Source organism: Henckelia pumila, chromosome 4 (genome assembly GCF_033568475.1).
Source record: "Henckelia pumila isolate YLH828 chromosome 4, ASM3356847v2, whole genome shotgun sequence".
Taxonomy (NCBI): Eukaryota; Viridiplantae; Streptophyta; class Magnoliopsida; order Lamiales; family Gesneriaceae; genus Henckelia; species Henckelia pumila.
This window is the reverse complement of record NC_133123.1, coordinates 105,749,533-105,821,621: the sequence shown is the minus strand read 5'-3', so window position 1 is coordinate 105,821,621 and position 72,089 is coordinate 105,749,533. Positions and strand designations below refer to the sequence as shown.

At 40.3% G+C, this 72,089-nt stretch overlaps 4 protein-coding genes and 1 long non-coding RNA gene across 6 annotated transcripts; 2 read left to right on the top strand and 3 right to left on the bottom strand.

The window, feature by feature from the left end:
* The first annotated feature begins 35,049 nt into the window (after window positions 1-35,049).
* LOC140867273 (uncharacterized) lies at window positions 35,050-36,092 on the top strand. The gene is made up of 3 exons (XM_073272349.1): window positions 35,050-35,397; window positions 35,483-35,527; window positions 35,617-36,092. The coding sequence occupies exons 1-3, from the start codon at window positions 35,130-35,132 to the stop codon at window positions 35,736-35,738; spliced, it is 435 nt and encodes a 144-aa protein (XP_073128450.1). The 5' UTR covers window positions 35,050-35,129; the 3' UTR covers window positions 35,739-36,092.
* A 1,880-nt stretch (window positions 36,093-37,972) lies between these two features.
* LOC140866043 (uncharacterized) lies at window positions 37,973-42,054 on the top strand. 2 transcript variants are annotated; one of them, XR_012144793.1, is made up of 3 exons: window positions 37,973-40,799; window positions 40,894-41,390; window positions 41,486-42,054. It is a non-coding gene; the product is annotated as an uncharacterized lncRNA (long non-coding RNA). The 2 variants fall into 2 exon arrangements; XR_012144792.1 differs by having other exon boundaries at window positions 37,973-40,808.
* An 18,908-nt stretch (window positions 42,055-60,962) lies between these two features.
* LOC140861495 (uncharacterized) lies at window positions 60,963-61,484 on the bottom strand. Its single transcript, XM_073264516.1, has one exon. The coding sequence runs from the start codon at window positions 61,482-61,484 to the stop codon at window positions 60,963-60,965; it is 522 nt and encodes a 173-aa protein (XP_073120617.1).
* A 9-nt stretch (window positions 61,485-61,493) lies between these two features.
* On the bottom strand, window positions 61,494-62,811 carry LOC140861494 (uncharacterized). The gene is made up of 2 exons (XM_073264515.1): window positions 62,404-62,811; window positions 61,494-62,168 (listed from the first exon to the last, which is right to left on the bottom strand). The coding sequence occupies exons 1-2, from the start codon at window positions 62,809-62,811 to the stop codon at window positions 61,494-61,496; spliced, it is 1,083 nt and encodes a 360-aa protein (XP_073120616.1).
* A 1,301-nt stretch (window positions 62,812-64,112) lies between these two features.
* Window positions 64,113-64,823, bottom strand: LOC140861493 (uncharacterized). Its single transcript, XM_073264514.1, has one exon. The coding sequence runs from the start codon at window positions 64,821-64,823 to the stop codon at window positions 64,113-64,115; it is 711 nt and encodes a 236-aa protein (XP_073120615.1).
* Between the last annotated feature and the right edge of the window lie 7,266 nt (window positions 64,824-72,089).

The window sequence follows — 72,089 nt, the reverse complement described above, 5'->3', positions numbered from 1 at the left end:
CTGCCTACTAGTGACTTGGGTCCCATCTGAAGGTTCATATGCATATCAAAGAGATGACGCCCTTCATGGTGATGGTGTCGATGTTCCAGATGGCGATCACGACCCTCATCATCACCCCATCAGTCCATACTGGCGTGAATTCTCTCGTCATCTTGTCTTTCCATCTACAAGACACAAAGAAAATCAACCCAAATCAAGGTTCAATATCCCAAAAAATCTAATGCATTCTCTGATGCCATAAATGAGGTGACCTGCTCCGGAATAACATACTAATAATACTTAAGCATGAAATTCAATCCTAAATGACATTAATAAGAAATCAAAATCATCAATTTGAAATACTGGTTAAGGTAAAACCATATCAAAATCAATGTATCATAATACAACCTAGGTTAAACAACTAAACTAAATAACAGAAATCTCAATGGCGCTGCTTTTTGCCTCGAGGCTCACTCCTGCCTGTGTCATCCAACCTGAGGTCTGCCCCATGGAATGGGGTGTCTAATATGAAAACAAGAACGTAAGTGCTAATGTTCAGTAAAATAAATATGAGTACACCAAACCTATTTGTGCATGCATATGACAATGACTAGGTAACTAGATCAACAAGAAAAACTCATGCTCAGATTGAAGGCACCAGAATGCATAGTATCGACTTCGAAGTACCCCTCTGAATAACAAGCACAATCATCTGGACATGGATCTGGAATGTCCTGGAAACATCATAGATCTCCCGATCCGTCGACCATTGTGACTCATGATATCTAATCGTCCACAAACTGGGGCTGAACAACCAAACTAAACATGGCTATCTCAAAGGAGATTCGGCTCAACGTGATACACGGACATGCAAAATATGAACAGTAATACATGAATATCATGGCAAATAAAATGCAACACATAAGAATGCATACTCAGCTGCATATCTCAATCAGTATTTACGTACTTCTATAGGTCATGTCTAGGTGAATTGTAGTGACCCGTATCCGTGATTAACGATTTGTAAAGCCCCGTTTTTATCTTAATTGAGCTTATTTGAGATAATCAGAGTTTCCAGAGTTCACGAGCCGACTCGATTTTGATTAGGGTCTATTTTGCAAAAATTGGATTTTTCAGGGACTAAAACGCAAATATTGAAATTGTTATAATATCTAGCAAGGGTTTGTTGGAGAACTCGGCGATTAGATCAATCAGAATTGATACCCGGTGCAGCGGAAGTTTAAAAATTTTATATGGAACGATTCCATAATGGGTATCAAAACTTTTACGATTAAATTGTGTGTGTAAAAATTAAATAACAATTATAAATTTTTACCTCCAATCTCGAATCGAGATTATGGACACCAACAGATTTCTCTGCTCTTGTTGTATATCCCTGGAACTGATGGACGAACTGTTCTTCAATCAGGTCCACAAACGGATAATTAATCCCGCTGATAGATTGCACTAGAAAATCTATCAGAAGTTTCTACGAAGAGAATTAACGAATTTGATCCGTTAAACCAGACTGTAATTCAAAATTCACATACTGGATTTTACCGAGCAGAGGGGAGGGGGGCGGCCACTGTTAGAGAAAAATACAAGGGTTTTCAAAAATTTGTGACCTATTGTGTGTAATTTCTGTACTGCAATAACTTATTTATAATGTAGGCCGCTAACAGCTTAGGGCCCATTAGTCATAAGTTCAAGCCCGACAAGCAAAGCCCGCATGTTCAGAAATTAATATAAAATTCATCATGACTCCGATTGATAAACCGATTTCACCAATGTGCACAGAAACCATTTCTGCACCTTTTAAAGTCAAGATAAATTTTTCTGAATCCGAATTCAGTGATTTCCAAAAATGCCCATCCCTATGTCATTTTAGGAAATCTTACTCCTCTACTCTTAAATAAGAAGTCCAACTTCTTTGTTCATTAAATTTAACTCTTTAAATTTAACTATCTCAACGGGGATTAAAAATCCATTACTCTGTGTGACCCTCAATGGTTCAGGGATACAGTTATCCGTGGGCTCACAACTCCTTGTGACTCGGAACAACAATTTCCGACTTGCCCATCGAATCATGGTAAGAGCGCCTAGCAACATCGCCCCATGATTCCCTAGGTATCACTGATAGTGACTGCAAGAACCAATAGATTTTGGTTAGCGTACAATACGGTCCCTTCATCCATATATCCCGATCGAATCAACAACCATTGGTAAATCGAGAGTCGTTCGAGATTCGATAACTATGCAATACATCTTGAAGATCAAATAGTGACATCGCATGTGTTACTAAGAAACCATTTCTTAAAACACATCATGTACTCTGGCCAGAGATTCGTCACACTAATATCTCCTCAGATCGCATAGGATATCCACACTCGCAAGTATGTGGTGAATCCTTGACAACAAAGCATCGACTCCTATATGTGTTGTAACTGTACCCAATCCCGACACCTGATGACCCCAATAGAGTCGGTAAACGAGTCAAAGCACAGTACTAACATATAGAGTCTCAATGATGTTTCAAGTAGTAAGGACTAATGGTGTACAACCAAAACCGCGGACTTTATCCACTCGATAAGTGATAACCACTTGGAAAGTCCGGATAGGGTAGTTCGATCATTCATCGTATGAATATCCATTTGCATGCTTTGAACATCTCTATGTTCCTTACCAATGAAACGTGGTACTCTACATCGCAAATGCTAGTCTCAAACTCGAGCGATCCTTATCCTTATTATCGGACGGCTCAATCGACTAGGAACAGTTTAGAATACACAGTGACTATAAGATGTGTTTCATGATAGACATCTCCATGTTCTACCACATCTTACATACACTATAGTATATTCAAGGTCTTTATCAAAACAACAATAGTATATCACAATATAACAATATGAAGAAAGATAAAGTCATTGCTATTAATAAAAGTGTAAATTATATTAAACAAAAGATTATTTATACAAAGAGTCATCAAAGCCCTTAGCCACAAGTTGGCTCACCGGGCACCTACTCTTTCAATCTACCACTTGCCCTAAAGCCAACTAGTCATACTACGTAGACCCATTGCTTCGCGATGTTTGTCAAATAATGGTCCTGGCAAGGGCTTAGTAAGTGGATCAGCGATATTGTCTGCAAAGGCCACTCTGTCGATAGTGATGTCTCCTCTTTCCACAATCTCCCGGATGATGTGGTATTTCCTTAGTACGTGTTTGGATCTTTGATGAGACCTTGGTTCCTTTGCCTGAGCAACGGCACCCGTGTTGTCACAGTACACCGGGACTGGACCAACAACTTCAGGAATGACGCCCAACTCTTGGACGAAATTCCTCATCCAAACGGCCTCTTTAGCAGCAGCTGATGCTGCAATGTATTCTGCCTCAGTGGTGGAATCCGCTGTGGTGTCCTGCTTGGAACTCTTCCAAGAGACAGCACCGCCATTGAGCATGAACACAAATCTAGAGGTTGACTTCGAGTCATCCACGTCACTTTGGAAGCTAGAGTCGGTATAGCCTTCCAATTTTAGTTCTCTTCCTCCATATACCATGAACATATTCTTAGTCCTTCGTAAGTACTTAAGAATATCCTTCACGGCTTTCCAATGCATTTGACCGGGATTAGCTTGATATCTGCTCGTGACACTCAGAGCAAATGCTACATCCGGTCTGGTAGATATCATCCCATACATGATACTACCTATGGCTGACGCATATGGTACATGTGTCATTTTCTCTATCTCTTCATCCGTCTTGGGACACATAGACTTGGATAGAGAAACTCCATGACACATGGGTAGATGTCCTCTCTTGGACCCATCCATTGAAAACCGTTTCAATATGGTGTCGATGTAGGTTGATTGAGTGAGTCCTATCATTCTCTTAGATCTATCTCTATAGATCTGTATCCCTAGAATATAGGATGCCTCACCCAAATCCTTCATCGAGAATCTACCTGATAACCATATCTTTGTTGACTGCAACATCCCTACGTCATTCCCAATGAGTAGGATGTCATCAACATAAAGTACTAAGAATGTCACAGCATCCTTAACTACTTTCTTGTACACGCATGGTTCCTCCGGGTTCTTGATGAAACCAAAATCCTTTATTGTTTCATCAAATTTCTGGTTCCAACTTCTTGATGCTTGTTTTAGACCATAAATTGATCTCTGAAGCTTGCATATCTTATGCTCGCTTCCCATGGATGTGTACCCCTCAGGATGCTTCATATAGATTTCTTCCTTAATGTCTCCATTAAGAAAAGCAGTCTTCACATCCATTTGCCATATCTCATAGTCATACCAAGCAGCTATGGCAATAAGGATTCTTATGAACTTGAACATTGCAACTGGTGAAAAGGTTTCATCATAGTCAACTTCTTGTCTTTGAGTATAAACTTTCGCCACCAATCGCGCCTTATAGGTCAATACCTTACCATCAGGCCCAAGCTTTCTCTTGTAGATCCGTTTACACCCTATTGGAAGAATTCCATCGGGAGGATCTACTAAAGACCAAACATGGTTTGTATGCATCGAATCTATTTCCGACTGCATAGCTTCAAGCCATAAATTTGAATCCGCATCAGAAATTGCTTCCTTGAAGTTTCTTGGATCACATCCAACATCGGGTTCATCTTGATCCCCTTCAAGAAGAAGACCATATCGAATAGGAGGTCTAGAAGTCCTCTCGGATCTTCTAGGTACAGGCGTGTCTATCAATGGTTCCTGAGGTGTAGGATCGTTATTTTGTATTTCGGGTTCTTCTCGAATTTCTTCGAGTTCCATCATCTCGCTTTTCTTATCCAATAAGAACTCCTTCTCCAAGAAGGTGGCATTCCTTGAAACAAACACCTTTGTTTCAGCAGGATAATAGAAATAATATCCGATTGAATTCTTCGGATACCCTACAAAATAACATAAGGTGGATCGACTATCCAACTTATCTCCCACTGTCTGCTTCACGTAAGCAGGACATCCCCGAATCCTCAAGTACGAATACTTAGGAGCTTTGCCATTCCATAACTCGTATGGTGTTTTGTCCACTGCTTTAGTGTGGACGTTGTTTAACAACAATACCGCCGTTTCAAGCGCATAGCCCCAAAATGAAGGTGGAAGCTCAGTGAAGCTCATCATGGATCGAACCATGTCCAACAAAGTTCGATTACGATGCTCCGATACACCATTCAGCTGTGGTGTCATAGGAGGAGTCCACTGAGAGAGAATCCCATTCTCTTTCAGATAGTCCAAAAACTCGGTACTTAAGTATTCTCCACCTCGATCCGATCGAAGTGCTTTAATACTTTTACCTAGTTGTTTTCTACTTCAGCCTTGAATTCTTTGAACTTTTCAAATGCTTCAGACTTATATTTCATTAAATATAAATACCCATACCTAGAATAATCATCAGTAAAGGTAATGATGTAGGTGTGGCCATATTGAGTACCAACTCTAAATGGACCACAAACATCTGTATGGATCAAATCCAACAGATTTTGACTACGCTCAGGTTTCCTCTTAAAAGGAGATTTAGTCATTTTTCCTTTCAGGCAGGATTCACAAGTAGGTAGAGAGTTAATATCAGACATATCAAACATGCCCTCTCCCACTAGCTTGTTCATCCTCCTTGAGGAAATATGACCTAGCCTAGCATGCCAAAGGTTTGCCGGGTTTTGGCTATCGATTTTCCTTTTGTTTGTTGTTGCCGGTTTATCAACATAATTTATTGGAACGTCTTTTAGTTTTAAGTTATATAGATCATTTTCAAGTTGTCCATTTCCAATCAAACATTCATTCTTGTAAATATTGCAAATCCCATTCACAAAATTGCAAGAATAACCATCTCTATCAAGCATAGAAACAGAAATAATGTTTTTAATCAAATCCGGAACAAATAAAACATCTCTCAAAAGTAACTTAAAACCGTTCTGCAAAATTAAATAAATATCTCCCACAGCTTTAGCTTCAACTCTGGAACCATTTTCGAGCCTCAGCTGGGTCTCACCCATTCTAAGCCTGCGACTTCTTGTCATCACCTGCAAATCATTACAAATGTGAGATCCACATCCGGTATCCAATACCCAAGAAGTAGTATTAAGTGAAACATTTATTTCAATATAGAACATACCCTTCGCAGTTCGCAACTGCTCTAGATATTCCTTGCAGTTACGCTTCCAATGACCGGGCTTCTTGCAGTAATGGCAAACATCCTTGGACTTTTCCATGTTTGAAGCCTTTGTCTTGTACTTCTTCTCGGGTTCGATTTTCTTGGGTGGGGCAGAACGTTTCTTACCCTTTGTACTTGGCCCCTTCTTAGCAGAAGAAGAGGAGCCCACCAAGAAAGCCGGTTTATCCTTCTTTAAAGTGGATTCATATGTCACCATCTCTTCAAGGGAGGCCTCTATCTTGTTCATATTGAAATTCACCACAAATCCGTCAAAAGAAGAAGGAAGAGATAGAAGTAGTAAGTCCACGTTGAGTTCATGATCCAACACCAAATCAAGGGTTACCAACTTCTGTATGAGCCAAATCACTCGTACTCCATGATCACGGACCGAAGTCCCTTCACGCATGCGACACGTCATTAGCTCCTTTACAGTAGCGAACCTTTCAGCCCTCGATTGAGCCCCAAAAAGTTCCTTGATTTGTACGTGAATGTCAGCAGCATTCACGGTATCCTCAAATCGCCTCTGGAGTTCATCAGACATCGAGGCTTGCATATAAAATTTGGCTTTGATATCATGGTCCCACCATGTATCAAGTTTGGCTAACTCTTCCGGACTTATGTCAGCTGGTGCTTCCTTCGGAGGAGATTTTTCTAACACGTAGAGCATCTTCTCCGAAGTCAAGACAATCTTCAACTTACGGAATCATTCCGTATAGTTTGCGCCAGTCAACTTATTTTGTTCGAGGATCGAGAAAAATGGATTACGCGAATTCATCTTTATCAAATACTGAAAAGAAACAGACAAATATCAGTGATTGTTTAAGTAATTTACTAAGACATAAAATAGGCGAAATTTATTTTATGAATCTCACTCCCACTATTTTAACGATTTCACTACCCTCTAGTGAAAACGGGAAACTGTTTTCCTTAGTGAGAACATGGAGTCCAATTGACAAACTATGGTCCCGAATAATATCAGCCAACCATAATTTTCAAAAGGTAGAGCCCAATTTCTTCCGAAGCAACCTCCACGTTTTTACCTCATGTCCAATAAGGGCCCAATAATATGACGCCGTTTATTGTGACATGTCAAGATGACCCATCAATATTAAGTTGTGATGGACGGTCGCCATGTGGATCCCCAATAATATGAGCTGATCCCATGGGAGTTCCACCCAACTTACAACATGTGTCGATCCAATGTACAGCTTTCCGACGAACGGGCCCCCCCAATAATATGAGCCGGACCGTATCCGCGGGTAGCATCTCATACATTGATCGTTGATGGAAGGTAGGAACATTTAAACAAATTTAAATTTCCTTTATATATCTTGATATCAATTTTAAATCATATTTAAAATGAGGGATTTTAATTTTGAAACTCATCATTTTTAAAATTTTGTATGCTTGCCGGATTCACACAATTTTGTCTAAAACATGCATACAACAATAATATCACATATTATATAGGATGATCGATTCCATTTCTAATCGACCCGTGGTTGCCAATCACGAGTCTTAGTCCAATCCTAGGTAATATGCAGTATGCAATGCAATCCTATTACATTGTGCTTCCAATTTACATTTCTTCTGTCTTTATTGTCTGCTGGGCCCACCTCCGTCTTCAAATCTTCATCTCCCACTAAATCTAATGTATTTACAATAAATAACAATGACAAGTAGGGGATACATTTTTAAGGGGTGGGAACGGGCCATAAACCAAGCCCACTTTTATTACATATGACAATTCATATTGGGCCATAAACCAGGCTCATTAATAAATCCAACAACAATAAAATCAAATGTAAATTCCTAACATACACCTACAAAATTGGTCATGGCAATTCATCATCCTTATCCAATAACATTTAATTCAAAATTAATTTATTGGATAACATGCAATGGCAATTTAAATTTAAATGGATAAAATCATATTCCATATATAAAATCTTATTTTACATACAAAATCATATTTTATCTTTCTATCAAATAAAATCATATTTTATCTATAAAATCCAATTTTATACAAAAAATCATATTTTACTCAATATATCCATAAGATCATATCTTATCATCAATTGTACCAAAAATAATTAATTTCAAAATTCAATTTAACGGATAAAATATTTAAATTTTCCAAAAATTCAAATTTATCCAAAAATCAATTTTAAAATTTTCGAACTCGAACAATTCGATCCGACGCCTCGTGGAGCAATCAAAAACAATTTTCGATCGGACCAAAAATAGAATTTTAACATATTAAAATTTTAATTTAAAAATTAAAAATAATTTTTCGCGGGCCGCCTGGGACACTCCCGGGCTGCCCCCGCCCCAAAGGGGCTCGGGCCGGGCAGCCCTACTGCCCCTAGGGCAGCGACGAGCGCTGCCCCCCCGGGCAGCGATCCAATCGCTGCCCGGGTTTTGCCCGAAAAAAAATTTTTAAAATATTTATTTTGTTTCAAAAACCGAGGCTTAAAAATTTTTGTACAATCGATTAATTTAATCGCTTGATCTGAGCAACCTAGCTCTGATACCACTGTTGGAGAACTCGGCGATTAGATCAATCAGAATTGATACCCGGTGCAGCGGAAGTTTAAAAATTTTATATGGAACGATTTCATAATGGGTATCAAAACTTTTACGATTAAATTGTGTGTGTAAAAATTAAATAACAATTATAAATTTTTACCTCCAATCTCGAATCGAGATTATGGACACCAACAGATTGCTCTGCTCTTGTTGTATATCCCTGGAACTGATGGACGAACTGTTCTTCAATCAGGTCCACGAACGGATAATTAATCCCTCTGATAGATTGCACTAGAAAATCTATCAGAAGTTTCTACGAAGAGAATTAACGAATTTGATCCGTTAAACCAGACTGTAATTCAAAATTCACAGACTGGATTTTACCGAGCAGAGGGGAAAAGGGGGCGGCCACTTCAGAGGAAAAATACTAGGGTTTTTCGAAAATTTTGTGACCTGTTGTGTGTAATTTCTGTACTGCAATAACTTATTTATAATGTAGGCCGCTAACAGCTTAGGGCCCATTAGTCATAAGTTCAAGCGCGACAAGCAAAGCCCGCATGTTCAGAAATTAATATAAAATTCATCATGACTCCGATTGATAAACCGATTTCACCAATGTGCACAGAAACCATTTCTGCACCTTTTAAAGTCAAGATAAATTTTTCTGAATCCGAATTCAGTGATTTCCAAAAATGCCCATCCCTATGTCATTTTAGGAAATCTTACTCCTCTACTCTTAAATAAGAAGTCCAACTTCTTTGTTCATTAAATTTAACTCTTTAAATTTAACTATCTCAACGGGGATTAAAAATCCATTACTCTGTGTGACCCTCAACGGTTCAGGGATACAGCTAGCCGTGGGCTCACAACTCCTTGTGACTCGAAACAACAATTTCCGACTTGCCCATCGAATCATGGTAAGAGCGCCTAGCAACATCGCCCCATGATTCCCTAGGTATCACTGATAGTGCCTGCAAGAACCAATAGATTTTGGTTAGCGTACAGTACGGTCCCTTCATCCATATATCCCGATCGAATCAACAACCATTGGTAAATCGAGAGTCGTTCGAGATTCGATAACTATGCAATACATCTTGAAGATCAAATAGTGACATTGCATGTGTTACTAAGAAACCATTTCTTAAAACACATCATGTACTCTGGCCAGAGATTCGTCACACTAATATCTCCTCAGATAGCATAGGATATCCACACTCGCAAGTATGTGGTGAATCCTTGACAACAAAGCATCGACTCCTATATGTGTTGTAACTGTACCCAATCCCGACACCTGATGACCCCAATAGAGTCGGTAAACGAGTCAAAGCACAGTACTAACATATAGAGTCTCAATGATGTTTCAAGTAGTAAGGACTAATGGTGTACAACCAAAACCGCGGACTTTATCCACTCGATAAGTGATAACCACTTGGAAAGTCCGGATAGGGTAGTTCGATCATTCATCGTATGAATATCCATTTTCATGCTTTGAACATCTCTATGTTCCTTACCAATGAAACGTGGTACTCTGCATCGCAAATGCTAGTCTCAAACTCGAGCGATCCTTATCCTTATTATCGGACGGCTCAATCGACTAGGAACAGTTTGGAATACACAGTGACTATAAGATGTGTTTCATGATAGACATCTCCATGTTCTACCACGTCTTACATACACTATAGTATATTCAAGGTCTTTATCAAAACAACAATAGTATATCACAATATAACAATATGAAGAAAGATAAAGTCATTGCCATTAATAAAAGTGTAAATTATATTAAACAAAAGATTGTTTATACAAAGAGTCATCAAAGCCCTTAGCCACAAGTTGGCTCACCGGGCACCTACTCTTCAATGTTGACTATTCTTGGCACTCTATCTTCCTCCCCTAGCCGTGCTCCACCATTGAAGACGCCTCCAAGATTTCTCCAAGCTCTTAAAATCCAGTCCGAACTCGATCCGTCCGTTGGAAATTAATTCTGAAGGCAGATTAGTGATCACAGCAGTGAGAGCTCCGTTATACCGTAAGTATTTCTCCGATCGGATATGTTTTATTTTTCGGAGGTTCTTAGAATCGATTTAGATTCTAGTATGTTGTTTTTGACGGAGTTCTAATCGTTTATTATCAGTCGGTTTTGAATTAGAACGACGTTCGGAATTGTTATGATTTTTGGAAGCTATTTTCGAAAATGTGAGTTTTGAGATGTGTTGGATTTTCCTTGTTGTTGTTGTATTAGCATTGAATTGAGTTGTTATCGGTATTGAACTGCTGTCTGCGTTGCCGGTTTGTTCAGTTTATAATCGTTATGCCGTCGGTTTGAGTTTTGGGGATTTCGAACCGTATTTGAGTTGTTGAACTAGACTTGTAAGTTGATCATGGTTATTGATCATTCTTTTGTCTCCATAACAGATTTGTTTGGAGGTACCAAGCCCTGAGTTAGCAGCTGTTTGATCGTTTCCGAGATTTGAACGAAGAACGGTATAGAGAATTTCCTTGAACCGTTGCCTTATTGTTGTTAGATTGTATAGTTGTTGATACAATCTCTTTTGTAGCGTATCCAGAGTTAGGAGCTACTGCATTGAAAGGTAAAAGCAGTCATCATAGCGGGATAGCATACTCGGGACTGTGGTTCTCGAGTTTTCCCTTTTGAAATCACATACTTGCATTTACACTTGTTCTAGCATGAGGAACTTGTGTCTTGTTTGATTGTATTGGCTTTTGTTAAATGACTTATGTGTTATGTTTATGTTATGCATTCATCTTGAGCCAATCTTGTTTTCAGCGGGCAGAACCGCCCTTTTTGTTTAGACGTTTGGGAACTATGATTGAGTGGCCTAGGTCGTAGTCGTTTCGCCTAGTGCTAGCATACTCATTATAGTTGCTCAAAGTCTATAGGAGTGAGATACGTTGCACCACCTCGATTGGGAGAGTCGGTGAGTTGTTACGTGATCTTATCCTCGGGATCCCAAAAGCACAGCAGCAATCCCTCGTTTATCAGATTGATATCCCGGTTTAAAAGACATGCATTCATTATGTTGTTATTAATTTAATTGTTGTATTGAAAGCATGTTGATTGTTGTATTAATTGTTATGTTGCTTTTACTGGGAATGTCGTTCTCACCGGTTATCCAGCTGTTGCTTTGTTTTGTATGTGTACTTGGCAATAGGTGGGGCAGGATCAAGTCAGAAGAGGCATGGTTAGCTCTGAGAGAAAGTTGTAGCAGTGAGACTCGGTTTAGAAGTCGTGTCAGCATGTCTACCTAGTGTTGTTAGAACATGTTTAGATAACGAACTTCATTATTATGTTGTATTGTCATGCAAGCTTTGCCGTGTTGTTATCGTGGCATGTTTTATTTTGGAGTAGTTGTTAAACTCTAGAACTCCATGTATTAATCGGAGGAACTGCATTTATAATGTATGTGTTGATTTGGATTGCATTGGAATAGTTTTAGATGGAATTGCAAAGCATGTTTTCTGCTGTTCTGTTTCTACTGTAGGGGGCGCCCGAGCTACAATTTTTAGCAGCCCAAGCGCACCCCACTCTGAGAACGCAGTAGCGCCTCTGTCCAAGGCGCGCTCGAGCGGCGGTTTTTGGCTGCCCGAGCGCGGCCCTCTTTAAAAAAAAAAAAAAAAAAAATTTCCTTTGCTTTGCTTTTAGTTCTTAGATCTTGGATGCTGAATTATTGTTTACTCCTTAATTAGATGTTTAGAACCGAGGTCTCACATTAAGTGGTATCAGAGCGTTAAGATTCTTGGTTGAACTAGAGTGAGCGGGTAGATCGAGTCTGCTGCTTTATTATTGAGAGTTATTGAATTACATGGTTTTGTGATTTAATTTATAAAGCATGATCTACTTGAGATATAACTGTTTCTGTTATCGACTGGTATCCTGTATTTCCAGCGGTTGTAAGGGCACTGATTGTAGCGATTAAGATATCTCGTGTCCTAAATTTTGATTATTAGATGGGTCCTCGTCGAGTGATAAACAAAAACACACCGCCAGTTATTCCTACGACTGAGCAAGCTAGCACTGAAGTTGATTAGTTGGATGCTTCAGCGACTCCTATGGAAACCTTGCTGAAGAGGTTTCAGTCGTTCAATCCACCGTTGTTGATGGGTTCAGAAAATCCAGTTGACTGTGAGAGTTGGTTGGATGATATGGATCAGTTGTTTGATTCCATTGACTACACAGATGACCGCCAAATCAGGTTAGTAATTCATCAGCTGCGTGGTGGTGCTAAGAGCTGGTGGATCATGACAAAGAAAGCACTTGAGAGTAGAGGTACAGAGGTTACTTGGACTCTTTTTAAATCTGAGTTTTATAAGCGGTTTTTCCCTATCTCGTATCGTAAGGATAAGGGAGCAGAGTTTGCAAATCTGAAGCAAGGGAATCTGAACATTGAAGAGTACGTGGCTAAGTTCGATAGTCTGTTGCGTTTTGCACCGCTAATTGTCGGAGATGAAGAAGCAAAGGCAGATCAGTTTATAAACGGGTTGAACCCCGATGTCTTCACGTTGGTTAACACCAATAGGCCTAGCAACTTTGCAGATGCCATGAATCACGCAAAGGGAGCAGAAACAGGCTTGTGGAGGCAAAGAGGTAATCAGGGGGCACCTCAGCAGCAGAGGCAGTATCAGAACCAACCATCTCAGTACCAAAATCAGCCACCTCAACATCAGAACCAGCAGTAGAGGTATGAAGGTGGTAACAGTGGGGGAAACAGAAAGGATCAGTACAAGGCAAGAGGTAAACAGTTCAAGAGGCAGGGGAACAGTTTGTCCAGTTCCAGTGGTTCGAAGCAATTCGGTTCAGGATTCAGTTCTGGGTCATCATCCTTGTACTGCAGCAAGTGTGGAGGAAGACACTCACCGGATCAGTGTGTGGGAGTCTTCGGCAATTGTAACACCTGTCAGCAACCGGGACACTTCTCTAAAGTGTGCCCACAGCGTAACAGAGATAGAGCTCAGAGTGGGAGTTTGTCTAGATCTGCAGCTCAGCCTGAGAGGCAGTCTTCTGCAGTGCACTCTTTCCAGCCTCAGCAGCAGAACAGACAGGGAGGTAGTACCAGTGCAAATCAGCCTCCGAGACAGCAAGCACGAGTCTTTGCTCTGACAGAAGATCAGTCTCAAGCAGCACCTGATGATGTTATAGCAGGTAACTGTTTGATTTTTGGTCATTCTGCTCATGTTTTGATAGATACAGGTGCTTCCCATTCCTTTATCTCTGAGAAATTCGTATTATTGCATGCTTTGCCAACTGAGTTGTTGCCTACAGTAGTAGCTGTTACTTCACCTTTGGGTGGAGGAATTGTTTCTGTCCATTTAGTCAGGAACTGTGAACTGTGTTTTGAGGGAAATTTTCTAGAATTCGACTGTATTGTACTTGGACTGTCAGATTTTGATTGTATTTTCGATATAGATGCTTTAACCAAGTACAGGGCAACAGTAGATTGTTTTCTGAAAGTTGTCAGGTTCATACCTGAAATGGCAGACGAGTGGAAATTCTTTGGTAAGGGTTCTCGATCTAGAATTCCTTTGATTTCAGTGTTATCTATGACTCGTTTGCTACAGAGAAGTGCAGAAGGATTTTTGGTGTATGCAGTTGATGTACTGAAATCTAGCCCAGCTTTGGTCGATATACCAGTGGTTAGAGATTTTGCGGATGTGTTTCGAGAAGATGTTCCTGGATTGCCGCCTATTCGAGAAGTCGAATTCAGTATTGACTTAGTGACAGGTACTCAACCTATTTCAAAAGCTCCTTATCGTATGGCACTTGTTGAATTGAGAGAGTTGAAGGAGCAGCTTGAGGGTTTTGATTGCCAAGGGATACATCAGACCTAGTGTATCGCCTTGGGGTGCTCCTGTGCTTTTTGTTCGAAAGAAGGATGGTTCTATGCGGCTCTGTATCGACTACCGCCAATTGAATCAGGCTACAGTCAAGAACAGGTATCCTTTACCCCGAATAGATGAACTTTTTGATCAGCTGCAGGGTTCTTCTGTCTATTCTAAGATTGATTTAAGGTCAGGTTATCACCAGTTGAGAGTGCAAGAGGAAGATGTTCCTATGACCGCATTCAGAACGAGGTATGGTCACTTTGAGTTTATAGTCATGCCATTCGGTTTGACTAACGCTCCAGCGGTTTTTATGGGATTGATGAACCGTATCTTTCAGCGTTATTTAGATGAGTTCGTCATTATTTTCATCGATGATATTCTTATCTACTCGAAGAACCGTACTGACCATGCAGAGCACTTGAGGACCGTACTGCAGATTTTGCGAGTTGAGCATTTGTTTGCCAAGCTGTCTAAGTGTGAATTCTGGTTAGATCGAGTTGTCTTTCTCGGTCATATTATTTCTGAAGATGGGATTTCTGTCAATCCCAGCAAGATCGAAGCGGTTATGAATTGGCCTAGACCAACATCAGTACCTGAGATCCGAAGCTTCATGGGTTTAGCCGGTTACTACCATCGTTTCATCGAGGGTTTCTCGTCTATTGCCAAGCCTATTACCCAGCTGACTCAGAAGAATGCGCCTTTTGTCTGGACTACAGATTGTGAGGCTAGTTTTGTTGAGTTGAAAAAGAAACTGACCAGTGCTCCGATTCTTTCTATTCCAAAAGGTACTGGGGGTTTCACAGTCTATTGTGATGCTTCTAACCGAGGCTTGGGTTGTGTTCTTATGCAGCATAAGCATGTGATAGCGTATGCATCGAGACAGCTGAAACCGCACGAGACTCGTTATCCGGTCCATGATCTTGAACTAGCTGCAATCGTCTTTGCTCTGAAGATCTGGCGTCACTATCTTTATGGTGAGTCTTTCGAGATCTTTTCTAACCATAAGAGCCTTAAGTACTTGTTTTCACAGGCAGAGCTAAATATGAGATAGAGAAGAAGGTTAGATCTGTTGAAGGATTTCGACTGTGAAATCAAGTATTATCCGGGAAAGTCGAATGCAGTTGCAGATGCCTTGAGCCGAAAGCTTTGTTCTTTATCTCTTTCTACTATTGGTGTTTCTCAGTTGATTGATGATTGTTGCACTTCTGGTTTAGAGTTTGAAACAGATAGGGAGACTATCAGAGTGTTTGCTATTCAAGCCGAGCCAGAGTTGCTTGTTGCAATCAGAGAAGCACAGAAGTCTGAGCCGAGCATCCAGATTTTAGTAGAGAAAGTCAGATCGGGTCATCAGTCTGAATTCCAGGTTAGAGATGATGTTTTGTTCGTGAATAACCGTATTGTTGTGCCTGATATTTCGGATTTGAGACAGCGTATTCTCCGAGAGGCTCATTGTAGTCGGTTTAGTATTCATCCTGGAGGTCGTAAGATGTACAACGATCTGAAGAACCAGTTTTGGTGGAAGAGAATGAAGAGCGACGTAGCGAGGTTTGTATCTCGGTGTTTGAATTGTCAACAGGTGAAAGCAGAATGGAAGCGACCAGGAGGTCTGTTGCACAGTCTATCTGTTCCTGAATGGAAGTGGGATCACATTTCCATGGATTTCGTCACGAAGCTACCACGATCCGTTCGAGGATGCGATGCCATTTGGGTAGTGATCGACCGATTGACGAAGTCTGCGTGTTTTATTCCGTACAGGATGATGTATCGTCATGATCAGATGGCTGAGTTGTATGTTAGCAATGTTGTGAGATTGCATGGTTTGCCGAAGTCGATCGTTTCAGACAGAGATCCTAGATTCACTTCTCACTTTTGGCACAGTCTTCAGGGGGCACTTGGTACTCGATTGCATCTGAGTACAGCTTATCATCCTCAGACCGATGGACAGTCAGAGCGGACTATCTAGACGTTAGAGGATATGCTGCGAGCGGTAGTGCTAGATTTTGGCACTAGTTGGCATGATTCTTTGCCTCTTGTCGAGTTTTCTTACAACAACAGCTTCCAAACGAGTATCGGTATGGCGCCTTTTGAGGCATTGTACGGTAAGAAATGCCGATCTCCGTTGTTTTGGGATGACTTGTCCGAGTCACCAGATTTGGGACCGGATATGCTTAGAGATATGGCAGAGCAGGTTAAGATCATTCAGTCCAGAATGAAGTCAGCTCAAGATAGACAGGCAAAGTATGCAAACGTCAGACGTAGACCTCTGAGTTTTGAGCAGGGAGACCGCGTTTTCCTTAAGATTTCTCCGTTCAGAGGCACTGTCAGATTCGGTAAGAGAGGGAAGTTATCTCCGAGATTCATTGGGCCGTACGAGATTCTTGAGAAGATAGGCGATCTTGCCTACAGACTTGCACTTCCTCCATCTTTATCTGGTATTCACGACGTTTTTCACGTCTCTATGCTGAGGAAGTATCATCCAGATCCTACTCACATCCTTCAGCCTGACAAAGCCGAGTTAGACGAGACTCTGAGCTATTTTGAACGACCGATTCAGATCCTTGATCGAAAAGAGAAGCAACTCATAACCAAGTTGATTTCATTAGTGAAAGTACAGTGGAGTCGTCACGGAGTCGAGGAAGCGACTTGGGAGACAGAGTCTGACATGAGACATCGTTTTCCAGAGTTATTCAGTTGACGTGAGTTCTTCTTACTGTCTTTAGTTCTTTATTCTATCTTATGAGTTGTGGTTCTCGTTGATTTCGAGGACGAAATCTCTTCTTAGTGGGGGAGAATTGTAAAGCCCCGTTTTTATCTTAATTGAGATTATTTGAGATAATCAGAGTTTCCAGAGTTCACGAGCCGACTCGATTTTGATCAGGGTCTATGTTGCAAAAATTGGATTTTTCAGGGACTAAAACGCAAATATTGAAATTTTTATAATATCTAGCAAGGGTTGACTATTCTTGGCACTCTATCTTCCTCCCCTAGCCGTGCTCCACCATTGAAGACGCCTCCAAGCTTTCTCCAAGCTCTTAAAATCCAGTCCGAACTCGATCCGTCCGTTGGAAATTAATTCTGAAGGCAGATTAGTGATCACAGCAGTGAGAGCTCCGTTATACCGTAAGTATTTCTCCGATCGGATATGTTTTATTTTTCGGAGGTTCTTAGAATCGATTTAGATTCTAGTATGTTGTTCTTGGCGGAGTTCTGATCGTTTATTATCTGTCGGTTTTGAATTAGAACGACGTTCGGAATTGTTATGATTTTTGGAAGCTATTTTCGAAAATGTGAGTTTTGAGATGTGTTGGATTTGCCTTGTTGTTGTTGTATTTGCATTGAATTGAGTTGTTATCGGTATTGAACTGCTGTCTGCATTGCCGGTTTGTTCAGTTTATAATCGTTATGTCGTCGGTTTGAGTTTTGGGGATTTCGAACCGTATTTGAGTTGTTGAACTAGACTTGTAAGTTGATCGTGGTTATTGATCATTCTTTTGTCTCCGTAACAGATTCGTTTGGAGGTACCAAGCCCTGAGTTAGCAGCTGTTTGATCGTTTCCGAGATTTGAACGAAGAACAGTATAGAGAATTTCCTTGAACCATTGCCTCGTTGTTGTTAGATTGTATAGTTGTTGATACAATCTCTTTTTTAGCGTATCCAGAGTTGGGAGCTACTGCATTGAAAGGTAAAAGCAGTCATCGTAGCGGGATAGCATACTCGGGACTGTGGTTCTCGAGTTTTCCCTTTTGAAATCACATACTTGCATTTACACTTGTTCTAGCATAAGGAACTTGTGTCTTGTTTGATTGTATTGGCTTTTGTTAAATGACTTATGTGTTATGTTTATGTTATGCATTCATCTTGAGCCAATCTTGTTTTCAGCGGGCAGAACCGCCCTTTTTGTTTAGACGTTTGGGAACTATGATTGAGTGGCCTAGGTCGTAGTCGTTTCGCCTAGTGTTAGCATACTCATTATAGTTGCTCAAAGTCTAGAGGAGTGAGATACGTGGCACCACCTCGATTGGGAGAGTCGGTGAGTTGTTACGTGATCTTATCCTCGGGATCCCAAAAGCACAGCAGCAATCCCTCGTTTATCAGATTGATATCCCGGTTTAAAAGACATGCATTCATTATGTTGTTATTAATTTAATTGTTGTATTGAAAGCATGTTGATTGTTGTATTAATTGTTATGTTGCTTTTACTGGGAATGTCGTTCTCACCGGTTATCCAGTTGTTGCTTTGTTTTGTATGTGTACTTGGCAACAGGTGGGGCAGGATCAAGTCAGAAGAGGCATGGTTAGCTCCAAGAGAAAGTTGTAGCAGTGAGACTCGGTTTAGAAGTCGTGTCAGCATGTCTACCTAGTATTGTTAGAACATGTTTAGATAACGAACTTCATTATTATGTTGTATTGTCATGCAAGCTTTGCCGTGTTGTTATCGTGGCATGTTCTATTTTGGAGTAGTTGTTAAACTCTAGAACTCCATGTATTAATCGGAGGAACTGCATTTATAATGTATGTGTTGATTTGGATTGCATTGGAATAGTTTTAGATGGAATTGCAAAGCATGTTTTCTGCTGTTCTGTTCTTGCTGTAGGGGGCGCCCGAGCTGCAATTTTTAGCAGCCCGAGCGCACCCCACTCTGAGAACGTAGTAGCGCCTCTGTCCAGGGCGCGCTCGAGCGGCGGTTTTTGGCCGCCCGAGCGCGGCCCTTTTTAAAAAAAAAAATAAAAAAATTTCCTTTGCTTTGCTTTTAGTTCTTAGATCTTGGATTCTTAATTATTGTTTACTCCTTAATTAGATGTTTAGAACCGAGGTCTCACACGATTAATGAGTAATTAATCATGTAATCATGTTTGGGTTAAGTAAAACATGATTAAGGAAGTCCAGGAGGATTAACGAAGCCCAGAAATGGATCCAGGACACTCGAAATTGGTTTAGATGGTTCCAAGACTCGAGTGGGATCGGAAGCAACGATCCAGGATTGGACCGTCCGATCGACGACCGGAACGTCCGATCAAGAACGGAGCTTCCGATGGCTGTCGGTGACAGGTGTGTGGTTTCATGTGGACCGAATTGACACGTGGCAAATGGAGCGTTCGATCGGGGAACAGAGATTCCGATCTGCCGGAACGGAACGTCCGATCGAGGAACGGAGCTTCCAATCGACGTCTATAAATATAGGGTCCGAGCTCCTCATTTCTTGCCAATTCCGAATTCCTCTCCTTCGCCCTAGTAGCTCTATTTTGGGCTTTGGGTACTCTTATTTTAGAGTTGGAGTAGGAAATATATTTTAGTATAGTCAGACAGTGTCTGACATAGTAGCGGGGCAGTGCTCGTGTAGCGGAGCAGTGCTCAAAGCTGTGGAGCTGCAGTAGGGGTGTGCCCCTAGTTGCGGGATAGTCGCCATCAGTGGGCTGACGACGGACGCAGGTATAGCTATGGTCTCCTTAAATTATTTAGGATTATGAAATAGCTTAGTTAAGGCTTTTAGAGCTTATTGAATGATGCATGGATATTTTCATTGTAGAGTTGATGATAGGCTTGGAACCTAGAGTGGGACTGCTAGGATTTTCCTGTAGTAAGGTACGTAAGTACTGACTGAGATGACCAGCATGATATATATTATATGTGTTGCATGAGTATGTGCTATATGTTTTACCATGTTTTACGGCTTTAGCACATGCATATGTTTTTACGGAGAATGCATCGGGATGATGTGAGTCATGATAGTTTCCATCAGTCGAGGCGATTCTTCCTGAGGATTCGTGTCTTGGGAATATACGAGTACCACACGGAGTCGCTCTCTTGCCCGGTACTGTGTATTCCAGGCGCCCAGAGAAAGTGATTTAACCTTGATTTTTGAAGTCACTTATGTGTTGCATATAAAATATATATCATTGCTTTCATATTGAGCTTAGAGCTCACGTCCAGTGTTTCTGTATGTCTGGACACCCCATTCGACGGGGCAGTTGTAGGTGCATGGTTGGGCACCAGGAGCTTGGAGTAGTCAGTGACCAGTGAAGACAGCAGGATTTAGCTGTAGGTTTTGCCTTTAGGGTTATTTATTTCGATTGGGTTGTATAAATCGAATTTATTTATCCGGTTGTATTCTGCCGGTCTGTTTTAATTTAAGTCTTCCGCAGCGATTTATTTAATGCATGTTTAATTATGCTCCTAAACTCTGATTAGGTAGTGGATCCGGTTTGGGTCGCTACATTTATTGGTATCAGAGCATATACATGCAAGAGACTTGGGATATAGTACTAAGACTTTGGGTTATCCTTGTAGGATTGGTGAGACCTAAGGATAATTTTCTTCATTGCCAAGGTCTGCGGCAGGAGTTTTCATTATAAGGAAGGCAACAGTGATGAGAACACCGGTAGTAGCATGAATATGCTGACTACAGTTCATCATTTGATGCATTGGGATGCTGATCGAAGAACATATGGATTCCAGTAGGAAAATACTGGGAGAGAAGAAAGAGAATATCATGTCAGATATCTCTGAGGGCTTTTTGGAACGAATGGTGTGTAATAACCCATGTGGTTCCAGTCCGAAGAGATTCTCCACTCGTAGTTGGAGAGATTGTCATGCAGAACATGGTTTTGCCGGTATGCGTGTATTGATGCTTTTGGTATGCATACGGGAAACCTCATGTTCAAAAGCATGATTTAGTTACAAGAAGAAAGCTGACGGTAGATCGTGAGCATGAGAGGTCGATTGACATGCACTGACGCAGAGCATAGCTGGTTAGCTAACACGTGTCATTTCTCCGGAGTTCTTTGCAGGGGGACATGTAGAGAGACTTGGACGGGAGTATGCTTGTATCGATGCGTATGTCAATTAGAAGCTTCATGCTCAAGGAACGAAGACTAGTACGATGATTTAAATACTGTATTGTTGTAGTTGTAAACAGTGTTTCAGTTTTAATAAATCATCAGACTCGGTTGTATCATTCAAGTTATTGATTGTACATTTTGTATTTTCAGAATACTGTAATTGTATTACATAGGGATTGTAATCAAGAAATTGTACATAACTTGAAGCAATGATACATGTTTTATTAATCTAGCAATTCGTGGATGATTGCATGTTTTTGCTAAGTTTAGCATTGATCCTAGTTGATTAGTGTTCAACTGTGGTGACTCATGGGATTTGAGTAGGGCCAACGGTGATTGTTGAATTGCGGTTAGTCTAGGTGTTTTCCTAGGATTGACCTAGTTAGTCAGTGGACTAAGATAGTGCCAGCGATGGGTGGACTCATCTAGAGGCATTAGGCATATTGTTCGGTTTAGAACATTTGGGCTTTGTTCTAGATTGTTTCTTGGAACATTAGGCTGTCTGACCTTCGTTAGATTGAGACTTGTGATGATGGGATTTCATCAGGATGCCAGGTCCAGTATATACCAAGAGTTGTGGACTATGATCATGACTAGACGTGATGGGGCGCGACCCTATGCCAGTGTTACTCTGGGAGTCTTTGCACTTCAGAGGATTACTTGGGAGCCTTTTATGCTTCAGGAGATGGTGGTGGGAAGGCTACTCAGTCTAGGGATTTGGCAGTAGTCACAATAGGGTATGACCTTGGATTAGATATCACAGGTTTGATATTGATGGTTCGATATCGTCTGATGTGTCAGAGATATCAGTAATAGTGTTCTGCTATAGGAACCAGTCTTGGAGAGATTTCCTTGACGAGTGTGTGCTATGAGCAGATAAGTTTGACCTTTGGATTACTTCTAGACGTGTGGATCTAGTAGGTGGATGGAATTCTACCAGCAATGACATGTGGTTGTCATCAGAGTTGTGGATAAAGTTTCCTTGTGATAGGAATTATTCAGGATCCAGGATGGGATGTAGTTTCGAGACTTCGACTCGAATACGAGGACTACTTCATGATGATTGATTTCATCAAGTGTTGGATCATATGATAAGTATTGTACAAGGATTATTGAGATCTGAGGGAAGCATGGCCTATACCCGTGAAGCCTTGGTGATTGTCCAGGTGGGATATCATGGTAAGCTATCCTAAGTCTTGAATTGTCGTACAGTCTTAGCAAGGAATATGATCAGGAGTGCATTCGAAGATTGTGGAAATCTTTGGTATTCGTTAGTTATGATTCTTGGACTTAGTTTGTCTTGATGTTCATCTCGAGTGAACAAGACAACGAGTAGTAGTGCTGAGACGGTGCAGGATTTGTGCTAATGACTACTAGTGGATATTGATTAACTCTGTCAGGGTTAGATTGGTTAAGTCAGTGTACGAGGCAGCTGTCAGTAGTAAGACACGAAGATGTGTCATTAGATTACTAATAGCTATGGTTCGGTTACCAAGCGTGGGTTTGTTGAAACCAGAGAGTTTTTGAGTAATCCAGTGTTTGGAATAGTAGACTTGGGACAGTCGAGTCAAGAGTAATTGATCGAGCCACTTAGGTGTTGACGATCAGTGGTTATCTGATTTGATAAGTGTGAGTATCAATCAGTAAATCGACGAGGTCGATTAGTAAGTCCAATCGGTGATGATTTGGATGTAGCAATTGAGAAATACTTGGGATAGTATTTTGTCGTTCAAATGCTTAAGAGATGAGTATTTGGTACAGTCTCGGAGCAGGTGGTGCTTTAAAATCTCTAGGTGGCCGGAGATGAATTCACCAAAGAGTTTCAATTGACTTGAAGGGTCAAGTTAAGGGTTAACTTGATAGGAGACACAAGTGAAGGAATTGGTAACTTCCAGGATAGTGCTTTTGTGATGAGGTCTTAAGTGTACCATTGGAGTTTGGGATCCAACGAGGATTGGATACTCATATGGACATCAGTTGTATGATCGCGAGGTGTGACATTAGCTGGGGTCTATTTTCGAGATCCAGCAAGGGGTGTCACTAAATTTTAGCATGTGGTGCATGAGATCATGGAAATGATCGAAGCAGTCGTTGATCGGCTTAGTGGTCAACAAGATTGTTGTGGGAATTGAAGACTTCGCAAGACAGCGATGCAGCAACTTTGTTCTTTCCAGTCAGTAAATCACATCCGTGCTGACTGTTTGTCAGAGATTTTACGTTCCAGCTATGACGACAGTCAGAAGCGTTGTGTGACCAGCTATTAGAGGACAAGTGTTTCCCAGGGTCGGCTAGGGAATCGACGAATTAGTCTTTTCATTGCTGTGGCTGATGAGTTCAGCAAGGGAAGCTATTTGACTATTGAGAATCCGTTGGGATTTAATCCCAGGATCAGTGTGATTAACCTTGGGAGGTTGGTATGCGATGATGGTATCATCAAAGACTCCGAGTTGAGTTATACCAGGCACTTACAACTGTCGAGTTTCGAGACGGTATAGGAAGCTTTTCCATATGTCTGTGTACTGTGGAATGTCCCAGTCGAGCATATTGGTGGGAGCTTGCCTTAGTATTGATTTGTATACAGTGATTGCGAGTATGTATAACTATCGGGGGATGTCCATCGATGGAATTCATGGGTGAATAACTTATGATTGAGATGATGTTGATCATCAGAGGCTAGAAATGACGTAGCATCATTATTGGTGAGTGATGATGTTTTCATCATAGCAGGGTGCTGAGGTATACTAAGAAACATGAACGGTGATTGGTATTAGACTGAATAGTTCCCAGTGTTGCCCTTGGGAAGCTGTTTTGCTTCGGTGAGGCATGGGAAGGATAATCAGTCTATGAAATCATGTTAAGCAGTTATATTTCAATATAACCCTGTGTCATTTAGATTCTCTTGAAGAGAATTAGAGCTTTGTTGTGTCAGCACAGTGTTGGGATTAGTGTTTCCTCACTAGAGGTGTTGGGCACTGAGGACTTTTGGTGACCAGTGGATGGTTAGAATGGTTTAGTGATTCGAAGAATATCGTAAGCCAGTCAGGTTATGACTTGGTCTTAGTCAGTTTTATATTTTACTTGGGATGATAATCTTGATCAAGTGGATTGTTGTATGCTTCGTGATCAGTAAGATCGTGATTGTGACGAAGGACATATCAGTGGTGTGGTACGTTAGTGTCAAGCGAGATTAATTGTCATCAAGTAATGCAATGGTTTCCAGCTCGGAGAATGCTATTGTGATTTAGCATTTATGCAGTTTGCATATAATTCGACAAGAGTCTAAGTATGTCGGAAGCTATTTCGACCAGGCACTCAAGCAAGGGTCTTTTATATGTTCTCGAGGTTTTACCTTAGATTTCGAGGACGAAATCTTGTAAAGGGGGGGAGAATGTAGTGACCCGTATCCGTGATTAACGATTAATGAGTAATTAATAATCTAATCATGTTTGGGTTAAGTAAAACATGATTAAGGAAGTCCAGGAGGATTAACGGAGCCCAGAAATGGATCCAGGACACTCGAAATTGGTTTAGAAGGTTCCAAGACTCGAGTGGGATCGGAAGCAACGATCCAGGATCGGAGCGTCCGATCGACGATCGGAACGTCCGATCAAGAACGGAGCTTCCGATGGCTGTCGGTGACAGGTGTGTGGTTGCATGTGGACCGAATTGACACGTGGCAAATGGAGCGTCCGATCGGGGAATGGAGCTTCCGATCTGCCGGAACGGAACGTCCGATCGAGGAACGGAGCTTCCGATCGACGTCTATAAATATAGGGTCCGAGCTCCTCATTTCTTGCCAATTCCGAATTCCTCTCCTTCGCCCTAGTAGCTCTATTTTGGGCTTTGGGTACTCTTATTTTAGAGTTGGAGTAGGAAATATATTTTAGTACAGTCAGACAGTGTCTGACATAGTAGCGGGGCAGTGCTCGTGTAGCGGAGCAGTGCTCAAAGCTGTGGAGCTGTAGCAGGGGTGTGCCCCTAGTTGCGGGATAGTCGCCATCAGTGGGCTGACGACGGACGCAGGTATAGCTATGGTCTCCTTAAATTATTTAGGAGTATGCAATAGCTTAGTTAAGGCTTTTAGAGCTTATTGAATGATGCATGGATATTTGCATTGTAAAGTTGATGATAGGCTTGGAACCTAGAGTGGGACTGCTAGGATTTGCCTGTAGTAAGGTACGTAAGTACTGACTGAGATGGCCAGCATGATATATATTATATGTGTTGCATGAGTATGTGCTATATGTTTTACCATGTTTTATGGCTTTAGCACATGCATATGTTTTTACGGAGACTGCATCGGGATGATGTGAGTCATGACAGTTTCCATCAGTCAAGGCGATTCTTCCTGAGGATTCGTGTCTTGGGAATATACGAGTACCACATGGAGTCGCTCTCTTGCCCGGTACTGTGTATTCCAGGCGCCCAGAGAAAGTGATTTAACCCTGATTTTTGAAGTCACTTATGTGTTGCATATAAAATATATATCATTGCTTTCGTATTGAGCTTAGAGCTCACGTCCAGTGTTTCTGTATGTCTGGACACCCCATTCGATGGGGTAGTTGTAGGTGCATGGTTGGGCACCAGGAGCTTGGAGTAGTCAGTGACCAGTGAAGACAACAGGATTTAGCTGTAGGTTTTGTCTTTAGGGTTATTTATTTCGATTGAGTTGTATAAATCGAATTTATTTATCCGGTTGTATTTTGCCGGTCTGTTTTAATTTAAGTCTTCCGCAGTGATTTATTTAATGCATGTTTAATTATGCTCCTAAACTCTGATTAGGTAGTGGATCCGGTTTGGGTCGCTACATGAATAATCTAGTATCCAAGCCTACAATAAAATGTATACCATGTAAGTTATACAATCCTAAAAGCTTTAACTAAGGTAATATATACTCCCAAACTTATCAAGGATCTCGGAGTATTATCTGTGTCAGTCGTTTGCCCACTGATAATGATGGCCCCAAACTCTAGGCACAACTTTGTTGTGATCCCGGTAGAGTCTCGCTATCGTCCGACCCTCAAGAAGACTCTTAAAAATATTAAAACCAACAATTGAAACAAGAGAGAATCTATGAATGTGCAATCTCAAATGAGGGTCTCGAGTGATATTTATAGCCAAAATTTTGGACCTTCCGATCACTGGTTCAGAGCTTCCGATCTCTGCTCACAAAACTCGTGTCCCGTGATTGGACAATTCACTGTGCAGACAGAGTTCGGACCTTCTGAACATCCTTGAGTCAAATCACCAATCAGAAACCTATATCTTGTCTGTCTGAGGGAGTTTAGATGTTTCTATGTTAAGTTCGGAGCTTCCGAACACAACCCTGCCCTCTGAACATGTTTGGACGTTCCGAACTCTTGAATTGGAGTTCGGAGCTTCCGAACCACTCGGGTCCCTAGGGTCTGCTGGACTTGACCGGCTAAATCGGTGTGATATAAATCTACTGGCAAGCGTACCAGGTCAAGTAATAGTAAAGTGGACAAAGGTCCAGATGTCAAACCCATAGGGACTGTAGAATTATGAATACTAAAATATGATTATTCCTACTTAATCTAGACTAATGAATAAGAGTAATTTCAGATTTTAAACTAAAAAATTAAATAGCAAATAAAATTCAACTTAGTAAAAACGCAACAAAGATTTTGGATTAAAATTCAATTTGGGAAAAGCTCGATCAAGGACTCACGTAGGTACCAAACAAATTATGTAACAAGTAGTCAATTCAAAACTCAGATTTAATCTTAATTCACGGGAATTCTCCTAATTTGTTCAAAGGACTATTTCTAGAACAATCAAACTTATTCAAATATTGACGGATTAATCTTTCGTAATTCTAATTAAATTTGAATGCATGAATAACTGTGAGAATCAGTAAACACCTAAACCGCACATTGAAACCGAATTCTATTTCTAGTCGGTTTTACAATATGATGATTATCAAAGTGATCGAAATCGAAACCTCATTCGTCGACTTGGAATCGATTAACATGCAAGCAAACAGTTGATTAGACTATTCACAAGATAAATATAAATCTGATAATCAATAAAATAAAATCAATTCTAAAAAATCCCAAACAAACATCCAAGTTTTCTATATAAATTTGTCTAGCCCAATCACGTGGCCTTGATCGAAAGATAAACTACTCACAAACCAAAATCATGATTCAAACAATGTTTTAATCATGAACTAAAAATAAAAAATAAGAAAAGAAGAAGAAATAAGAAATCTTCTCTCCCAAGTTGTAGTAGCCGCCCTCTGCGTTCTCTGCGTGTTGGAACCCTTTAATCTGATGATTATATTTGTATTTATATTCTCAAGGGTCTTCAAAAGATAGCATCCAATTCGAGCAAGAGTTTTCAAAAATACAAATTCTGCACGCTCCGCTCGCTCGAGCGAGCACAGGTATCGCTCGAGCGAGCATGACTCTGTTCCGAAGGATTTCTGGGCTCGCTTTGCTCGCTCGAGCGAGCAACTTTCTGTCTCGGAAGATTTTTGGCAAGTCTCGCTTGCTCTCGCTCGAGCGAGTGGATTTTTCTGCTCCACATGACGATTTTGAAAAATGCATATCTTAAGTTTTAGCCGTCGGATCGACCTAAAATTTTGACAGCAGCTTTAAAACATCTTCACATTTATTTTGAACAAGAAAGATCTGATTTGAGTCTTTATAAAATTAAATTTGAATTTTGGATCAAGGCTGCTCCGTAATTCATTCTTCAGAAATCCATTTTCCTACAAAATTAATCCGGAGAGTGAAATACACAAGCATGCATTAAAACACATAAAAACACATAAAAACAATATGAATACACACAAAATAGACATAAACCTATGACGAACTAATGCATAAAAAATGCATTCATCAACACCCCCATACTTAACTCTTGCTCGCCCTCGAGCAAGACATACAAAAACAATATGCAAACAAAAACATAAGTAAGAATGAATCATGAACATAGCCTCTGATAAATCCAACTTCAAAAATTAATAACCACAAACTTTTGATTGTTCACAATACACTGTCAGTTTAACTTATACGTGTGTGTGTGCCATGTTATTCCAGTTTCTTGCAACTTCAAAAGAATCCATCCTAAGAATTCTTCACGGCCTATGACAATTCAATGAAAGTATCACAATCCAGCACTCCGTCATCTCAACAATCCCAAACAAAAACATGCACTTTCTTGATATTAATTACGTACCTTCGGATTTTGCACCCGGTATTTTTTATAATCCCCAATAATTACCCGCAAACTTAGCTATAACTAATATAAGATTCGGATTTCAATCCCCTCGTCTATAGCCCGGATGGAGCATCAATCTCATTTAACCCGCAAACTTAGCTATGGAAAATTTAATAGAATTTCAATCATTTTCCATGTCCGGATGAAATTGTTATTTTAAAATTTCAAATTTTTTTTTTACCCCATGAAATCCGCATACTTAGTCAAAAACAAGGGATTAGGATTTCAATCCCTCGCTCGTAACCCGGATGGAGTTAACTAATGTTTTCAACAAAAATTTTTTAAAAAAAAATTTAAAGGTACGCCCAAGATCATACATGCAATGTCTAACAACCATCAAGAATCCAAAGACACTATCATGATCAACAAGCATCTATTGTCGTGCAATGATCAAGAAAACACTAACTTCATCAATTAATTTGCTACATTATACCAGTCTAACATGCGTGCTTAAAATGATTTACGATTCAACCAACAACTTCTCATGTTCAATCAAAAGCAACATTTTCTAAATATATTTTTTTCAACTCTATCATCATCGGCCAACATTCATCATTCTACTTATTCACATAACATAACACAAAACATGATGATATGCATGATTACGAACTATATGCAATGAATGAAATCATATGAATGCAACAAAAAATGATCAATGACACCACACCCCCATACTTATCCAAAGCATTGCCCTCAATGCTTCAAAAACAATGAATAGAATGCACAAACAAAGAACAAATGCAAGGCGAACAACAAAAACATAATGAAACTGAAAACTGAAACTCCCCTGGTTAATTCACTAACATATCCATCGTTCTCTTCCTTCTTAATACTAGGACGGCAGCAGAAGGCTACGTATATCAGTCAGGCATGGAAAACTGGCATGGGAAAGAAGTAAAAATAAAATAAAAAGAAACAAAAACCAAAAACCAAAAATAAAATCAAAAGCAAGGTAAAGAACACTGGGTTGCCTCCCAGTCAGCGCTAAATTTATAGTCTATAGCTCGACTATATTCTTCTCTTGAGTGGTGGCATTCAAGGTGGCTTATCCACCATCATGGAAAAACTCAGATCAGTCCTGCATTCTTCACTTCTATAGAGATTTTTCAAGGGACCAATTCCTGCGGAGAGCTGAACCTGCTGACGGTCCCCAACATAATTAATCACATCAATAAAATTAACAGCAGAGCAAGATTTTAAATTCAAACTATCACTAGTCGACTTAAATATATGGAATACTACTTTCTCATCATTCAACCTCAACACTAATTCTTCCTTTTCAACATCCACTAATGCTCTACTCATGGCTAAAAATGAACGCCCTAAAATCAGAGGCACCTCACAATCTTCATCCATGTCAAGAATAACAAAATCAACAGGACAAAATAAACTTATCTATCTTGACTAGGACATTCTCAACGACCCCCCTTGGGTATTTAATAGATCCATTAGCAAATTTAAGAGAAATATTAGCTGGTTCAATGTTGCATATACCCAATTTCTTAGCAAGTGCATGAAGCATCAAATTTATGCTCGATCCTAAATCACACAAAATATTATCAAATGATAAACTTCCAATATGACAAGGTATAGAAAAACTCCTTGGATATTGAGATTTGGTAGGAAGATTATTTTTCAGCACCGTCGAGCATTCCTCATTAATTGTGACTTGCGTTATATCATTCAACTTCTTCTTGTTTTTCAGCAAGTCCTTCAAAAATCTGGCATAATTTGGCATCTGAGCTAAAGCGTCTGCAAAAGGTATGTTAATATGTAGTTTCTTGAAAATTTCAAGAAATTTTTTAAAGTGATGATCAAATAATAATTTCTTAGCTCTGTGGGGAAAAGGTAAAGTAGAAATATCAATATCATCATTAACTTCAAATTTTGAAGTCTTACCTTCCTCACGCACATCCTTCTTGGAATCTGAATTTTTCGGCCCCTCCATAGTGTTTTCTTCATCCCTCTACTGCTCCTCAGACTGTGCTCTAGTCACAACCATGATTGCATTCACGCCTCTGGGATTTAGTTTAGTGTTGCTCGGCAAAGCTCCAGTAGGACGAGTAGACAGTTGGGTTGCTATTTGAGCCATCTGAGTCTCCAACTTCTGCATCATAGCTTCTTGATTCTGTAGCTGAGCCTCAGTACCAGCCACATATTTCATCATAATCTCCTCAAAACTCGGCTTGTTCTCCTCTTTCTTGGGCTGCCAGTTCTGATTGTAGTTGTTGTATGAGTTGTATGGCTGCCGTCCTTGATTTCATGCAAAATTAGCCGCTTCAACTTCAAATAACTGTTGTTCCTCTGGCAAATTTCCTTGTACTTGAGTCGTTGGTGCTACTTTCATAAGTACCACTAGTGTGTCAAAGCGTCAATCTTTGCATTCAGGGCCATTAAAGCATCAACCTCTAGAATTTCAGCCTTCTTCTCCTTCTTCACATCCGGTCACCCAATGTTACTCTCTGCCATTAGCAGCAGCGTCCAGCATAGAACGCACTGATGGATCGGCTCCATTATAGAATGTCTGCGTCTGCTGGCTTTGAGTGAGATTATGTTGAGGACACATCCTCAACATCTTCTTAAATCTGGTCCATGCTACATGTAAGGACTCTCCCTCCTTTTGCCTGTAAGAAATAATGTCAAAAAATAACTTCGCCATCTTCGTAGGAGGAAAATACTTGTTCAAAAAAGTTTGAACAAGCTCAGTCCAAGTAGTGATAGAACCGGTAGGCAAATCATCTAGTCACTCAAGTGCATCTCCTTGTAGAAAAAATGGGAATAACCGCAGTTGCACTGCATCAGATGTTACCCCATTAACCTTGAACGTGTCGCAGATCGACAGAAAACACTCCAGATGAGCGTAGAGGTCCTCCACAGACGTACCCCCAAATCTCGCTTGCAGTTGGATCAGCTGAATAGTAGAGGGTTTTAGCTCGAAATTATTTGCCTCAACAGCGGGGTGAACTATGCTAGATCCATAACCTTCAACTGGCAGCCTAATCAGATCCCATAAAGTACGGTTGTCCGTCATCTCTTCTTCTGTTTCTGAATCGAGTTCTAGATTAATATCTATCCTAGCTCTCCGAATCCTACTAAGTGTGCGCTCGATCTCCAAGTCAAGTGGTAAGAGATCTTTGGTGTGTCAAAATTTGTACATGCACTAGCAGATGAGTACCTGAAAATCATTAAGAAAAGAAGAAAATTTCATAATTTAATAAAAATAAATTAAAATTAAGTCTAATCTCAAGTGAAATAAAAATTCTGATATCAAACAGACCCCGGCAACGGTGCCAAAAACTTGACCGGCTAAATCGGTGTGATATAAATCTACTGGCAAGCGTACCAGGTCAAGTAATAGTAAAGTGGACAAAAGTCCAGATGTCGAACCCACAGGGACTGTAGAATTATGAATACCAAAATATGATTATTCCTACTTAATCTATACTAATGAATAAGAGTGATTTCAGATTTTAAACTAAGAAATTAAATAGCAAATAAAATTCAACTTAGTAAAAACGCAGCAAAGATTTTGGATTAAAATTCAATTTGGAAAAAGCTCGATCAAGGACTCACGTATGTACCAGACAAATTATGTAACAAGTAGTCGATTCAAGACTCAGATTTAATCTTAATTCACGAAAATTCTCGTAATTTGTTCAAAGGACTATTTCTAGAACAATCAAACCTATTCAAATATTGACTGATTAATCTTTCATAATTCTAATCAAATTTGAATTCATGAATAACTGTGAGAATTCAGTAAACACCTAAACCGCACATTGAAGCCGAATTCTATTTCTAGTCGGTTTTACAATATGTTGATTATCAAAGTGATCGAAATCGAAACCTCCTCCGTCGACTTGGAATCAATTTGATCAGGCTATTCACAAGATAAATATAAATATGATAATCAATAAAATAAAATCAAGTCTAAAAAATCCCAAACAAACATCCAAGTATTCTACATAAATTTGCCTAGTCCAATCACGTGGCCTTGATCGAAAGAAAAACTACTCACGAACCAAATTCATGATTCAAACAATGTTTTAATCATGAACTAAAAATAAAAAATAAGAAAAGAAGAAGAAACGAGAAATCTTCTCTCTCAAGTTGTAGCCGCCCTCTGCGTTCTCTGCGTGTTGGAACCACTTAATCTGATGATTATATTTGTATTTATATGCCCAAGGGTCTTCAAAAGATAGCATCCAATTCGACCAAGAGTTTCCAAAAATACAAATTCTGCACGCTCCGCTCTCTCGAGCGAGCACAGGTCTCGCTCGAGCGAGAATGACTCTGTTCCAAAGGATTTTTGGGCTTGCTTCGCTCGCTCGAGCGAGCAACTTTCTGTCTCGAAAGATTTTTGGCAAGTCTCGCTCACTCGAGCGAGCATAGACTCTCGCTCGAGCGAGTGGATTTTTCTGCTCCACGCGACGATTTGGAAAAATTCATATCTTAAGTTCTAGCCGTCAGATTGACCTGAAATTTTGACAGCAGCTTCAAAACATCTTGAAATTTATTTTGAACAATGGAGATCTGATTTGGGTCTCTCTAAAATTAAATTTGAATTTGTGATTAAGGCTGCTCCGTAATTCATTCTTCAGAAATCCATTTTCCTACAAAATTAACCCGGAGAGTGAAATACACAAGCATGCATTAAAACACATAAAAACACATATAAACAATATGAATGCACACAAAATAGACATAAACCTATCACGAACTAATGCATACAAAATGCACTACTCAGGACTATTTCAGAACGTTTCCGATTTTCTACTTAATTTTCTCAAATAAGGGTTTCTTAAGCATGTTTTCCCCATTTAAATATTCTTAGACAGTTTAATTACTTCAATAGGAGTTGCGTTACTACAACAACGGTTGTGTATAGGGGTGTTCATTCAGTTAAAACCGCCCGAACCGAATCGGTTTATCGGTTAAACTAAAAATTCGTTTCTCCGAAACTCTGAACCGAAAACCGAACCGAATGGAGCGGTTCGGTTCGGTTTTTAACCGAATTTATTTTGATTTTTCAGTTAACCGGTTTTTTTAAAAAAATTATGTTGATGAATTAATTTTTGGAAAAGGGAACGACGATATTACATCTCACAATTCACAAAAACAAAAAATTCCAAATTTACGTCACAAAAACCCAAAAAGAAAAGTATACAAACTGAGTCAAATCAAATATTCAATCAATGAACTATAAACGATGAAAGAATTGCAAAATATTTTTGAAATTTTTCTTCATTGTGTTCAGATGGACAAGAAGAAAAGGGGATTAGGGAAGCCAAAAGACGAGGCGTGCGGCGGTGCAGGCAGCAGGATTGACGGGTTCAAGGGGTCGAAGACTCGAACTTGAAGTCGAAGTCTCGAAGATCTGCAGGAGCGACATGTTCAAGGGGACTCGGAGATCTGCAGGATTCCAGGAGCGACGAGTTCAGGGTTTCAAAAGCGATTCAGATTTGAGATCTGAGAATCTGAGAATGATATTGAGAGAATAGAGATCGTGTTTTTAGGTTTTTAAGTTTAAGAAATAAGAATAAAGAGAAACACGTTTCTCACTTCCTGATATAAATGAAATAAATATTAAGTCAATATTTTTTTTAAAAAAAAAAAAACCGATCCATCGGTTCGGTTCGGTTCGGTTAACCGCAATAAAAAGCCAAACCGAACCGAAAACCGAAATTCCAAAAAATTCAAAAACCTAACCAAATTTTCGGTTCGGTTTTCAGTTCAAATCGAATTTTTGGTTTCGACTCGGTTCGGACGGTTAACCAAACCGTGAACACCCCTAGTTGTGTACGGTAAAAATTATCCAAGATATAACTAACACTCAAATGTAAACTGAATGTTCTTAGCAGAATGCTAGTTGGATTCTTGACTGTTGACTTCGATCAAAATATCCTTTAAATAATTCAGTCGAATTCCAATTTAGTTTGACTGGTTGGTCCAGTTTAGTTACCGTGTCCAATTGAGTAACTGTTGATCAATTTGAGTAACTTCAGTTTATATTGTGACTCATCAATTACTCAATTCGATTTGTCCAGTATACATATATCTCTGTTAAGCTTGTGGACTTTCAGTTATAATTCTTATAAAAGTTTTGGCTATTAAACTTGTTAACATCAAAACTTTAAATACTCAAGCAATCTTATCCAAATATGTTAATTTGTCATCCTTATATTATACAAATAATTTATGTCAATAATTTTATTTTTTTTATTACAAATATGATGAAATCAAATGATGTACATCCGTGAGACTGTTTCAATAAAATAATACTCAATATATACATTTAACTATATATATTACACAAATAAAAATGAAATATATAATGGATGAGTAGTAAAGGAGAAATTTAAAATTAGTTTGAAAATAATTTGGAGTAATTATTATCAATTAAGGTAATTAATGTTATAATAAAATCCTAGCCAAATCCCAGTATTACAGCTCACACATGTTCCTCTCCCAATCTTACCTTTCCACATTCTTCTTCTTCTCTCTCTAGTTGCAGAGCAAAACACAGAATATGCACAGGCAATCACTTGGCTCGCCATCGTTGAAGCTTCAGCACGGAGGAATTATACTACTGAAAGATGATACCTCTTCTTCTACATCTCCATCTAACGAAGCTTTATCCCCAGGAGGCGGACGAGCCGTAGAAGAAGAAAAGCTTAAGAAACTGAAGCCGAAGCCCAAAACAACTACGACGGAAATCTACATTCATTTCATACCAATGCTCACTCTTCTCTGCCTTCTGGTTCTCTACCTTTCCTCTCACAACCCTTCTCAGATCGGTAACTCATCAACATTTTGTATGTATATATCTCGTAATTTGTTCCTCATCATTTGCTGTAGTGGGTTTTATTCTTCTGGGTTTAGATTTAGCAGAGTTCAACGGGCACAAGAATTTAGCCATTCCTGGAGGTTTGTATGCGATTAGCTCTTCTTTTTTTTTTTTTGTTTTTAGAGTGAGATTTGGGTAAATAATATCTGGGTTCGATTGCAATTGACAGACTCCATCGAAGATATTCAGAAATCGCATCAAATCGTGGAGATGAAACAGGGGGAGGGGGGTACGCTGGCGGTGTCGTGGAAGAATCGGCGTTTTCTCCGGCGGAAAATGGCGGACTTTTAGGCTTTTATTGATTATCGGGTTCCTTCTTATGTTTATTTTTATAATTCTTTTGGGTTCCGTTTTGTCGCAGTCTGTATCAATTCAATAGATGTCTCTATAGTCTCTCTCGCGGACACACACAAAATACCTTCATCGTCGGTGGGTCGGCACGTGTGAGCTCATGATGCTGGATGGATGGGGGAGTATTGCCATTTTATTCACACGTGTAAGATAATAAATGGAAGAAAAATAATGTAAGGAACAATTTATTGTGTCATCTAGTAGCTGTAGAACACGTATTTTTTATGTTTTTTTTTTAATAAACCAGACCGGGTAGCTTTAATTCGTGTAAGATAATAAATGGAAGAAAAATAATGTAAGGAACAATTTATTGTCTCATCTAGTAGAACATGTATTTTTTTGATGTTTTCTTTTAACACCAGACCATGTAGCTTTACTTCATGCCATAGATGCGTGAACAAAATATAGGTGTAATGAACCCGAATTCGTAGATAGTTTTTTTAGGATCCGGATTCTCTTAAAACAGCACAAGATACTGTGCATTAAATAGTATTTTTTTAATTTATATCACAGGATTAAATAATTAATTTTTTAATTAATTACACACATGCAATATTGAAATCATGTCTATTATAATGCACAGTATCTTGAGCTGTTTCTTTCTCCACAGTAGAGGATCTTTTTTCGTTTTTTTTACAACCTTTTGATATTATTGTTTTTTATAGAGGTGTTAATTCAGATGAGTTCGTATTAAATTGACATAAGATAATATTAAAAATTTTCAAAAATTAGAATTTACTTATTCTAGCTCACATTAATAATGTATTTTTAAAAATAGCCTTCATTGCTAAAATATTAAAATAAAACCTTTTATAGTTTAATAATCCAAAAATACCCTTTCAAGAAAATATTATAACTGAGAAAAATAATTCCAAAATAACTGAAATAAAGTTATTTCATTATGTGTTATTTATTTTGGGTGAATAATTAATTGATCACCGTAATAATATCAATATTAATATCATATTAACATGAATAATAATAAATTAAAATAATAATAATGATTAAAATCAATTAAAATAATTATTTTACCGATAAACATGAAAATTATATTAATAATTATAATAATCGTAATAAGTATAATACTAAATGATAAGAAATGACTCGTTATTGACAATATTGATAATAAAACAAATAATAAAATTATGTAATCTTGATGAATAATGAGTATATCATCGTCATAAGAACAATATTATCATATTAATATGAATAATAATAAATTAAAATATTAGTAATAATGAGAATTTATTAAAATAATTATATTAATGATAAAAATAAAATTATATTAATAATAATGATTGTAATAAATATAATACTGAATAATAAGAAATGATTTGATATGGATAATATTCATAAACGAATAATAAAATTAAATACCTAATTTGAAGAATATATAACCGGGATAATATAAAATAAAATAATAATATTTTTTAAAGGAAAATTTATAATATTATTAATGACAATAATAGTATTAATAACAATAAATAAGAATAAAATTATTTATATTGCAAATTTTTAAGCTATAAATTTGTGTTTATGGATGTTCCAATAAAGTGAAAAAAAATTATATTTATGGATCGGATAATAATAACAACTATTACAATGAATTCATACTAAAAATTTATAATTATATAAAACTTATATTACTAATATAAAATAAATAAATAAATAATAAATTTTATCATAAAAATAAATGCCATAAATTAAAACACAAGTGCAATAGACCAATTATTTAATAAAACATGTATCTAGTAGTTTGATAATCATATTATCATGTTAGTTCAATTTAATATGTTTGTGTGTTAATGTAATAATGAGTGAAATAATATATTTGGAACTTAAGGCTAATTTTAAAAATTATATTATATTAAGGATATATGATTATTGATATTTGTAAAAGGTCATTTTAAAAAATCTCTCAAAAAAATTCTCAACCAGAACCTGACTAACAGTAACTAAGTCGATTTATTTTAATTTTTTTAACAAAATAATTACATAAAATTCAAAACAAACAATATCAATAGTAATTTTTTTATTTAAACATATAATAACAAAATCTGGCTTATATATCATATTTTAATATATATCATATTTTAATATTTATTAAATTTAAGCACAACATAAAAACTGATGATGTCTTGATCTGTTTTTCAATTTCTCAAAATTACCCGGCACCCACCCAGGTTTCTGAAACCGCTTCATCGGAGCTCTCAATCACTCACCTTTTACTCAAATCACGGTTTTCAAATTCATCCCATACTCAGATGCTGAAATTTTGGGTTGTCGATTCCAAATCTTTGACAAAAAGTAAGCTTTGATTGTCTTCCTCTCAATTTGGAGTCTTGACACTCTACGCCCTCACACGTTAGGTTTTTTTCTCTACCCCTTCTCAATTCAAAAGTTTGTGAATTATTTCTGCCAAAGCATCCAGGTTGATCAGCGAGAATAAATTTATCGCTGAATAAATTTGTTCAAACTTTTGTTCGTAGGATTAATTTTTTTCCGAGTTTATTGTCGTCTTTTTTTTTTGCAAAATTGCTGAGTTCATTGCTCTCCCTATTTGTGTATCTGCATCATAAGTTTTGTTTATAATACTTAATTTCTAATTAAAAGACTAATTTTTGTTATTGACAAAATATATCATTGAAGGCTCGAAGAATGAGAAAATTTTCAAAATCGTTGGGATGATGAAATATATTATATTGTTTTTTATACTCACTAAAATTTGATGGTCCGGATCCCGCTCAAGCCCAAAGCTTCAAGTCTAGAGATGAACCTGAAATCAAGCAAATAATGTTAGAGGGGGCCGGGAGGGTATCCCCGCGTAGCCGCTCCAACGCTCAAGTCAGAGACGTGAACGAATGAGAGAAAGAAGAGCTTGGGCGCCCCCAAAATGAAAGTGAATTAATTGCAAATGGAAAGAGCAAACCCATATTTATAGGAGGTAAAGTAGGAGACCACGAGCGTGTAGTTTACGTGCCTCTCCTTTAGAGCTCGCCCTTCAAAGACAACCCAAGACACAAAATCAAGCTTACCACCCTAGAGCTCGTTCACCCTAGGGGTCGCCCACCCTAGGCGAGTCCCTCCTTCACTTCCTTTTTCTACGCTCTCCATATACTCTTTCACATCTCCATTCCAAATTGTCATAAGCTTTTGTCTTACCTTAGAGACCTCATGTCTAAGGTCCAACTTGATGGGGCTCTCCTTCACCCCTTGAGAGCCAACATATACCTTCTTCCATAATTCTCTCATGGGCCAACTCTACCCCTTAGTATTTGGTTATAGGCCTTCAATGGGCTCAAGCACTTGATGGGCCCAATCATGGGGTATCACCAGTCTTCCCATCCCAAGTCGAGTTGAATCGCAGGTTCAAAACTCGATTGTATGAATTTCAAAGTCAGTACCTTTATTTCTTGCATTCTTGTTAAGTTAGGCATCTGGGGCTGGCGATTAAAAAATTTCTCTAACAATCTTGAAAAATTCACGGTGCGACCAATTGACGATTTTCGTGGGATTAGTTTTTTGGGTTGGGATCGGGCCGGTAATTTTTAAATAATACAAAGGTGAATTGTAGTTTGATATAACCTTTCATGCATCCCTAGGCCCATCTCTCACCATCCATTTTTAAATTTTAAATAGTTGGATCTCACCCATCCTCCCTCTATAAATACTCAACCTTCCCCTTCATTTTCATTTTTCCTTCTCCCACTTTCACCCCAAGCTCGCCCCACAGCAGCCTCACGCTCGCCCCTTCAACACTTGCCGCTCTCCCCATCACCTTCATGATCGCCCCTCACCACCATCGTATCACAGCCCTCGCCCAGCCCTCGCCCCATCACAGCCCTCGCCCCCTTCACAACCTCGCCTCGCCCCCTCGCAATCCTCGCCTCGCCCAGCCTTCGCCCCATTCACAACCCTCTCCTCGCCCCCTTGCAATCCTCGCCTCGCTCAGCCCTCGCCTACCACTTGTTCGATGAATTGCTCGGCTCAAGTTGTTCGTGTTGGATAGCTCTCGCCTTCTTCTACTCAATTTCTTCGCTCGTTCCTTAGCTTTTTGTTTCCGTCAATTTTTCAAATTATTCGGTAAGTATTTCTCTTCCACTTTGAAATTTGACTTTACTTTTGTTCCCTATATTCCCCTTAAAAATCATCTTGAGCTGATGTCTTCCTCCAAATCTTCCAATCCTTCACATGATTCCGATGAATCTAGTGATTTTGAGGAGAGTAGTGAGACCAAGGAAAGTAGTGAGTCTTGTGAGTCCAAAAAAATTGAGGAAATCGTAAGCCATAGTCGTCATGGGAAAGAAATTTTTCATGTCCAACGACAAATGAACATTGCCAATGCTGACACCCTTTGGTTTGGGCACTTGACCTCCACCCTCAAGCCTAGTTCCGAACCCATCCTTAGGGCCTTAGGACACATTCCTGCCTCCCACCAGATCTTAATCCCATCCTCAAAAGATCGCCCTTACCTAGCTCCCCCCGGGTATTATACATTCTTCCCGCAGCAGCTAGAGGTGGGTCTTAGGTTCCCTATGCAAGATTTCTTCAAGGATCTTAGTAGTTACTATCAAGTGCACCTCGGCCAATTGTCACCCAATGCATTCCGCACCATTTGTAGCTTTTATGTGCTATTCCACTCTTTGGGTCTTCCGGTGAATTGCACCACTTTTTCCTACTTATTGGTTTTGGGTCAATCGAAAGAGGGGTCAATTTATGTGGCTTCTCGTTCCAATCCCAAACTTTTCGGCGGTGCTCCTAGTCACTTGAAAAGTTGGAAAAAAATGTTTCTTTTTCATCAAAACCCCTTAAGAGTGGCAGTGTACCACTGAGTGGTATCCCACCTTCACTAAGCCCGATCATCCCGAAAACCTCAAGAAAAACAAAGAATATCTCTGCATGCGAGAGAACTGGGAGATAGGTTCTTTAGCATTCCTCACCTTTTATCCGAAGATCTCTTATGCCACGCTAATCTTAGCCCTACAAGTGTCGAGTTGGAAGGTGATGCTGGTAGCTACTTTACCTTTTAAACTTTATGATAAAAGTCTTCCACATCTTCTAATATTCTCATGTTTTTATATCTTCATATTTGTAGGAACTAGAGTCATGAATGTCATATTCCTTCGTGAGCTTGAGAAGAAGGAGAAAGCTGGTGGTTCATCACCTGTTCCCAAGAAACAACTAGCTTCAACTGCCTCTAAGCCCAAGAAAGAATCTCAAGCTGAGCTACCCAAGAAAAAACAGGAGAAGGTTACTCCTCCACAAGTCAAGACTTCTCGCGCCCATGGCAAGGAGAAGGTTCCCGCCAGTCCAAGACCTTCAATCAAATCCAAAGGAAAACGGAAGCTCTCTACAACTTCGATTGCATCCCTCTCCTCTTAAGAGGAAACATAGTTCAGCCATCCAGGCGGCCCTCACACGGGTCCGAGCATATACCGCTTGTATACCCCGGAGTGGACCATCGTGGGACGTGGTCCCAATCATATTGCATATGGGCTCCTATACAATCTTTCATCTACTGCCGATGCCACGTTTCTAAACTCTCTCGGGCACCTCTACGTCGGCAGTCTCACTTGCAGTAGCATCACAGATGTAAGCTCCCTTTTCTTCCTTCTTTAAGTTCATTATTTATAATCGTGTGCTATAACTCCATTCTCACACTGTTCATATTTGATCCTTTGTTTCAGGGTGCCATGTATTTAGGAGAGTTGGTTGCACGCGTAAACTCCTTCAAAAATGTCATTCTTGAAAACTCGAAGAACAAGTCCATCATTGACGAGCTTGCGGCCAAGATTGAGGAGCTACAAGGAGCTGCAAGAGTTGAAGGCTTAATCTGACGAGCTACTCATGAAGAAGGAGGAGGAGCTCCAGCAGCTAAAGATGAGTCATGAGATGGAGATCCAGAAATTGAAGGAGGAGATGGAGTCTTCCCAAGCTAAGGCACAACAGGAACACCAAGAAGAAGAACTAGCCCGAGAGAGATCATCCTTCAAGGAAGAATTCCTCAAATCCGAGGAGTTAAAAAATATTTGCGGTCCCAAGGCATTTTGGTACTTGGACGTGGGACAGTTCAAGGACAATGGATACCCTCCTCCAGGCGGCTCTACTGATTTCATCAGCCTTAGAGACCTTTTGGCGAGCCTTCTATCGGATATCTAGGCTCATGCTGATTTATTTGTGTTTTGTCATCATCGTCGTGAACGATGCCCGCCTCTAGGCACTTATTTTGTCATGACAAATATTGTTTTATCTTCCGTCTTTAATTTTGACATGCAAGTATGACATGTATTTCTTTTATGTTTCATCTTTTTGTGTCACAATACATGGACGTATGAAATTCCTCTTCTTGATTTTCTTGCATGTATAAATTTTCCTCCATCTGCAATTGTTAATTTTCACATGGCACACCACATACTACAACATTAATTTCAACCTCCAACCCTCAAACTCCTCTGCTAGGTTATAACCTTAGTAGAAAAAATATAATTTTCAACCTCCGACCCTCAAACTCCTCTACTAGGTTATAACCTTAGTAGGAAAAATATGATTTTCAACCTCCAACCCTCAAGCTCCTCTACTAGGTTATAACTTTAGTAGGAAAAATATGATTTTCAACCTCCCACCCTCAAACTCCTCTACTAGGTTATAACCTTAGTAGGAAAAATATGATTTTCAACCTCCAACCCTCAAGCTTATCTACTAGGTTATAACCTTAGTAAGAAAAATATTATTTTCAACCTCCGACCCTCAAACTCCTCTATTAGGTTATAACCTTAGTAGAAAAAATATGATTTTCAACCTCCAACCCTCAAGCTCCTCTACTAGGTTATAAACTTAGTAGGAAAAATACGATTTTCAACCTTCAACCCTCAAACTCCTCTACTAGGTTATAACCTTAGTAGGAAAAATATGATTTTCAACCTCCAACCCTCAAGCTCCTCTACTAGTTTATAACTTAGTAGGAAAAATATTATTTCAACCCCCAACCCTCAAACTTCTCTACTAGGTTATAACCTTAGTAGGAAAAATATGATTTTCAACCTCCAACCCTTAAGCTCCTCTACTAGGTTATAACCTTAGTAGGAAAAATATGATTTTCAACCTCCAACCCTCAAGATTCTCTACTAGGTTATAACCTTAGTAGGAAAAACATGATTTTCAACCTCCAACCCTATAACTCCTCTACTAGGTTATAACCTTAGTAGAAAAAATATAATTTCATCCTCCGAACTACATATGCTTAGAGTTCACATAATCTAGGAACCCATGCAAAGTACCATTCATTTTTATAACAGAACAACACATATTACTTCAAAACAAGAAATTGATTTCATTGAACTTGAAATGCTTACAAAAGCGATAATTCAAAACGAGATACATCAGTAGGTAAATTAAGGATAATATTTTCTAATATGATAGGCGTTCCAGGGCCTCTTCAAAGCTTTGCCATGTGTATCCTCCAAGTAGTTGATGCGATCATGGAAAGTTCACATGTTGATCACGTGGCTAAGAATCCGTTGGAGATGCCTAGAGGACCAATTACGAGAGGTCGAGCTAAGAGATTCAAAGAAGCGTTTCAGTCATTGATGGTGAATTGTCAAGAAAGCGTGGGAATGCCTGAAGATCATTTTTGGGAATGTCACAATATTATTGAAGTCCAAAGAAGTCCAGAAAGTGGAGAAAATATCAAAGAAAACACGAAAATAAGTGACAGGACCCGAGAGGCATGCGCGCCCGCGCCTTCCTGACGTGCGCCCGCGCCTGATGGACAGAGAGCTATGCGTGCCCGCGCCTCGCGCTTTTACACACAGTTCGGCATGTTTGTGTATGTGCGAGACTTTTTGATATTTTGGCATTATTTTTCCTATTTTGAGTCTTTTAATTATACTAGAAAACTTTCTAGATGATATCTTTGATATCTTTAAGGTTATATTTTGCCTTATCTTTTATTTTTGATTGTAAACTATAAATACTTTTGTTTATTTCATTAATAATAATTCAGATTCAGTTTATACACAAATATTGAAATTCTCTCAAGAATTTTGTTCAAAGCTTTGCTTTGTTTTTCAAATCAAACTTTTTTCGGTTTAATTACTTGGAAGCTTTGTCGATTGTCTCTCACTGAAGATTGTCAGATACAAGTTATCTGAAGGTTTTTTTTTGTTACAATTGTCGTGATTTCTGTTGTTAATCGTACCGTCGATTAAAGGTGGAAATCCAAAAATTCTATCAATTTTTACTTGTTTCAAAGATTGGGCAAAAACTTTGGATCTATTGTTTATTGGTTAGAGGGTGCGATCCAAATTGTAATCGTGTTTGCTAATCATACTCATCAAGATTCATATCATTTGGTATAAAAGCCAAGATTTTGAATCAAGTAAGTTTCTATCTTCATCTATCTATGTTCTTCGTGTTCTTCGTTCTTCATCCTTTGTTCTTCATCTAAGTCTATTATTGTCCAAATCTCAAAGTCGTTTCTTTCAAACTTGTTATCCAAGTCTCATGTCTTGTGCTACAAGTTATATATAAAAAAAAATTTATCTGTCAAAAAGAAAAATAGCGGGACCGAAAATCTGAAAAAAAAAGAAAGTGAAGAAAAGTAGCTTGTGGCCAATTCTTTTGTCTTTATTCATCCTTGAAGCGAGTCAGAGTTAAGTTGTCCATAAAAGTTCTTACTTGTGTTGGTGCAATCTTTGTGAGTCAATTTTCAAGCGTCTAAAAGTTTTTAAACTTGAAGGTTTGAATTTTATTCTACAAAGCAAAGACTCTCCATAAATTTGAGTGAAAAAAAAAAGGAGTGATTGAGTGATTCGTTTGGAGTGAACTGTGAGAACTTGTGTGAGGACATTTATTACTAACGATTTTCTTGCAAGTACCATGAATCCTAATAAAGATGCTAGTGAAAGTGTGAACCAAGGAATTTCCAAGGTTCAAATGGAGGCGTTGATGGGGCAATTTACTAGGGTGATAAGATCGGAGTTAGAACCCCTTCATGAACGGATGAGTAAATTGGAGGAGAGTAGTGGTAGTGGAAAAAAAATAAAGGTAGGAAGGGGAATGATTTTGAAGATGATGAGGAGAGTTTTGATGAGAATTGAGATGGGGAGAGAAGAGTACATGGGGGTAGACATAGGCGAGAAGCGGTGCGAGGAAAATATTCAGAGGGTAGTAAGAAGGATGGGAATATTAGTAGCATTAAGATGAAAATTCCAGGATTTCATGAGAAATCTGATCCAGAGGCGTATCTGGAATGGGAAAAGCGTGTAGAGTTTGTGTTTGATTGTCATCACTATTCTGATCTTAAGAAAGTGAGGTTGGCAGTGGTTGAGTTTGTAGACTATGCATTAAACTGGTGGGATCAATTAGTGACCACTAGAAGGAGGTGTGGAGAGCCGCCTATTGAGACGTGGGAGGAGATGAAGCGTGTCATGAAAAAGCGGTTTGTGCCTAACTATTATTATCGTGATATGTACAGGCATTTACAAACTTTAAAGCAAGGTCCAAGGAGCATGGAGGATTACTACAAGGAGTTGGAAACCACGATGATCCGGACCAACATTGAGGAGGATAATGAAGCTACAATGGCCAGATTTTTGTGTGGTTTGAATAGAGAAATCCAAGATCAAGTGGAGCTTCGCCATTGTTTTGATTTGGATGAAATGGTGCAGACGGCCATGAAGGTGGAGCAGCAGCTCAAGAGAAGAGAAGCCGGCCGATTTCCTACAGGTGGAGGATCGTCGACTTCCTGGCATCCAAACGTTGCAAAATGGGAGGACAACAAGCCGGTTTCCAAACCAAAATTTGACACCAAATCGGAAGCACCAAAACAAGCGGGTAAAGGTACATCTGAAACTTCTAATACTCGATCTAGAGATATTAAATGTTTTAGGTGTCAAGGTATTGGCCATATTTCTAGCCAATGCCCAAATAATAGATTGATGATTATTAATGCTTGTGGTGATGTGGAGTCGGAGAGTGAGGAGGAAAATTATGAGAATATGCCTGCATTGGTAGATCTTGATAATGAAGATGGGTTTGGGGCTGTTGTTGGTGAGTTATTGGTGAGTAGGAGAGTGTTACATGCACAACCTAGAGAGGAGGAAGAGAGTCAGAGGGAAAATATTTTTCATAATCGTTGTTTTGTGAATGGGAAGGTGTGAAGTCTTATCATTGATGGGGGTAGTTGGACCAATGTAGCGAGTTGCGAACTTGTGGAAAAATTGGGGTTGTCTCTTTTGAAACATCCTCAACCATATAGGTTGCAATGGTTTAATGGCTGTGCGGAAGTGAGACTTAATAGGCAAGTTGTGGTGCCATTTTCTATTGGCAAATATGTTGACGAGGTGTTTTGTGATGTGGTGTCTATGCAAGCTTGTCATATTTTGTTGGGTAGGCCGTGGCAATTTGATAGGAAGGTGATACATGACGGTTTTAAAAATCGTTATTCTTTTACCTTGAAAAAAGAGCCTATTGTATTGTTACCTATGACTCCAAAGCAAGTGTTGGAGGATCAAATGAAAAAGAAAAAGAGGGTGAGGCCGAAAAAAAGAGTGAACAAAAAAGTGAGATGACTTTAGAAAAAAAAGATGATAAAAAAAATTTGAGCGAAAAGAGGCTGAAAAAAATATATATATAGCCCAAAAGAGTGAGTTGAGAGATGTTGTGAATTCTCAAATTCCGCTTGTGTTGATGATTTATAAGGAAGTACTCCTTAACACAAGTGATATAGCCGGAGATCTTCCGAGCATTATTGTTTCTCTCTTGCAGGAGTTCGATGATTTATTTCCGGAGGAACTACCTCAAGGATTACCACCTTTGAGGGGAATTGAACACCAAATTGACTTGGTACCCGGGAGTGCATTGTCGAATCGTCCAGCTTATAGGAGCAATCCGGAGGAAACTAAGGAGTTGCTGTAGCACCAAGAACTTCTAAAATTTGAAAATCATGCCTAAAATTATTTTTAGTATTTATATTTTAATTTCTTGAAGTTAATTGTTTAAGTTTTAGTTAAAGATAGAATTGTTCGATTTATTTGGATTAAATGCCTTGAATTGTTTGGTCTAGTAAGTTTCTGTCCCGGCAGGCGACAATGGTGGGCTTCGGTGGCATATTTTCAAGACTTTCACTTTTAAGATTTTTAAGTTAGAGGAAAAAGAGGATTTTGGCCGGGAATGTAAATTTCGAACTTTTCGGGGGTCGGAAAGCAATTTTATTATTTCCTTGAGTTTATATCCTAAACTTTTCATAAGATAGGATTTTATTAAATCCGGGCTAGTTTAATTTCAATTAAAATGATTAGAGTTGAAATTTTAAACTTAGAAGTTTTAGAGGTGCAAGTTTTGAGGTGAAGAGCTACTTTAGTGCAAGTAGCACTTTTATTTGTCTTTTAGCACTTTTATAGTACAAGATTCTCACACACACACACACCAAAACCCTACACTCTCATTATTTTTCCCACTTAAAATTTTCACTCCCATTATTTTTTTTCCCTCTAGATATAAATCATTCAACACAATTAAAAACCCTAGCCCCTTCTAAACCCTAGTAGCCGCCCACCCCCCTTCTCCCTTGAAGCTCCCTCTCGGCCAAGTGCCTTCCGCCGCCCCAAGCCACCGCTGCCGCCGTCCACCGCCGTCCCCACTGCCGGAGGAGCTCCACAAGGAGCTTAGCTTGGAGTTTGACCTAGAGTTCTTCCCTCCATCTCCCCTTATTTTCGAAATTTTTGGGTAAAAGGTTGAAAGGCAAGTGTAACTATTTCTTTGGGCTAACATTCAAGCAATATCTACCCCCACCCTTAAGACTTCTTGCAATAATTTCGAAAATGCATGATGTTGTGATGTTAGGGTTTCGAATTTGGGCATTTAAGGGGCTGATTTTTGCTAAATGTGTTATGGGGTTGAGTTTATGTGATTTAATGTTGAGTATATGTTTAATGACATGGATTTATATGGATGTTCTTGCCAAAATTCGAATTTTCAGAATGTATAAGGACCTAAATTTCGAAATTTTGCATGTGTAGGGGCTGAAATTTAATTGATGTTGAAGTATGTAATGGTCTTGCATTGGTCTTGATTGATTGTTCAACATTTTGGAGTTTTGATGGTTAATTCTTGATGTTCTTGATATGTGTTGTGAAAGTGTGGATTGAGTGTAGCCCAAGTGTTTGGGAAAAGTCCTAAGAGAGGTTATTTGAGGTGTTTGGGTGTTTGGTGTGGAGATAAGTTGAGGAAAGTGGGCTAAGTGTTTGAATTGTTGGAATTGGAGGTGTGTGAGTGTGCAGGGCAGCACTGTTCATGGGGCAGGGCAGGGTCGTGGCTGAGGTCTGGGCAGGGTTAGGCTATTCCATGGTAAAGTTCATGACGTTGTGGTCGCGTCGATATAAAATGGGCTCGATTCGGATAAGAATTGAGTGAGTTATGGATTTTTCAAAATTGGGTGCAAGTGCAGATTTTTCCTTTGAATAGGGGCTGTCCGATTTTTGTGTTTTGTAAATTTGCTCTTTTGATCTTTTGATGATACCACCTATTCCTTGGGATGATTTGGAGTGTTTGTTGAGTGTCGGTTCAAGCGGGACGGGTTTTGGATAAGGCATGACAAAGTTAAGGGCTTTTCGGTTTACTTGCTCGAGTTAAGTCAAGTTTGAGGGTTTTGTTGGGTAAGTTGTCTTCTTTGGACTTAGGGGCAGCCACTCATCCACCTTAAACTCACATTTTCGAGTCGAGTCTCATGTCTTAAAGATTGCTTATTCGTGTGCATTTGACGTGTTCTTGAGTTTAATAAAGAAAAAGGAAGTTTACTTGTTTGCATGTCATTTAATGTATGAGTTGAGTCTTTATAAATGAAAAGGGAAAAGAAAGCAAATATTTTTGAATGAAGTGATCTGTTTGTGACAAGAGGGGTGTTGCTAGACCGGGGGATGCCTCGGTCTACTCACCAAGAGGTTATAGAGGTTAGGCAAGGAGCAAGAGACATCTTGTTTACCCTTGCCACAGAGGGGCAATGTGGGATCGGGAGGCATCTCGGTCTCCTTGCCATAGAGGGGTTAAGTTCGTCGGGAGAAATCTCGTCGTCTTGCCGGAATAGTGCACTACAGCCATGATCATGATCGAAACAGAGGGTCACAAATCAGGGATCGGATTTCTAAGAGGAAAAAGTAAAGAAAAGTTTAAAAGTTAAAGTTTCACAATTTTAGTTGACTCGTTTTGCATTGATGTCAGTCTTTCAGTTATGCATGAGTCTAAGTTGAATGTTAGGAAAATTAAAGTTTATCATAGTGTGAGTTCATTAATGCATGATTTCTATATCTTTCTAGTTTCATGCATATTACAGTTTAAGTTGAGTTTTTGCATCACGTATTTTAAACCCTTGTTATTATCCTAGTTATGCTTGTTGAGTCTTTAGACTCACTATGCTTGAATGTTTGCAGGTGAGGATTTTGTGGAGGAGACGGAGGGGCGTGATCTACTGGGATGAGGCCATCGGTAGTGCAAGGCCCAGTGACCGTTGCTTCCTTTTAGTTTATGTTTTTCCGCACAGTTATCGAATTTGTAATAATGAAGTATTATTTGAGATCTTGTAGTATTTATAGCCAGGATGTGCATTCCCTGTGCTACAGCTTATGTTTTGAAGTACGTTTTCCGCTTTTGCAAGTTTATGATTATCGTTGGAATTAATTTTAAATGCTTTAGTTTACTTTATGCTGTAACCGGGAGGTGGTTACTAGGATTGCATGTTTATGTTTAACGCACTTAAGTTTTGAAGTCAATTTTCTTTCCTTATTTAAATTGCTGTTTGAGTCTTGATGGCTTATTTGTTTTACAAATAGGTCATGGCAAAATTTTTTAAAATCCGTAATTTTCCTTTATTTTAATTATAGTCTAGTAGCGAGTAGTTAGGGTCGTTTCAGTTGGTATCAGAGCACGGTCTTGGTTTGGGCTGAGCCTACTGCCGGTTGCTGAAACTCAGGGGATCTCGCCTCAAAGTCTGTAAGATTTAAGTTTAATGTCTCTATCTGTTTAAGTTTTGATGTATTAGTTTCTTGAGTTATTGAGAAGTTTAAATTTGAAGTAAAAATATTTTCTAAGGCATGAAATTTGAATGTTGGATTTTCTCAATGCGTTTAGATGGTTCGTCGTCATGATCCGCGTGCAGTTACGCCTCCACCGCCTCCACCGGCTCCGCAGGTGGATATAGGAGGGCAGGTGCTAGCAGGATTGGCCCGTATCCTCGAGCGTCATGTGGATGCTCCTGTTGCTAGATCGGAGACTACTTATGAGCAGTTTCGGAAGATGAATCCGAAGGACTTCGCTGGCACCACTGATCCGTTGATAGCGGAGGGTTGGATCCGCTCCCTTGAGGTGATCTTTCGCTATATGCAGATGGGAGATCCAGATAGAGTGAGATGTGCTGTGTTTCTCCTCCAGGATGATGCCGCCCTCTGGTGGGAGGGTATGGAGAAGATTGTGAACCCAGCTACTCTACCTTGGGCTGAGTTCAAGAAGTTGTTCTTTGAGAAGTACTTTACTGCTGATGTGAGAGCCCGTTTGAAGACGGAGTTTATGAGCTTGAGGCAGGGTGATCTGTCGGTAGCCCAGTTCGTGGTGAAGTTTGAGAGAGGCTGCCATTTCGTACCGTTGATTGGAGATGATGAGAAAGAGAAGCTGGAGCACTTTCTTGTAGGGCTTCGACCTACCATCCGTAGGGATGTGCTGATGGCTGAGCCATCTGATTATGCTTCAGCACTGAGGCGTGCCTTGAGGTCCGAGCAGACGCTGAGAGATATTAGCGCGGAGGCGCATGGCAAGAGGCCCTTCCCTCATCAGGGCCACTCTCAGCAGCAGCAGCACGGCAAGAAGCCGTATCATGGACCCCCGAGACAGCAGGCACCGCAGGGGCGTCAGGCCCAGAGACAGGTTCCTCCCAAGGCTGGGGAGAAGCCTATTTGTCAGTTTTGCCATCGTCCGCATTTTGGGAAGTGTATGAAGGATGCTGGAGTTTGCTTCAAGTGCAAGAAGCCAGGACATATGTCTACCCATTGTCCAGAGCTGAGGAGGCCCGTGCAGGGCAGAGTGTTCGTGATGGAGGCCGAGCAGGCCGACCCAGACACTACTCTTCTCACAGGTAATATCTTAACTTTTGGGTTAGAGCAGTTAAAGATTTGTTGATGCATGCGACTCTAAATCTTTGCTTGTTTGAGGTTATACTCTAGTAACTTGTTGCATGCCTTAGGACCTTTGACTGTTTAGCATGAATAGTATCTTGTTTGGGAATTGTTGAATTAGAATGAGCCTAAGTAGAACTCGTGGTTTTAACTTCAACATTTCGTCGTTGTAACTACTGCTATGCAGGTAGGATTGTTGTGGCAGGCGTAGCCACGAGGGCCTTATTAGACTCAGGGGCTACCCATTCCTTTATATCGGAGTCTTTTTCCCTTGAGAGGGGCATTCAGAGCGAGGAATTGGAGGTTGGATTCTCAGTTACTATCCCCTCAGGGGAAGAGCTATCCACCAGGAGCTTGGTGAGAGACCTTGTATTGCTTTTGCAGGGTCAGTCAGTGGTAGCAGACCTCATAGTGCTACCTTTGCCAGAGTTTGACCTGATTCTTGGGATGGATTGGATGACGAAGAATGCGGTGATGATAGATTTTCAGCAGAGGTCAGTACTAGTCAGGCCTGAGGGCGAGGAACCGTTTTGGTTTGAGGCTGCTAAGAGCTTGAGGAAGACTCGAGTCATTTCTACTTTGCAAGCTCAGAGGCTTGTACTTAGTGGGTGCGAGCCATTTCTAGCCAGTTTATCTTTGACAGAGCTGCCAGAGCGACCAGTTATTTCTGATGTGGCTATCGTCAGGGAGTTGAGGATGTGTTCCCTAGCGATGTTGTGGGAATTCCGCCCGATAGAGAAGTGGAGTTCTCTATAGATTTGGTTCCCGGTACTGTGCCTATCTCCAAGGCACCGTACAGGTTGGCTCCTACCGAAATGAAGGAGTTAAAAGAGCAGATTCAAGAGTTGCTTGACAAGGGATTCATTCGCCCTAGTTTCTCCCCATGGGGCGCACCAGTTCTCTTCATTAAGAAGAAGGACGGTAGTCTAAGATTGTGCATAGACTACCGAGGTTTGAACGGAGTGACTGTGAAGAACAAGTACCCATTACCTAGGATCGAGGACCTCTTCGATCAATTGCAAGGTGCATCCGTCTTTTCGAAGATTGATCTTCGTTCAGGTTATCACCAGTTGAAGGTGAAGGAGTCAGATGTGGCGAAGACAGCTTTTAGGACTCGTTACGGTCATTACGAGTTCCTTGTGATGCCGTTTGGGATGACGAATGCGCCCGCGGTTTTCATGGATCTTATGAACCGCGTGTTTCAGCCTTACTTGGACCGCTTTGTCATTGTTTTCATCGATGACATCCTCATTTATTCGAAGGATAGAGTGGAGCATGAACAGCATTTGAGGACCGTTCTTGAGGTGCTTCGAGAGCACAAGTTGTTGGCCAAGTTTGATAAGTGTGAATTCTGGTTGGAGAAAGTTGCTTTCTTGGGTCATATTATTTCTAAGAGCGGTGTGGAAGTAGACCCTTCAAAGGTTCAAGCAGTGAAGGAGTGGTCTATACCGAGGAGCGCGTCTGAGATTCGCAGTTTTCTTGGATTAGCCGGTTATTACCGAAAATTTATCAAGGGTTTTTCCTCCATTGCTGTGCCTATGACAACGTTGACTAAGAAGAACGCCAAGTTTGTTTGGAGTGCCGAGTGTCAAAGGAGCTTTGATACTTTGAAGGAAGCTCTTACGACAGCGCCAGTGTTGACCATGCCATCCGGGCAAGGTGATTTTGTGGTGTATACTGATGCTTCCAAGTTGGGATTGGGAGCAGTTCTGATGCAGCGAGACAGAGTTATTGCCTATGCTTCTAGGCAATTGAAGGAGCACGAGAAGAACTACCCTACTCATGACTTAGAGTTGGCAGCGGTAGTGTTTGCTCTTAAGATTTGGAGACACTATCTTTACGGAGAGAAGAGTCAGATCTTCACAGACCACAAAAGCCTCAAGTACTTCTTCACCCAGAAGGAGTTGAATATGAGGCAGCGTAGGTGGTTAGAGTTGGTGAAGGACTATGACTGCAATATTAGCTACCACCCTGGTAAAGCTAATGTGGTTGCAGATGCTTTGAGCAGGAAGACTGCAGTGATTACCTCCTTGTCAGTGTCTAGACCGTTGCAGGTTGAGATTCAGAGGTATGGTCTTGAGTTTTATGCGAGTGGTAGAGGTCCCCGTTTGTCTTCCCTTAGTGTGCAGACTACACTTTTTGATCGTATCCGTGCAGCGCAGTCAGTTGATAAGCAGATCAGGAAGTGGAGACAGAGAGATGAGGAGAAAGGCAGCGGTTTGTATGCTGTGGTAGATGGGATTGTGAGGTACAGAGGTAGATTTTGGGTTCCCGCAGGTGATTCTCTGCGAGTTACTATCATGGCAGAGGCACATACATCGCCGTACTCAATCCACCCTGGTAGTACGAAGATGTATCGGGATCTTCAGCAGCTTTATTGGTGGCCAGGCATGAAAAGTGACATTGCCCGATTCGTGTCAGAATGCCTGACATGCCAGCAGGTTAAGGCGGAGCATCAGAGACCCGCCGGTTTGCTTAAGCCTCTCCCTATTCCGGAGTGGAAGTGGGAGAATATCTCCATGGATTTTGTCGTGGGATTGCCGAAGACATTGAGAGGTTCGAATGCCATTTGGGTGATTGTAGACCGTCTCACTAAGTCGGCTCACTTTTTACCGGTGAAGATGAATTTCACGATGACTCAGTTCGCAGAGTTGTATATCCGGGAGATAGTCAGACTACATGGTATTCCAGTCTCCATAGTGTCTGATAGAGATCCACGGTTTACTTCGTCTTTTTGGAAGAGTCTTCATTCTGCTATGGGTACGAAGCTACTTTTTAGCACCGCCTTTCACCCGCAGACTGATGGCCAGTCAGAGAGGGTGATTCAGATTTTGGAGGATCTTTTGAGGGCATGTGCTATTGATTTTCAAGGTAGTTGGGAGTCGAGACTACCACTAGTGGAATTCGCGTATAATAACAGTTTTCAGTCCACTATTGGCATGGCTCCCTACGAGGCACTATATGGGAGGAAGTGTAGATCTCCAGTGTTGTGGGATGAGATAGGTGAGAGATCAGACTTTGGTCCGGAGATTGTTCAGTTGACCACCGAGGTAGTGGCTAAGATCCGTGATAGGATGAGGACTGCCCAGAGTAGGCAGAAGAGCTATGCTGATCACCGGAGGAGAGACTTGGAGTTCTCGGTGGGTGATCATGTTTTTATCCGTATTGCACCCATGAAGGGTGTGATGAGGTTTGGAAAGAAAGGGAAGTTGGCACCGAGGTTCATAGGGCCCTTCGAGATTTTGGATAGGGTAGGGGTACTGGCTTATAGAATGGCCTTGCCGCCTAACCTTGATAAGATCCATAATGTCTTCCATGTGTCGATGTTGAAGAAGTACATCTCGAACCCACCCCATGTGCTTAGTTCGGAACCGCTTCAGCTATCTCCTCACTTGACCTATGAGGAAAAGCCCATCCGGATTTTGGATAGACAGGAGAGAAGACTCCGTAACAAGTCGATTCCAATGATCAAGGTGAGATGGCAGAACCATTCGGATGAAGAGGCCACTTGGGAAGCAGAAGCAGATATCAGAGTTCGATATCCGAAGCTTTTTGGTAAGTTTTAATTTCGAGGACGAAATTTCTTATTAGGGAGGGAGGAATTGTAGCACCAAGAACTTCTAAAATTTGAAAATCATGCCTAAAATTATTTTTAGTATTTATATTTTAATTTCTTGAAGTTAATTGTTTAAGTTTTAGTTAAAGATAGAATTGTTCGATTTATTTGGATTAAATTCCTTGAATTGTTTGGTCTAGTAAGTTTCTGTCCCGGCAGGCGACAATGGTGGGCTTCGGTGGCATATTTTCAAGACTTTCACTTTTAAGATTTTTAAGTTAGAGGAAAAATAGGGTTTTGGCCGGGAATGTAAATTTCGAACTTTTCGGGGGTCGGAAAGCAATTTTATTATTTCCTTGAGTTTATATCCTAAACTTTTCATAAGATAGGATTTTATTAAATCCGGGCTAGTTTAATTTCAATTAAAATGATTAGAGTTGAAATTTTAAACTTAGAAGTTTTAGAGGTGCAAGTTTTGAGGTGAAGAGCTACTTTAGTGCAAGTAGCACTTTTATTTGTCTTTTAGCACTTTTATAGTACAAGATTCTCACACACACACACACACCAAAACCCTACACTCTCATTATTTTTCCCACTTAAAATTTTCACTCCCATTATTTTTTTTCCCTCTAGATATAAATCATTCAACACAATTAAAAACCCTAGCCCCTTCTAAACCCTAGTAGCCGCCCACCCCCCTTCTCCCTTGAAGCTCCCTCTCGGCCAAGTGCCTTTCGCCGCCCCAAGCCGCCGCTGCCGCCGTCCACCGCCATCCCCACTACCGGAGGAGCTCCACAAGGAGCTTAGCTTGGAGTTTGACCTAGAGTTCTTCCCTCCATCTCCCCTTATTTTCGAAATTTTTGGGTAAAAGGTTGAAAGGCAAGTGTAACTATTTCTTTGGGCTAACATTCAAGCAATATCTACCCCCACCCTTAAGACTTCTTGCAATAATTTCGAAAATGCATGATGTTGTGATGTTAGGGTTTCGAATTTGGGCATTTAAGGGGCTGATTTTTGCTAAATGTGTTATGGGGTTGAGTTTATGTGATTTAATGTTGAGTATATGTGTAATGACATGGATTTATATGGATGTTCTTGCCAAAATTCAAATTTTCAGAATGTATAAGGACCTAAATTTCGAAATTTTGCATGTGTAGGGGCTGAAATTTAATTGATGTTGAAGTATTTAATGGTCTTGCATTGGTCTTGATTGATTGTTCAACATTTTGGAGTTTTGATGGTTAATTCTTGATGTTCTTGATATGTGTTGTGAAAGTTTGGATTGAGTGTAGCCCAAGTGTTTGGGAAAAGTCCTAAGAGAGGTTATTTGAGGTGTTTGGGTGTTTGGTGTGGAGATAAGTTGAGGAAAGTGGGCTAAGTGTTTGAATTGTTGGAATTGGAGGTGTGTGAGTGTGCAGGGCAGCACTGTTCACGGGGCAGGGCAGGGTCGTGGCTGAGGTCTGGGCAGGGTTAGGCTATTCCATGGTAAAGTTCATGACGTTGTGGTCGCGTCGATATAAAATGGGCTCGATTCGGATAAGAATTGAGTGAGTTATGGATTTTTCAAAATTGGGTGCAAGTGCAGATTTTTCCTTTGAATAGGGGCTGTCCGATTTTTGTGTTTTGTAAATTTGCTCTTTTGATCTTTTGATGATACCACCTATTCCTTGGGATGATTTGGAGTGTTTGTTGAGTGTCGGTTCAAGCGGGACGGGTTTTGGATAAGGCATGACAAAGTTAAGGGCTTTTCGGTTTACTTGCTCGAGTTAAGTCAAGTTTGAGGGTTTTGTTGGGTAAGTTGTCTTCTTTGGACTTAGGGGCAGCCACTCATCCACCTTAAACTCACATTTTCGAGTCGAGTCTCATGTCTTAAAGATTGCTTATTCGTGTGCATTTGACGTGTTCTTGAGTTTAATAAAGAAAAAGGAAGTTTACTTGTTTGCATGTCATTTAATGTATGAGTTGAGTCTTTATAAATGAAAAGGGAAAAGAAAGCAAATATTTTTGAATGAAGTGATCTGTTTGTGACAAGAGGGGTGTTGCTAGACCGGGGGATGCCTCGGTCTACTCACCAAGAGGTTATAGAGGTTAGGCAAGGAGCAAGAGACATCTTGTTTACCCTTGCCACAGAGGGGCAATGTGGGATCGGGAGGCATCTCGGTCTCCTTGCCATAGAGGGGTTAAGTTCGTCGGGAGAAATCTCGTCGTCTTGCCGGCATAGTGCACTGCAGCCATGATCATGATCGAAACAGAGGGTCACAAATCAGGGATCGGATTTCTAAGAGGAAAAAGTAAAGAAAAGTTTAAAAGTTAAAGTTTCACAATTTTAGTTGACTCGTTTTGCATTGATGTCAGTCTTTCAGTTATGCATGAGTCTAAGTTGAATGTTAGGAAAATTAAAGTTTATCATAATGTGAGTTCATTAATGCATGATTTCTATATCTTTCTAGTTTCATGCATATTACAGTTTAAGTTGAGTTTTTGCATCACGTATTTTAAACCCTTGTTATTATCCTAGTTATGCTTGTTGAGTCTTTAGACTCACTATGCTTGAATGTTTGCAGGTGAGGATTTTGTGGAGGAGACGGAGGGGCGTGATCTACTGGGATGAGGCCATCGGTAGTGCAAGGCCCAGTGACCGTTGCTTCCTTTTAGTTTATGTTTTTCCGCACAGTTATCGAATTTGTAATAATGAAGTATTATTTGAGATCTTGTAGTATTTATAGCCAGGATGTGCATTCCCTGTGCTACAGCTTATGTTTTGAAGTACGTTTTCCGCTTTTGCAAGTTTATGATTATCGTTGGAATTAATTTTAAATGCTTTAGTTTACTTTATGCTGTAACCGGGAGGTGGTTACTAGGATTGAATGTTTATGTTTAACGCACTTAAGTTTTGAAGTCAATTTTCTTTCCTTATTTAAATTGCTGTTTGAGTCTTGATGGCTTATTTTTTTTACAAATAGGTCATGGAAATTTTTTTTAAAAATCCGTAATTTTCCTTTATTTTAATTATAGTCTAGTAGCGAGTAGTTAGGGTCGTTTCAGTTGCAATGACAGGTAAGTGAGCTTTTAGATAAAGGTTTTGTGCGTGAGTCGATGTCACCATGTGTTGTACCTGTGTTGTTAGTACCAAAAAAGGATGGATCTTGGCGTATGTGCGTTGATTGTAGAGCTATAAATAACATTACCATTAAGTATAGGCATCCTATTCCTAGACTTGATGATATGTTAGATGAATTTCATGGTGCTTGTGTGTTTAGCAAAATTGATCTTAAAAGTGGTTATCATCAAATTAGGATGAGAGAGGGAGATGAATGTAAAACTGCTTTTAAAACAAAGTATGGGTTGTATGAATGGATGGTTATGCCTTTTGGTCTGACTAATGCACCTAGTACTTTCATGCGTTTAATGAATCATGTTTTGCGTGCATATATTGGGAAGTTTGTGGTTGTCTATTTTGATGATATATTGGTATATAGCAAAAACTTATATGATCATGTCGAACACTTGAGAGTTGTTTTAATCACATTGCGTGCTGAACATTTATATGCTAACTTGAAGAAATGTGTGTTTTGTACAAACGAACTTGTGTTTCTTGATTTTGTTGTGAGTGCACAAGGTGTGAGGGTTGATGAAGAGAAGGTAAGTGCCATTCGAGATTGGCCGACGCCTACGTCGATTGGTCAAGTTTGAAGTTTTCATGGCCTTGCGAGTTTCTATAGGAGATTCGTGAAGGATTTTAGCACATTGGCGGCGCCTATGACTGCGGTCATCAAGAAAAACGTTCCATTCCATTGGGGCGAGGAGCAAGAGAAGTCTTTTAATATTATTAAGCAAAAATTAATTAATGCTCCTTTACTTGTTTTACCTGATTTTACTAATATGTTTGAATTTGAATGTGATGCATCAGGTGTAGGAATTGGAGGCGTTTTGATGCAAGGAGGTAAGCCAGTGGCTTACTTCAGCGAGAAGTTAAGTGGAGTGTCTTTGAATTATCCTACCTACGACAAGGAGTTCTATGCGTTGGTGAGGGTACTCGAGACATGGCAGCATTACTTGAGGCCGAAAGAGTTCGTGATTCATACAGATCATGAGTCTTTGAAGCATCTCAAGGGACAGAAAAAGTTGAACAAACGACATGCCAAATGGGTAGCGTTCGTAGAAACTTTTTCTTATGTAATTAAGTACAAGCAAGGTAAGGAGAATGTAGTGGCGGATGCATTGTCGCGAAGGTACGTGCTCTTAACTACTTTAGATTCTAAATTTTTGGGGTTTGAGCATGTTAAAGAGTTGTATGTGAGTGATGTTGATTTTAGTGAGATTTATGCGTCATGTATGCGTGGTCCAAAGGATAAATTTTACTTGCATGATGGCTATTTGTTTAAAGAGGATAAATTGTGCATTCCTAAGTCTTCAATCAGGGAGTTACTTGTTAGAGAATCTCATAGTGGTGGTTTAATGGGGCATTTTGGTGTGGCTAAGACATATCAAATTTTGCATAAACATTTTTATTGGCCGTATATGAAGCATGATGTTGAGAGAATGTGTGAGCGGTGTGTGATTTGTAAGCAAGTAAAGTCTAGATCACAACCACATGGGTTATATACTCCACTTCCAGTACCTACAGAACCATGGGTAGACATTTCTATGGATTTTGTTCTTGGTACCTAGGTCTAAAAGGGGAGGGATTCTATTTATGTTGTGGTTGATAGGTTTTCAAAAATGGCACATTTTATTACATGTCATAAATCAGATGATGCTTCGCATGTTGCAGATTTGTTCTTTAATGAGATTGTGAGATTGCATGGCATGCCTAGAAGTATTGTTTCTGATAGGGATACTCGATTTTTGAGTTACTTTTGGAAAACATTGTGGTGTAAACTTGGAACTAAGTTGTTGTTTTCTACTAGTTGTCATCCACAAACTGATGGACAGACCGAGGTAGTTAATAGAACTTTAGGGACATTGTTGCGCTCTATCATTAAAAAGAACTTGAGAAATTGGGAGGATTGCTTGTCATTTATTGAATTTACTTATAATCGTAGTGTGCATTCTACTATGAATTATTCACCTTTTGAAATTGTGTATGGTTTTAACCCATTGACTCCGTTGGATTTGATGTCGTTACCTATGAGTGAAAGGGTTAATATGGATGACAAGAAGAAGGCTGAGTTTGTGAAGATTTTTCATGAGAAAGTACGAGCGAATATAGAGAAAAAGAATTTGCAGTATACCAAACAAGCAAATAAGGGAAGGAAGAAGGTTGTATTTTAACCCGGTGATTGGGTTTAGTTGTATCTGAGAAAAGAGCATTTTCCGAAAAAGAGACGTTCAAAGCTTCTACCTAGGGGTGATGGACCTTTCCAAGTTTTGGAGCGGATCAATGACAATGCCAACAAATTAGATTTGCCAGGTGAGTACAATGTGAGTACTACTTTTAATGTTTCTGATTTGTCGCTGTTTGATGTAGGTGATGATCGAGATTTAAGGATAAATCCTTTTCAAGAAGGGGAGGATGATGCGATCATGGAATGTTCGCATGTTGATCACGTGGTTAAGAATCCCTTAGAGATGCCTAGAGGACCAATTACGAGAGGTCGAGCTAAGAGATTCAAAGAAGCGTTTAAGTCATTGATGGTGAATTGTCATAAAAAAGTGGGAATGCCTGAAGATCATTTTTCGGAATGTCACAATATTATTGAAATCCAAAGAAGTTCAGAAAGTGGAGAAAATATCAAAGAAAACACGAAAATAAGTGACAGGACCCGAGAGGCATGCGCGCCCGCGCCTTATTGACAGAATCCCATGCGTGCCCGCGCCTTCCTGACGTGCGCCTGCGCCTGATGGACAGAGAGCTATGCGCACCCGCGCGTCATCCTTGCGCGCCCGCGCCTCATGCTTTTTTACACACAGTTCGATGTGTTTGTGTGAGTGCGAGACTTTTTGATATTTTGACATTATTTTTCCTATTTTGAGTCTTTTAATTATACTAGAAAACTTTCTAGATGATATCTTTGATATCTTTAAGGTTATATTTTGCCTTATCCTTTATTTTTTATTGGAAACTAAAAATACTTTTGTTTATTTTATTAATAATAATTCAGATTCAGTTTATACACAAATATTGAAATTCTCTCAAGAATTTTGTTCAAAGCTTTGCTTTGTTTTTCAGATCAAACTTTTTTCGGTTTAATTACTTGGAAGCGTTTGTCGATTGTCTCTCACTGAAGATTGTCAGATACAAGTTATCTGAAGGTTTTCTTTGGTTTCAATTGTCGTGATTTCTGTTGTTAATCGTACCGTCGATTAAAGGTGGAAATCCAAAAATTCTATCAATTTTTACTTGTTTCAAAGATTGAGCAAAAACTTTGGATCTATTGTTTATTGGTTAGAGGGTGAGATTCAAATTGTAATCGTGTTTGCAAATCATACTCATCAAGATTCATATCAGTAGTAGGCTCCCGAGCTAAGCTTCTCAATGACTTTAAAAGGACGATCCCACTTCGGGTCCAATTTCCCTCTTTGCTCCTCTTGCACCTTCTTTAAGACCAAATCACCCACTTGAAAGATTCTCTGGACAACTCGACGGTTATAAGCTTGAGTCATACGACTTTTGTAAGTTTCCAACCAAATTGCTGCAGCCTCCCTCTTCTCTTCCACCAAATCCAGATCAGTAAATCTTATTTCTCCATTATCTTCATCATAAAACATGACCCTAGATGATTCCATCCCGATTTCCACCGGCAACACCGCTTCATTATCATAAACCAAGCTTAAGGGAGTTTTCTTTGTTCCTTCTCTAGGTGTAGTTCGATACGCCCCCAAGACACTTGGCAACTTATCTACCCAATTCCCTTTTTCTTTCCCAAGTCTAGTCTTTAAGCCTTGCACCAATGATCTATTTGTCACCTCCACTTGCCCATTACCTTGAGGGTAAGCCATAGATGTGAAAGCTTGCTGAATTTTCATCTCCTTACATCATGCTTGAATCTTAGCTTCTTGAAACTGTCTCCCATTATCGGATATCAGCCTCCTAGGTACCCTATACCGACACACTATATTTTTCCACAAAAAATTCAACACATCTCCTTCAGTGATCCTAGCCAAAGGCTCAGCTTCTACCCACTTCGAGAAATAATCAATCGCCACCAATAAAAACTTCTTTTGAGCAGGGGCTACGGGAAAAGGACCCATGATGTCCATACCCCATTGATCAAAAGGACAAGAAAAGACGATGGCTTTCATCAGCTCTGTGGGTCGATGTTGCAATCGAGCATGTCGTTGGCAACTATCACATGATGTGACCAATTCTTGAGCACTTTCCAAGACGTTAGGCCAACAATATCCCCCCAACAAGACCTTTCTTGCCAAAGCATGGGTTCCCAAGTGATTCTCACAACACCCTTCATGTACTTCTCTAAGTACATAATCGGCCTCTTGATAACTTAAACATCGTTGGAGAGGTCCTGCGAATGACCTCCTATATAGCACTTCCTCAATCAATACATATCTTGAACTCTTTAACTTCAACTTTCGAGCTTCCCTAGGGACCTCGGGCAGCTTTCCTTCCTTCAAATAATTAATTATAACGACCCTCCAATCCTCCTTCGTGAGTTTAGGTATAACCGAGCTCATATGAGGTGCGAGCTCCACCTACAATACCACATTTCTAGTTTTCCAACTCCCCATAGAACCAGCCATCTTCGCCAAAGAATCTGCTCTCTCATTTTCCCTTCTAGGTGTCTGCTCTAAGACCACCTCGACAAATTGTTCTTTTGCTCTATCCACTTCTCGAGCATACTCAATAAGATTTTCATTTTTCACATCATATGCCCCTTTTGATGTACTGTGCTACTAATTGTGAATCGGAAAAGAAATGTATCCGTACAGCTCCCACACTCCTATCCACCCAAAGTCCAGCTAAAATAGTTTCGTATTCAGATTCATTGTTAGATGCCTTGAAATCTAATTTCACTGCCAATTTAATTTCCTCACCCGTAGGAGATATCAACACCACCCCTACTCCACTGCCTTCAATAGACGATGAACCATCAACATAAACCTTCCACGGATCCTCATTTTTTAATTGAATGGTTTCGGTTAAGAATTCGGCCAAAGCATGCGCCTTAATAGCGGTTCTTGGCTCATATTGTATATCATACTCTCCTAACTCAGTAACCCATTTCACCAACTGTTCCGACACGTATGGGTGAGTTAAAATCCTTTCCAAAGGGCTGTTTGTAAGCACCACAACAGGATGAGATAGGAAATATGGCCTCAAACGTCTTGCCGTCATCACCAATGCCAAAACAACTTCTCCAACCCCGAATACCTCAACTCAGGCCCTTTAAGTGCATGCGACACATAATAAACAAGCTTTTGTGTTGAACCTTCTTTTTTAACAAGAACTGAACTCACGGCTGCCTCCGAAGCTGATAGATACACCTATAACCCTTCTCCAGCCACCGGTTTAGCCAACACAGGTAACTCAGACAAATACTTCTTCATTTCTCCAAAAGCTTTCTCACAATCCTCACCCCATTCAAACTTCTTAGCTTTTCGTAAGGTACGGAAGAAAGGTAGGCTACGATGAGCGGACCGAGAAATGAATCGCGCCAAGGTCGTGATTCTCCCGGTCAATTGTTAGACCTCCTTCGGACCCCGAGGAGACGTCATATTTTGTATAGCTTGAAACTTATCCGGATTAGCCTCAATCCCACGCTCGGTTACCATGTATCCCAAGAATTTTCCAATCTTCACTCCAAACATACACTTTTGAGGGTTCAACTTCAATCCATAAGACCTTATGGTGGAAAATGTCTCCACCAAGTCATTGATGAGGCCAATCGCGTCTTTTGATTTTACCATAATATCATACATGTACACCTCCACATTTCTCCCTATTTTCTTGGAAAATAATTTATCCATTAAACACTGATACGTAGCTCCAGCGTTTTTAAGTCCGAAGGGCATGACCACATAGCAAAAAGTCCCCTATGAAGTGATAAAGCTTACCTTATCTTGATCTTCCTAGCTAAAGGGATTTTATGTTACCCTTGATAAGCATCCATTAGGCATAAGTATTGATGGCCGACCATAGAATCTAGCAATTGATCTATTCGAGGCAATGGATAACAATCTTTTGGGCATGCCTTGTTGAGGTCCCTAAAATCAACACACATCCTCCATCTACCCGAGCTCTTGGGCACTAACACAACATTCGATACCCAAGTAGGAAATTGCACCTCTCGAATGTGCCCAACGCTAAGCAATTCCCCTATTTCTTCCTTTATCACTTTATCCTTGTCGGGTCCGAAATGCCTCTTCTTTTTCTTTACAGGGCGAACTCCAGACAAGAGATTTAACTTATGCTCCATAACCGCTGGTTTTATACCTCTAAGCTCTTGAACTGACCAAGCGAATACATCAAGATTAGCCTTTAGGCAAATAACGAGCTTTTCCTTGACCTCCATTTCCAAATCAGCGGCAATCTTAAGCTTCTCACCGCTAGCCCCCAATTCCACTACTTTAGGTTTCTCCTCCTCCAGTGTTTGAACCTCTCTCTTAGCCACTGTTAACATAGCCCCACCCCCCGTATCATGCTAACTTCCACCCGTGTCTTTTTTCCTTCTTCGCGCACCAATCCCTCATAACATCGGCGTGCCACTCTCTGATCCTCACGCAACATTCGACCTCTCTTCCTACAGGAAACTTAAGCTTTAGATGATACGTGGAAGCCACAACTCTAAAATCCTTCATAGTTGGACGAACCAAAATCCCATTGTATGAGGTAGGAGCGTCTACCACCGTGAAGTTCACCATCTTGGTGACCCTTCTAGGATCATTTCCCATGGATACTGGGAGGAAAATCTGGCCCAACGATCGAATATCATGGCCCGTGAATCCATACAAAGGTGTTGAAATAGGCTCCAATTCAAATCCTTTTATTTTCATTTGATCCAACGTCCCTTTGAACAACACATTCACTGAACTCCCACTGTCAACAAATATCTTTGCCACATCATAATTTGAGATTGTGACCGTGACCACCAAAGCATCATTATGCGGAGCCGCAACACCACGAAGGTCTTCGGGTCCAAAACTGATGATGGGATCTTGAGGTAAATTCAACACTTTAGATATTTCAAAGTTCTCTATCCTCCTTCCATATGCTTTACGCGCCCGTCCGGAATCACCGTCGGTGGTGCCTCCCGAAATCATATGAATCATACCTCTCGTAGGGTTATTAGCCTCATCCACCCTCCTCCTTCTTTGGTCAAGCCCTTGAGGAGGACCCTGACCCGCCATCTATCTTCTCGGCTCCTTTATTCTTGGATTTATCTAGGGAAGACCCCGACCTCACCGCGGAGGTGATCAAAACTCATGATTGCCTCTTGGGGGAGTTCATTCCCTCCTCGTAGGTAGAAGGAACTTAGGCTATTCATCGACCCTTTGCAAATTTCCTTGACTTCTTCTTCCTTCATCTACTCCCATTACCTTGTCCCTATTTGGAGCCAAGGGGACATAAGATGAAAACTGCCTTTTACCTCAAGCTCGATCATCCTCCTTTTCTCCCACCCCTCGTTTTCTACCTCCCTTATCCTCCCCTTCCCCGGTACTACCCCCTGGCCTATGTTCAGTCCTCCTGTATCTATGAGCATCCTCTAAATTCACATACTTCTCCGATCGTGCCAAAAGATCATCATAAATTGATGGAGGCTTCTTAACTAGAGAATTGAAGAATTCACCTCTTTTAAACCCTTAGGTAAAGGCGCTGATCAGTATATCAAGAGTAGCGGTCGGAACTCTTAAAGCTGCACAATTAAAGCGTTGGATAAACTCCCTCAAAGTTTCCTGATCTTGTTGCTTCATCACAAATAAGCTCAAGTAGTTCTTTTGGTACTTCTTGCTACTAGAAAACTGATGCATAAAGACCACACGAAAATCCTCAAAAGACCTTATGGACCCAGGCTTCAACATGTTGAACCATTGTTGGGCGGACTTTATGTAGTAGCCCGTAACCAAAATCAGTAATTGAGGGATTAATCATAATTACTTGGGTAGAGTTCGGAAGCTCCGAAGGTAAGTTCGGAAGCTCCGATCAGGATCGGAAGCTCCGAACAGGATCGGAAGCTCCGATCGATATTACGTCAGGCATGACGTGTGGCATGATCGGAAGCTCCGATCAGGACCGGAAGCTCCGATCACCCCTATTCGGATTCAACAAGTGATATTTTGACACGTGGCAGATCAGGATCTTCGGAAGCTCCGATGGCAGGATCGGACGTTCCGATCGAGGTTCGATGGTTCCGATCGAGGTTCGGACATTCCGATCAAGGATCGGAAGTTCCGATCGTTGTCTATAAATAGAAGGCCGAGGCTTCACTTTCATTTGCCAATTCCGAGTTCTCCTTTCCCTTCTAGTCCTTTTGGAGCTGTTCTAGCCTTCTTAGGCTTGGTCCGGAGGTCGGCGAGGCGTTCGATAGTCGTAGCGGAGTTGTGCCCAAGTTCTGGAGGCATCGACATCAAAGGGCTAACGACGGATGAAGGTATAGCTTTTGCTTCCTATAAATATTTAGGAGTATGCAATAGCTTAGTTAAGGCTTTTAGAGTACTTTAATGATAGTAGTATCATTTGGCAGTGTAGAGCAGACTATAGGCGTGGACCTAGAGTTGGTAGAGCTTGCTCTGTTTTGAGGTACGAAAGTACTGTTCGAGATATCCTGACTGAGTATGCATGTATTATGTGATTGCATGATTTATATGCCATGATATTATGCTGCATTCATTTGCATCTTGCTGTATCTCTTTCGAGATGTCTGTTAGTAGGGTTGTACCCTATCCTGTTGTGGATGGACTTCCATCGATTTGGGTCCGGCGTATCCATGGTTATCTCGGTATGGGATCCACCTCCTGAAGCGACGGCACAGCGTGCTACATACCAGGGCCCGGTCTGTCTCTGTTATCTGATCCTTGACCTCGAGTCTATAGAGAGTTCACTTTGCATGCATGTATACTCATACTCTCGTACTGAGCGTTTTATGCTCACGTCTCGTACTCTATATTTTCTGGACACCCTATTCCATGGGGCAGGTTTGCGATTGGACGAGGAGGGTGGATCCAGGAGGGGCTAGTCAGTGGTTGGCCAGCTGGAGCTTCGTTTAGGTTTTATTACTGTTGTTTGGGTTTATACAGCTATTCGATTTGGTTGTATATTATTGGATAAATTACAGATTCCTTTACTTGGAGTTGTAAATTATTTATGGTTTCCGCAGTTTTATTCTGATATCTGTTTAATTAAGTTAATTGCATGCATAAGTTCTGTTTAGTAGGTGATCCGGGTAAGGGTCACTACATTTATGGTATCAGAGCATGCAAAAGAATTCTTGGGATTTAGTCTCATCTTGAGGTATTTTTGTAGATGTCAAATCGTGACGACCAGAGTTCTCATGGCAGTGTTGGTGGGCGTTGGGGTGATGCCGACCGGGAGCCTCGTCGAGAACGGCGTCATCGTCACCATGACGACGAGCGTTTCATTGTGCGTCGATTCTTAGCTATGGGTCCTAAGCCCTTAGTTGGAGGTGAGTCTCCGGAGGATGCGGAGAACTGGTTATACCGCATGAAGACGACTTTTCAGACTTTCCAATGCACCGAGGAGCAGAAGGTGGAGACCCTTGGCTATCTTCTGGATGGGCGTGCGCGCAGGTGGTGGAGGTTTACTTCTGCACCTTTTGTTGCGGCGAGAGGAGTGGCCACTTGGGCCGAGTTCCGCACAGCTTTTCAAAAGCGGTATTTTCCTCCTGCACTCCATCAGTCGAAGGCAGGTGAGCTACTGAGTCTGCGACAGGGAGCCATGTCTATCGATGAGTATCAGCAGAGGTTCTTTGATCTGCTATCCTATTGCCCCGAGATTGCTGATAGATCAGAGATGAAGTATAATCTGTTCCTTCAGGGCCTTAACCCTGAGATCCATGACCGTGTGGCGGTTGGCGACGACATGTCCTACGAGGGTTTGGTGAGCCGTTGTCACCAGGCAGAGGACAGCATTCGGCGGAACAGGTCTTTCCCTCAGTCGAGACCTGCTAGTTCTTTGGGTCCCCGTGCCCAAACTTTCAAGAAGTCTGGATCTTCTTCTTCCTCTGGTTCTGGAGGTGTTGTCCGTTACGGTAAGAAGGACAAGTGTGATCACTGTGGGAAGAACCATCCATCCCACAAGTGCCGTAGAGCTTCTGGAGCTTGTTTCCGTTGTGGAGAGACTGGTCATATCCGGAGGGATTGTCCACTGTCTGGGGGAGGCGGTTCTGGTTCTGGTTCAGGATCGGGTTCTCAGGCCACCGTACAGCAGAGGTCGCAGGGACAGTCTGCTAGGAGTTCTCATTTGAGGCCACGAGCTTCTGGCCAGGTGTTTGCCCTAAGACATGATCGGGCTGTGGAGGAGAATGAGAAAGTCATCGCAGGTACATTTCTGCTTTATGGTATACCTGCTCTTGTACTTATTGACACTGGTGCATCTCATTCCTTCATTTCTGCACGTTTTGTTAAGAGGCATAAGTTACCAGGCATTGCACTAGACGTAGTGATGTTTGTTTCTACTCCGACGGGCCAATCTGCTTTGGCTAAGTGTCTAGTGATGGGTTGCCCTTTAGAGTTCGAAGGGAACATTCTGTTAGCGAATCTCATGGTCCTGGCGATGGACGACTTTGATTGCATTCTGGGAATAGATATGTTGACTACCTATCGAGCTTCAGTGGACTGCTATCAGAGATTAGTACGCTTTCATCCAAAAGGGAGCGAGAGCTGGTTTTTCTATGGTGAGGGAGCGCGACCCCCGATGCCTTTGGTATTAGCTTTGAGAGTGTTGGAAAACTGGCGTTCAGATCAATCACGATTGATACCCGGTGCAGCGGAAGTTTAAAATTTTATTATTATGGAACAATTCCATAGTGTGGGTATCAACCGTTCGATTAAATTATTTGTGTGTATAAAAATTAAATAACTGTTATGTAATTTTTACCTTCAATCTCGAAGCGAGATTATTGGACACCACACAGATTTCTCTGCGCTTCTTGTATCTCCCTGGAACTGATGAACAAGCTTTCCTTCAATCAGGTCCACGAATAGAGGTTTAATCCCTCTGATAGATTGCACTAGAAAATCTATCAGAAGTTTTCTACGAAGAGAATAAATGAATTTGATTCGCTATTCCAGACTGCAATTCAAAATCACAGACCGGAATTTCTCAGGCAGAGAAAGGGAAGGGGCGGCCGAACTGAGAGGGGAGGCTAGGGTTTTTCGAAAAATCCTGTCTCAATTATGACCAGTTGTATGTAATTTCTGTACTGCAATAACTTATTTATAATGCAGGCCACTAACACCTTAGGGCCCATTAGTCATAAGTTGAGGCCCGACAAGCAAAGCCCGCATGTTCAGAAATTAATATAAAATTCATCGTGACTCCGATTGATAAACCGATTTTACCAATGTGCACAGAAACCATTTCTGCACATTTTAAAGTTAAGATAAATTTTCCTGAATCCGAATTCAGTGGTTTCCAAAAATGTACATCCCTATGTCATTTTAGGAAATCCTACTCCCTTACTCTTATTTAAGAAGTCCAACTTCTTTATTCATTAAATTTAACTCTTTAAATTTAACTATCTCAACGGGGATTAAAACTCCATTACACTGTGTGACCCTCAATGGTTCAGGGATACAGCTAGCCGTGGGCTCACAACTCCTTGTGACTCGGAACAACGATTTCCGACTTGCCCAACGAATCATGGTAAAGCGCCTAGCAACATCGCCCCATGATTCCCTAGGTATCACTGATAGTGCCTACAAGAACCAGTAGATTTTGGTTAGCGTACAGTACGGTCCCTTCATCCATATATCCCAATCGAATCAACAACCATTGGTATATCGAGAGTCGCTCAAGATTCGATAACTATGCAATACCTCTTGAAGATCAAATTAGTGACATCGCATGTGCTACTAAGAAACCATTTCTTAAATCACATCAAGTACTCTGGCCAGAGATTCGTCACACTAATATCTCCTCAGATCGCATAGGATATCCACACTCGCAAGTATGTGGTGAATCCTTGACAACAATGCATCGACTCCTATATGTGTTGTAACTGTACCCAATCCCGACACCTGATGACCCCCATAGAGTCGGTAAACGAGTCAAAGCATAGTACTAGCATATAGAGTCTCCATGATGTTTCAAGTAGTAAGGACTAATGGTGTACAACCAAAACCGCGGACTTTATCCACTCGATAAGTGATAACCACTTGGAAAATCCGGATAGGGTAGTTCGATTATTCATCCTATGAATATCCATTTGCATGCTTCGAACATCTCCATGTTCCCTACCAATGAAACGTGGTACTCCGCATCGCAAATGCTAGTCTCAAACTCGAGCGATCCTTATCCTTATTATCGAACGGCTCAATCGACTAGGAACAGTTTAGAATATACAGTGACTATAAGATGTATTTCATGATAGACATCCCCATGTTCTACCACATCTTACATATACTATAGTATATTCAAGGTCTTTATCAAAACAACAATAGTATATCATAATATAACAATATGAAGAAAGATAAAGTCATTGCCATTAATAAAAGTGTAAATTACATTAAACAAAAAGATCGTTTGTACAAAGAGTCATCAAAGCCCATAGCCACAAGTTGGCTCACTGGGCACCCATTCTTTCAATCTCCCACTTGCCCTATAGCCAACTAGTCATACTACGTAGACCCATTGCTTCGCGATGTTTGTCAAACAATGGTCCTGGCAAGGGCTTAGTAAGCGGATCAGCGATATTGTCTGCAGAGGCCACTCGTTCGACAGTGATGTCTCCTCTTTCCACAATCTCCCGGATGATGTGGTATTTCCTCAGTACGTGTTTGGATCTTTGATGAGACCTTGGTTCCTTTGCTTGAGCAACGGCACCCGTGTTGTCACAGTACACCGGGACTGGACCAACAAATTCAGGAATGACGCCCAACTCTTGGACGAACTTCCTCATCCAAACGGCCTCTTTAGCAGCAGCTGATGCTGCAATGTATTCAGCCTCAGTGGTGGAATCCGCTGTGGTGTCCTGCTTGGAACTCTTCCAAGAGACAGCACCGCCATTGAGCATGAACACAAATCCAGAGGTTGACTTCGAGTCATCCACGTCACTTTGGAAGCTAGAGTCGGTATAGCCTTCCAATTTCAGATCTCGTCCTCCATATACCATGAACATATTCTTAGTCCTTCGTAAGTACTTAAGAATGTCCTTCACGGCTTTCCAATGCATTTGACCAGGATTAGCCTGATATCTTCTCGTGACACTCAGAGCAAATGCTACATCCGGTCTGGTAGATATCATCCCATACATGATACTACCTATAGCTGACGCATATGGTACATGTGTCATATTCTCTATCTCTGCATCAGTCTTGGGACACATAGACTTGGATAAAGAAACTCCATGACACATGGGTAGATGTCCTCTCTTGGACCCATCCATTGAAAACCGTTTCAATATGGTGTCGATGTAGGTTGATTGAGTGAGTCCTATCATTCTCTTAGATCTATCTCTATAGATCTGTATCCCAAGAATGTAGGATGCCTCACCCAAATCCTTCATCGAGAATCTACCTGATAACCATATCTTTGTTGACTGCAACATCCCTACATCATTCCCAATGAGTAGGATGTCATCAACATAAAGTACTAAGAATGTCACAGCATCCTTAACTACTTTCTTGTACACGCACGGTTCCTCCGGGTTCTTGATGAAACCAAAATCTTTTATTGTTTCATCAAATTTCTGGTTCCAACTTCTTGATGCTTGTTTTAGACCATAAATTGATCTCTGAAGCTTTCATACCTTATGCTCGCTTCCCATAGATGTGAACCCCTCTGGCTGCTTCATATAGATTTCTTCCTTAATGTCTCCATTAAGAAAAGCAGTCTTCACATCCATTTGCCATATCTCATAGTCATACCATGCAGCTATGGCAATAAGGATTCTTATGGACTTGAACATTGCAACTGGTGAAAAGGTTTCATCATAGTCAACTCCTTATCTTTGAGTGTAACCTTTCGCCACCAATCGCGCCTTGTAGGTCAATACCTTACCATCAGGCCCAAGCTTTCTCTTGTAGATCCATTTACACCCTATTGGAACAATTCCATCAGGAGGATCTACTAAAAACCAAACTTGGTTTGTATGCATTGAATCCAATTCAGACTGCATAGCTTCAAGCCATAAATTTGAATCCGCATCAGAAATTGCTTCCTTGAAGTTTCGATCACATCCAATGTCGGGTTCATCTTGATCCCCTTCAAGAAGAAGACCATATCGAACAGGAGGTCTAGAAGTCCTCTCGGATCTTCTAGGTTCAGGCGTGTCCAGTAATGTTTCCTGAGGCGTAGGATCGTTATTTTGTATTTCAGGTTCTTCTCGAACTTCTTCGAGTTCCATCATCTCGCCTTTCTTATCCAATAAGAACTCCTTCTCCAAGAAGGTGGCATTCCTAGAAACAAACACCTTTGTTTCAGCAGGATAATAGAAA

Bases quoted from the DNA above. Each gene is read 5' to 3' on its own strand.
- LOC140867273 (XM_073272349.1), top strand. From the start codon at position 35,130: ATGCACAGGCAATCACTTGGCTCGCCATCGTTGAAGCTTCAGCACGGA. The intron at 35,398-35,482 runs GTAACTCATCAA...TTCTGGGTTTAG, and splicing joins TCACAACCCTTCTCAGATCG to ATTTAGCAGAGTTCAACGGG. The intron at 35,528-35,616 runs GTTTGTATGCGA...TGCAATTGACAG, and splicing joins GAATTTAGCCATTCCTGGAG to ACTCCATCGAAGATATTCAG.
- LOC140861495 (XM_073264516.1), bottom strand. From the start codon at position 61,484: ATGAAAATTCAGCAAGCTTTCACATCTATGGCTTACCCTCAAGGTAAT.
- LOC140861494 (XM_073264515.1), bottom strand. From the start codon at position 62,811: ATGACGGCAAGACGTTTGAGGCCATATTTCCTATCTCATCCTGTTGTG. The intron at 62,169-62,403 runs GTACGGATACAT...GTGGTATTGTAG, and splicing joins TGGATAGGAGTGTGGGAGCT to GTGGAGCTCGCACCTCATAT.
- LOC140861493 (XM_073264514.1), bottom strand. From the start codon at position 64,823: ATGGCGGGTCAGGGTCCTCCTCAAGGGCTTGACCAAAGAAGGAGGAGG.